This window comes from Monodon monoceros, unplaced genomic scaffold, assembly GCF_005190385.1.
Source record: "Monodon monoceros isolate NGI ecotype Baffin Bay Population unplaced genomic scaffold, NGI_Narwhal_1 Super_Scaffold_1, whole genome shotgun sequence".
Classification (NCBI taxonomy): Eukaryota; Metazoa; Chordata; class Mammalia; order Artiodactyla; family Monodontidae; genus Monodon; species Monodon monoceros.
Genome location: NW_021703765.1, coordinates 25,291,464 through 25,363,552, shown reverse-complemented (window position 1 = coordinate 25,363,552; position 72,089 = coordinate 25,291,464). Strand labels below are relative to the sequence as shown.

At 43.3% G+C, this 72,089-nt stretch overlaps 1 protein-coding gene across 1 annotated transcript; it reads right to left on the bottom strand.

The window, feature by feature from the left end:
• Positions 1-13,456: 13,456 nt before the first annotated feature.
• Positions 13,457-52,950, bottom strand: SKOR2 (SKI family transcriptional corepressor 2). Its single transcript, XM_029233080.1, has 8 exons — positions 50,353-52,950; positions 49,263-49,326; positions 48,831-48,905; positions 37,620-37,685; positions 37,141-37,239; positions 27,636-27,703; positions 19,138-19,203; positions 13,457-14,180 (listed from the first exon to the last, which is right to left on the bottom strand). Exons 1-7 carry the CDS (start codon positions 52,948-52,950, stop codon positions 19,141-19,143), a joined length of 3,033 nt encoding a protein of 1,010 aa, XP_029088913.1. The 3' UTR covers positions 13,457-14,180; positions 19,138-19,140.
• Between the last annotated feature and the right edge of the window lie 19,139 nt (positions 52,951-72,089).

Sequence of the window (72,089 nt, the reverse complement as noted above, 5' to 3'; positions counted from 1 at the left end):
CATGCTTGGCTGTTATGCTGTTAAAAGGTAAACTGAGGCACATTAAAATTTGTTTTCTCAAGAGCTTATTTGACCAGACAATGATTTGAATAGGGCAGTGCCAAACCAAAGTGGTTAGGAACGCTGTAGACAGGGGCCAGGAATTTTTAGAGAGAAGATGCTGAAGCAGAGCAAAGCAATGATTTGATTGGTTCTAGCTTAAGCAGTTGCCTTATTTAGAGAAGCCTACTTGGCTGTGTGTGATTGGCTGTTCTTAAGTTTCACTCTCTTGGCCTCAAGTGCATTGACTCTGGCTTAGGTTTGGTTTGCTTACATAGGCTACCGAGGTATCAGAGTCACACCAGTCTACTTGCCTCCTCATTTAATTATTTTAAGAGTTGACTTTGGTTTTTGCTGCCTCCGCTTCTGCTGCTCCTGCCTCCGACAACCACCTTCTCTCGACTCTGCTTTTCTTTGCCTTATCGCTTCTGATTACTCACAGCATCTGCCTCCTCTCAGCTGCTGCTTAGTGATTACTCTTACTGCCCCATGACTTCTGCTTATTGACGTTTTCTCTCTGTATTTTGGCTTCCGCCCCATGCCACCAGCCACTCACTCTGTATGTCTTCAGTTCGGATTTCCTGAATCCAAATGCAGGTCTAGGGTCAAGAGCACAGCTAGAAGTTGAGATTTGAATTGGATGAGGGGAAACATCATCCTTTTGAGACTGAAGGGGAAAGGTGAGGTCGATACTTCTATAGGCGGGGAGCGGGAAGTTGAGAGAGGTCGTATCCAATGACTTATGTCTCCTTACTGGAGTAAGAGCACTGTCTGCTGCGAGTGAGGGAGAGGGTTTGCATACGGTGCTTATAGAGCAGTGGAGGGCTGGACTAGCTTTACAGGGCAATGGGAGACGAACTGACCAGAAACAAGGGAAAACATTGAGAGGTGGAGCTGAGAGCTGAGATTCTGAGACTAGGCAGGGCAAATCTGCAAATCCCTGTGGGTTGTGTGATTTCTTTCTGATTGCATGATTTCTGCCTTGCCCAACTCTCCCACCCTCTGAGCAGGAATGATGTGGGCAGGTGAGAAGAGAGCTCAGGAGATCAACCATTTGTGCTGAGAGAGAAGAAAGGTTAGGAGGAGACTGAGGAGGTCAGGGACTAGAAGTCTTGAAGAAGCTGATGTAAATGCAGAAAGAAGGGGTGGTTGAGGTTAGAAAATAGGACATTTGAATGACAAGAGCTGGATTTCAGAGGTGATGCCATAGTGTGGCACATGTGGTGGATTAACTCTGGCCACAACTTCTTTGCAACTCCTTTATCCAGTCTGAATCTGCACTGGCCTTTGGACTTGCTTTAATCAATAGAACGTAGAAGTGACATAGGTGCAAGTTCTGGAATCTAGGCATCAAGAGGCTTTTTGGTTTCTGCCTTTTCCTTCTTGGAACACTGCCTCAGGTCTGCAATGGCAAGAAAAAACCCAGATGAAAGACCATGCATGGAACGAAAGGCCCAGATAGCTCAGCTGTCTCAGCTGAGCTCATCCTTACCTGCTGCTGCCCGAATGCAGATACAGGAGTGAGCCCAGGGGAGACCAGCAGCAGAACTGCCCAATTAGCCTATAGACTCACAAAAAAATGACAAATCATTATTTTAAGCCACTAAGTTTTAGATTGATTTATTCTAGCAATGGGTAACTGATACCCTATGGGAGTCCCATAGTGGTGTATTGCTTCCTCTGCCTAGAACATTCTCCCCCCATCCTGGCATTCCATTCCCTTGCATTCACTCTTCATTTGGTCAACTTCTTATTTTTTAAGGCTCAGTTCAGGTGTCATCTTCTCCAGACAAAGTGTATCAAGGAGGATGCAAATGAGATGTTAGAAGCACCTTCTCAGCCTCCAATAGTCAAGGTCAGGTGTTCTTTATGTACTGAAGGCATCCTGTGTGTGCCCACTATAGTACTTCTACCGCATTATAAATGTTTGTATTCTTCACTGAACTGTGGTATTTTGAGAGCAGGGGTTTCCTACTCTCAGTGCCTTGCACTGTGCCTGGAACATTCATGTGTTTTTTGAAGGGATGACACAATATTTTACCCTTTAGATGAAATGCTGCTTCTTCACTTACAGAGAACTAGCCCTGCCAATAATATAACATGACCATAATCACACTATCCATACCCAAGAAGACACTCATATAGTAATGGCAGAGATGACTGCTCATAAATGCCTTTCCCCTTCTCCTTGCTCATCTAAGTCTTGTTGGTGCAGCTTAAATCTCACTCCTCCATGAAGTCTTGCCTACTACTGCTACCCCACACTGATTTCTCACTCACTCTGTTGCACTCCCATGGTGCTTACCAGCTGCCTGGTTTAGTAGTTCAGCACATGGGTTTTGAAATCAGAGAGTCTTAGGTTCAAATCCCAGCTGGGTTATTTACTAATTGGACATATCACTTGAACCCTCTAACACCCAGTTTCCTGAATCTGTAAAATGATCGTAAGAATCCCTATCTCACAGGGTTGTTGTATTATATGATAAAGTATTTAGTACTCGGCACATGGCAAGTTCTTAGTAAGGGTGGTTATTATTAATAATCCATAAAAAAAAGAGTATAAGCAAAGAGCTAGATTCAACACTCCTCCTGGAAGGATTTAGAGAGAGGTCTGTCTATTCCATGGCTCTGAGCAGAGCCACATTCATGCCATCCTGTAGAGCTGTCTTCAGCATCTCAGAGAGGATTCTTGGCAAGATGGCACAGTTTCAGAATCCATCTCATGGGAAGTCCTTCCTAATGCATGAATAATAACAAGCCTGGGTTTGTCATTGGTTGAAGAGGTGATTCTTTAGGGACATTTACCTGGATTTCTTTAGTAGCTGCTTTAAGGAAGGGCTTCCTCTCTGCAGCTCAACAACTATTCTCTACTGATGTTCCATTCTGGGCTCTCATGGCTAAGAAAATGGATAGCTCAATCAGTTCACATTTGTTGGTTCTAACAGCTCACATCACATCATGCTTCCATGGGGGAATGTGTGGAAATGGAGGTGAAGTGTAGTGAAAAGTAGGTCAGCCTGTACTCTCAGAGGGAGAAGCCATCATCATGAGGTCATCTGTGAGATTGAAAGGTACAGGGACTGAGGTGATAGAATGAGGGGCTCTAAGTTTTCCTTTAAGAATCAAGAGGGGGAACTGAGAAGCAGAGTAGCTCTTTCCTGAATGGATTAGCCTCAATCTTTCAGATAAAGACGAGAAAGGGCTGGGGCTGGGGGACAAAGAGGAAGGATAAAGGCAAAGGAAGAGGGGAGGAGGAGAAGTTGACTAGTTGATTAAATGCTGGGCGTTCTTGAGAAGGGTAATGCAAAATGTTGTGGTGATGTGTCTGCAATAGAGGTTCTGTGTGCTCTTATTGTTGGTGCACCTTTAAAAGGGAATGATGGGCCTGAGGAAGATCTGAGTAATAGTTCTCAACCTCAGCTCCACCAAAGAAACATCTGGGGAGCTTAAAACAATTCTGATGCCCAGGCTGCACTCCAGACCAATCAGATTAGTCTCTGCTGGTGAAACCTTCCGAGGTGATTCCAATGTGCAGTGAATAAGGGAACCAGTGGCCTGGACATACAACTAAAATGATTAGGCATCATGAGGGCTACAAATAAATGTAACCCAAATAAGAAATGAATAAGATATGGATCATTACCATCACCCCAGGAAGTTCTGTCTTGTCCTTTCCCAGTTAATCTCTCTACCTCTACTCTCCCAGAGATGACCACTGTTGTGATTTTTACCCTGTATGGATTGGTTGAAATCATTCTAAATCCTCAGATAATTACAGCATATACTCTTACGTAGGAATTCTTTCATTCAGCAAAATGCTTTTGAGATTCACCCATGTTATTGTATGTATCATTAATTCATTTCTTTATATAGCTAATATTTCATCATATGAATATACCACAATTTAAAAATCCATTCTCATACTGATGGACACCTGGGCTGTTTTCAGTTCTTTGTTATTATGAATAAAGCTGCTATGAACACTCTTGTACCAGTCTTTGTGTACATATATTTTCATTTCTCTTAGATAAATACCTATGAGTGGAAGTTCTGTGTCATAGGGTAAGTATATATTTAGTTTTGTGTTGTTTTTCTTCTGCATTGGGTCTTTGTTGTTGTGCACAGTCTTTCTCTAGTTGCTGTGAGTGGGGGCTACTCTTCATTGCAGTGCACAGGTTTCTTATTGTGGTGGTTTCTCTTTGTTGCAGAGCACGGGTTCTAGGCGCTTGGGCTTCAGTAGTTGCAGCACGTGGGCTCAGTAGTTGCCGTGTGGGCTCTAGGGTGTGTGGGCTTCAGTAGTTGTGGTGCACGGGCTTAGTTGCTCTGCAGCATGTGGGATCTTTCAGGACCAGGGGTTGAACCCATGTCCCCTGCCTTGCCAGGTGGATTCTTAACCATTGAGCCACCAGGGAAGTCCTATATTTAGTTTTATAAGAAACTGCCAGACCTTTTCCTAAAGTGTTTATTTCATTTTACATTCACATCAACAATGTATGAGAGTTCCAGTTGCTCCACTACCTTGTCAACATTTGATGTTGTCAGTCTTTTAAAATTATAGTCGTTCTGGTGGGTGTGTAGTGGTATCTCATGATTTTAATTTGCATGTCTTGATGATTAATGGTGTTGATCACTTTTTCATATGTTTGTTAATGATTTGTGTATTTTCTTTTGTGAAATTCCTGTTCAATTCCTTTGCTCAGTTTTTTAAAAATTGCGTTGCTTCTTATTTTTATTAAGTTGAAGGAATTCTTTATATATTCTGGATACAAGTTCTTTGTCAGATATATGTTTGCAAATATTTTCTCTGTGGCCTACATGTTCATTTTCTTATTGGTGTCATGACAAGCAGAAGTTTAAAATTTTGATGAAGTCCAATTTATCAGGGTTTTTTTTTTGCTTTATGGTCTTTCTGGTGGCTATTGCTTTATATGTCTAAGAAATCTTTGCCTGGCTCCTAGTAATAAAGATATGCTCCTATGTTTTGCTCTGAAGTGTTTATGATTTCAAGTTTTACATTTAGGTCTATAAATCATCTGTCTCATATTAAATTTTGTATATGGTATAAGGTAGGGGTTGATGTTCAGTTTTTTCATATAGATACACAATTATTTCAGCACCATTTTGTTGAAAAGACATTTATCCCCATTGTATTGGCACCTTTGCCAAAAAATCAAAAGACCATGTAAGTGTGGTCTATTTCTGGGTTCTCTATTCAGTTACACTGGTGTGTTTGCCAGTTCTACCACACATTGTTATGATTACTATAGCTTTATAGTAAGTTTTGAAATTAGGTAATATGAATTCCTGAAATCTTGCTCTTCTTTTTCAAAGTTGCTTGGGCATCATGGATCTTTTGCATCTGTGTTTAATTATAGAGTCATCTTGCCAGTTTCTCCCAAAAGTCCTTCTGGGAATTTGATTGAAATTGTATTGAATGTATAAATACTTTGGGGGGAGAACTGACATCTTAACAATAATGAATCCTCCAGTCCACATACATCGTATATTTCCAAAGTGTTTTAAGTCTTTTAAATTTTTCTCAGCAATGTTTTGAGATTTTCAGTGTAAAGGTTTTATATATCTTTTGATACATTTATTCTTGTTTTTTTAAATATAAGGTGAAATTCACTTAACATAAAATTGACCATTTTAAAGTGACATTTTGGTAGTATTTAATACACTCATAATTTTGTGAAAAAACATTTTCTATTTAGTGAGCAAACATTTTCATCACTCAAAAGAAAACCCTGTACCTATTAAGCAGTCTCTACTAATTATCCCTTCCCCCTGGCCCCGAGAAGCCACCAATCCGATTTTTGTCTCTATGGGTTTGCCTATTCTAAGAATAGCATATAAATGGAATCATGCACTATATGACCTTTTATGTCTGGCTTCTGTCACTTAACATAATGTTTTCAAGGCTCATGCATGTTGTAGCATGTGTCAGTACTTCGTTTCTTCTTATGGCTGAATAATATTTCATTGTATGCTTATGCCCCACTTTGTTTATCCATTCATGTGTTGATGGGCATTTGGGTTGTTTCCACCTTTTGACTATTGTAAATAGTGCTACTATGAACATTCGTATACACATATTTAAATACCTGTTTTCAATACCTTTGGGTTTACACCTAAAAGTGGAATTGACAAGTGATATGGTATTCCTATGTTCTTTTGAGGAACTGCTAAACTGTTTTCCACAGTGGCTGTACCATTTTACATCCCTACCAGCAACGTACAAGAGCTTCACTTTTCCCCACATCTTCACCAACACTGTTATTTTTTTAAATTTATTTTATTTATTTATTTTTATTCTTTTGGCTGCATCGGTTCTTAGTTGTGGCATGCGTGATCTTCGTTGAGGCATGTGGGCTCCTCTCCAGCTGTGGCGTGCAGGTTTTCTCTTCTCTAGTTATGGCGTGTGGGCTCCAGAGCGTGTGGGCTCTATAGTTTGTGGCACACAGGCTCTCTAGTTGAGTCACCTAGGCTCAGTAGTTGTGGTACGGGGGCCCAGTTGCCCCACGGCGTGTGGGATCTTAGTTCCCTGACCAGGGATCAAACCCGCATCCCCTGCATTAGAAGGCAGATTCTCTACCTGGGAAGTCCACCAGGGACCACCAGTTCCCTGAGACCACGAGGGAAGTCCCTCACCAACACTGTTATTGTCTGTCTTTTTGATAAGTCATCCAAGTGGGTGTGAAATGGATTTGAAGTGAATTGAGTTCGTTGTGGTTTTGATTTGCATTTCCCTGTTGACTCATGATGTTGTGCCTCTTTTCTTGTGTTTATTGTGCATTTGTATATCTTCTCTGGAGAAATGTCTGTTCAAATCCTTTTCCGATTTCTTTTCTTTTTTTTTTTCACTGTGTTTACATTTTAATGCAACCCCCACCCCGCCCATGATACCCCCACTCAACAAGATCCACCCAACCCTTACCCCCTACCACAAATAGGATCATCTGTAAGGTAAAGATAATCCACAGCCATGCATTTCTCAAAGTCTGAGTTACTCAGTTAGAAGTAATGCCATGTAGTTAGATGATGCCCAGAACAATCCAAGGGAGGCTTTATTTCTCCAGTTCTTGTTCTCTTCAGGGTCCCTCTGCCAGCATGTAGTCAGGATACCCCTCCTCATTCTTCCTGTGGTCTTCTGATTGCCTGTGAGTAACTCTTAGATATCTCTCTCTCTCACACACACACATATACACACACACACACACACACACACACACACACACACACACCCTAAAGACAAACCATTAGTCTCAGTCCAAATCCATATTAAGGAAGGGAGGGGAGAATCTTCCTACACATAGTCCAATCTTCCAATATATTCTCTCCAACTAAATCTAAATGGGGGCATGCCTTACTTTTGTTATGCAAAGCAGCTCTAATTCCCCTTTTCTCAGCTCCCACCTGTAGACTATGCTCAGGGCCTACCCGTGCACTAGAAATGCTGCCCATCACGGTGCCTTTCTAAACAGAAAGACCTCTACTCCTTACATCATCCCCTGCTACCCAGAAACTCGGTTAGATGTGCCTTTTTGATACATTGAGCCACATCACATTACTACCTATGACTTCCTCCACTAACAGATTCCATTAGGATGTGACTCTGCAACCTCTGTCCCCCATCCATAGCAAGCCCTCAAGAGCTGAGACTTTCCTTCTAGTTATAGAAAGGAACCCCCAAATGGTCCCATTTCTTATTTGGGTTATTTGTTTTTTTATTGTTGAATTGTAAGAGTGCTTCATATATTCTGGATAATCCCTTATTAGGTACATGATTTGCAAATATTTTCTCCCATTCTGTAAGCTACTTTAATTTAATTTAATTTTTTTTTTACTTTTTTGATGGTATTGTCTGCAGCACAAAAGTTTGTAATTTCAATGGAGTCCAATTTACCTGTGTTTTCTTTTGTCTCTCGTGCTTTTGGTGTTGTATCCAAGGAACCATTGCCTACCCCAAGGTCATAAAGATTTACTTCTAGGTTTTCTTTTAAGAATTTTACTATTTTAGCTCTTTGACAGACCGCACTTCAAGTAGCACTGTCTTAGAGTACCTATCTTTCCAGGAACATATAATACCTTAGTCAAAAGAATCATGCTAATGGTGGAATTTCATTTTCAAGTGAGGTTGGTGAGGGGAGATATTTTTGTTTAAGAGAGGTCTCCAACACCCTTCAAATTATGTCAGTCAGGGGACTCCCAATTCACCCACGTGTACAGGGGGCTCTTGCTTGGCTTACTTGGCACTGAGCAGTGGAGTTTAGTGGTTAAAAGCAGAGGTTCTAAAGTCACAATGGCAGAAAGTTCAAATTCCTGATTTTCTACTTACCAGCTGAGTGAGTTAACGCCTTCCAGTTTTAATTAAATAGTTAAATACTGTAGTCCCTGCCTCGCAGGGTTGTGAAGAGAATTAAATGAAATAACGCATTAAGACACTTAGCACGGGGCTTCCCTGGTGGCGCAGTGGTTGAGAGTCCGCCTGCCGATGCGGGGGACACGGGTTCGTGCCCCAGTCCGGGAAGATCCCACATTCCGCGGAGCGGCTGGGTCCATGAGCCATGGCCTCTGGGCCTGTGCGTCCGGAGCCTGTGCTCCGCAACACGAGAGGCCACAGCAGTGAGAGGTCCGCGTACTGCAAAAAAAAAAAAAGACACTTAGCACAATGCTCGGCTTATTGTCATCACTCCCTGAAAGTTGGCTGCTGTTATTATTATTGGCTGCCAAGTAATTGGATGATAGTGCCATATAAGTAGAGGGATGAGAAAGCAACCACGTATAAAATCACAGTTTCACCAATGATTGTTTAGTACTGAATTCAAACAGTATTTAACCATGTTTTAAAGCGCACGATTTGGGGGAAATGTTGATACTTTATAAAGTCAATCTCTAGAGGGCCATAAAAGCTATTTTAATCACTACAACTAATTACAAGGAAGTATATAAATCAATAAACTTTGCTAAATGGTCTAAAGTATAATAAAGGAAGCCATCATTAACAATCATCCAGGAAGCCACTGTTTTTAATAGTGAGATGATATAAAAGTTGGATGAGAAGAATGAATTTTATTATTTGAAAACTTCCGATGTTACCAATGCTTTCAGGGAACTTCTTAATTTAGTACAGAGTCGTGAATTTTCAGAATGATTATTTACTTTAGGTAACTTGAGTTTATTACTTCTAAATTATATGTATATTAGGCCTGGTCTGGAAATTTGCAGAAAGGTATTCTCAGCTCTTAGTGTTCTTCCCATACTTTCTCAGCTTAAAACAAGCCCCCTTTCCATTCCCCCTCCCAAAGCTGCAGCACTATTTCAAAGCCCGAATCAAGACTGGAGTCAAGGGGCATTTAGAACGCTTTAGCTCTCTTCTAGTTTTGTGTGGCAGTTTCTGACCCAAGTCCGGGAGTCCCAGGGCTACCACCTCATCTCCCAAGCTTACCTTGCTGCCCCCTGACTAGGAGAGCCAATGCCCATATGGGTTCCTGAGCCAAATTCCTCTCTGCCTGTCACATCCCTGAGTCAAGGACTGAGCTTGCTTATTGCCACACTATTTATTCTTAGTGGTGTGTTTCCCTGAGGATGGAACCTGCCCATGAAGGCCAAGTGAGTATCAGGAGCCTGTTATCATGGATAATGATGATTGACAGCCTCCTGCTCCGGAAATGCCTGTGCTGCAGAGCTCTATTCCCTTGTGGGGTCCCAGCTACACACCTGGTCACGGCTTTGCTCGCCTTTTGGACAGCATACCTTTCCAACCCAGTTTCTGTCCTACTCTGGGGAGCAGATCAAGTTCAGGTCCAGCCCCTGCCCCCATCTTCACCTGTCTGTATTATCAGAGAAGTTGTAGACCTGCTCAGCTGTGATGATGAGGCCATGAGATTAAGTAGGAAAAGCTTGCCACGGCAGTAAGAACTGGATTTGAGGCTTGACTCAGCAATGAAATAGACTTCATAATCACTGACCTCCGTTAGCTAAATCAAAGGGCTAATGAGAAGGTAAGATGATGTAACCAGCATAAATACGCATTGGAAAGTTGTCACACAAATAGGAAGTTGTGTTCCTATTGGCTGATCACAGCCCCCACATAGAGAAAAAGGTTTTGTAATCAGAGTTAACAGAATATCTGAAGTAACAGTGGTTAAACAAGATAGAACCTCATTTCTCTCCTATATAAAGGTAGCTTGGAAGTGGTCACTCCAGAGTTGGCATGGGGGCTCAGTAGCTGTCAGAGACCGGGGCTCCTATTACCTTTCTGTGCCACGCTAGCATATGGCTTCTATCTTAAAAGTCACCTCACGGTTCAAGAAGACTTCTGAGGCTCCCTCCACCTTACAGACATCACAAAAGAGGGAAAGGGAAGAGAAAAGAGAAACGCTGCCTAACGAAGCCAAGCTCTTTTGAAGTGACCTTCCTGAGAGTTCCACATATCTTTACCTACATCTTCTTGGCCAGAACATAGTCACACAGCCACATCTAACAGCACGTACGCCTGGGAGATGTAGTCTGATTTTATCTAGGTGTATTGCCACCTGAGAATGGTCTGTTGGAGGGCAACCAGCAATTTGCCACATATAGTCATTCGGAACCAAATGAAATGTCAACATTCTCTGAGAGAGAGTTTAAAGTGATAACAGTGGAATGAGCCGCTCTTACGATTGGCCCAAATAAAATAGATGAGACTCACTCACTTATTCAATAAAAAATGTTTTGTGTAGCTACTGCATGCCAGGGACTATTCTCAGCACGAGGAAGGTGGTAGTGGGCTGAAACAAAGGTCCTTGCCCTCCGAATGTTTACAGTGTATACCTTCCCACGTAGGAGTGTATAATTACAAACTGTGATGTAGGTTGTGTATGGGAAATCTTGTAAGATGGTCACACTTGAACTTTGTGCACTCAACTCTGTAGAGGGAGACAGAGGAGCTCTCCTCATCAGGCGTGGAATTGGCTGGAAGCACCCCACTGAATGACGTGGTTACACAGCATGGCGATCGTGGTCCTCTCCTCTGACCTTCCTCACTGCTGACCAAGGCTGCTTTAAACTCTTACCCTTAAATGAAAGCGATCTTCTCTGCTTGATTATATCTCCTGTAGCTAGGAGAGAAGTCTTCTCTATTTTCCGAAGAGCTGAGGCTACACTTTTTGTACAATCAAAGGAAATTGGGATACGATGTCCCACTCTCCTTGCCTGTGGCAAATAGATGAGCAATTATTCAGGCATTCTGAGGGTCAAAACCATCAGTCTGAAATGTCTAGTCTACCCCAGTAGGATAGGCCTGGGTTTCTGCTTTGATTTGCTATGGCCCTTTCTGATCTTATAATCTCATTTGGAATTAAAACAGAACCTTTTATTTGCATTGCTTGTATTCTTCATTAGCTAATATTTGGGTTGACCTTGGAATGATAAAATAGTCGAAGAAAAGAACACAGCAATTTTTGCTTGTCATTTTATTTGCCAAGAATTTCCTTTGTCCTTCTGAAGAGTGGCTTTATTTTTAGCCTCATGCAGCACTCTAAATGGATGTCCTGTCTGTTTCCACAGGCGGCTCAGATAACCCAATCACATCCAGTTTTACGGACAAATTCTTTTTGTTCCAACTCTGAAGCATCAAGCATTGCTAGAATAGAGAGGAGGTATTCACTCGCCTCAATGAGAAAATATATGGGTTAATGATGTTTCCGTATTACATGTTGGATTTCCTTCTGAAGGCTTTGGTTTTTAGTGTATAACTTCATGGTTGCGTGGAGAATTGATAGTCTCTAGTGTTTGAAAGGAATAGACTCAGTCTGATAAAATACCTCAAGAAATGGGGAGACTCTAAGGCCATGAGGGAAAGGGCAACAGGAGTCTCCTAGTGCTCAGGGAAAGATGCACAGCTGGGCTTCCATGGAGCCTGGAATTTAGGTGGAGAGCCAGAAGGCACTAATGTAGTTTCAGCATCCTAGCAGCACAGGCCAACGGACTTCCACACTGAGCTCGGCTATTAACTCAATTCAGAGCTACGCCACGATGAACTCCTCTAGGCTCTAAGACATACCTGGCAAGTTATCTCGTTCTAATTTTTCTTCTGCTACAAGATCATTTGCTGATATTTTAACACTAACAACTCTGAGACATTTAAAGTTGCAACTGGAAAGAAAAGAACGACGTTTCAGGCTCGTTTACGTGGACAGATGATGTAGCTGCAGGACGGAGACCTTAAATTCATCCACAAATCTTTTTTTTTTTAATCCACAAATCTTTAGCTCCCTCTGGAGCTGCCGCTCTCGCTCTGAGAAGCTATCTGGTCCCTGAGTTTGCATTGGGTTCTGCAGAAAATGACCTCTGCTGTCCCCTGGTGGCTGGTCATGAAGCCAGGTTTGTGTCCTCCCTGGTCATTTTCTGTCACTTCTGGTATTACTGGCTGAGAGTATAAAGCTAAGGATGCTAGGCTTCCATCCCTACGTGTAATTTAAAGCTTACATAGGAGAAAAAGCTCCACCAACTTGACTGACCAGCTACCCCCACCCCGGTGTCAAGCACAGCTGTCAGTTTTGGAAGCGTGTGCCACGTCTGAAGGGCTGTGTGAGCCCCATGCCCAGGCTCCTGGAAGAACTTCCTCCTCTCCGTGGTTAGTTGCAGCATCTTCACATTATTTTTTTGGCTAGTGGTCACGGGGAACCTGTCCTCAGACTCCAGTACTTGGTTTATAACCCTTCTCTGACCCATGGTCCCATCCTTCATGGTCTGGGAAGAAAATCACTAATGAGTATCCCTCCTTTGGTTTCTTAGTGTGGCAGCTAAGGATAAGAAAATTTATCTCAAGGGAGAATTGTCAAGGTTTTTTTTTTTGATAGTTTATGATAATGAAGATGGTGGGTAAAAGTATCAAGTATCATGGCAATGCATTTTAAACTTCTTTTGAAATCTGTCGAGGGATGCCATTGGTGAGATGCCTCTTCAGTTAGGATGGTCGTTGGCAATTCCAGGGCAGGAGATCATCCACAGAAGACTTCTGTTCAACCCAGCATTACTCTAGAAATCCTGGCTCCAAAGGGTCACCATTTTGGCCCTTCTATCTCTCTCATCTGAGAGGCAGAATTTTTGGCATAAAATGATCTCATGGACTTTGATTCAACATCACAGTAAGGAGGAAGGCACACTATCGACTTCCTCACTAATGCTGTTAGGAGACCTAGCTGGAATTTAGAACCTTCCCTTACCCATACAAAGATCCTATCATGCTGGGGAGGACTCCAGTTGCTGACAAGGGCCAAAGGCTAATTTAGACTTTAATAACCATTTTTGAAGGAATTTCATTTTCAAAAATAATTTATCCAAATATTTTATGCCAAAATAATTCTAAAATGTATTAGTTTCTATTAGTTGCCCCCAAGCAAATGTGCATTTAACTACATGAACACAACCATTACTTCATAGTTTTTTTATTATAGACTTTTTTTATACACATGAATGTTAAAGAAACTACAACAGAGTTAAATACCATTTTTGATAACATGATTATATTCTTAATTACACTCAATATTAAACTGTAAAATATTTCCAAAGGAATACAATCTTCATTCATATAGCAGGCAAAATACCAGAGAGGAAGGGGCCACGCATAAGTCTGTCCACTTTGCTGGGAAAAGCAGGTTTGTATGGCTGATGCCATCCTAGCTGTCGAAACGTGATCCCCCCCTCCTAGGACAGGTCTTCTGTTGTCTTTTCACCAAGAATCACTTCTTCAAACGTAAAAGACGGTCTCATAGAGCTGCTCTCTCCAAGTATGTAGCACAGAGATCCCCTGGGACCGTCCATGGATTTCCCACCCCGCTTGGCTAACAGCACTCCCGCGCTCTGGGTTCGGTTGGCCTATAAAAACACAGACTCAAACTTTGGTTCCACCAAAAGATGCAACAAGCGTTGACTGCTCTGGTTGGCTCCCCCCTCCCCCAACTAATGAATGGCTGCTACAGTCTATTTTACATGGTTGTCCATGCTGCTTTGAGGTCACTGGTCCTTGGGTTCTCCCGAACCTGATTTTATATTTGATTCCCAAGCCCTTTCAATTTTCAGCCTCTGTGCAGGTCGGAAGTACTCAGGGGCAGTCTGTATCTTACAAGAGAACAAGAGTAAGTGGTTCTGTGCACCTGGGATAAGACAAAAAGCACAGAATGACAACCTCAGTGTGACACAATCAGATAATTTAAAAACATTTAAAGTAATATTTAGTATATCCTTCAGAGAAGACATTTTTAGTACAGTTTGAATAAAAATGTTTAAACAGTGACCATGAAAGCATCTTCCTTTTCCCATATATTTGCCTGCTACCTTACATGATGCATCTCTGCTGACAGCCAAACTAGAACTATTACATCAGAGCGTGCTGGTTTGCTATGCCTTCTTTACAGTAAAGTCATTTTGCTGGGTTCCAGAAGCTCCAATTTGTTGTTGAGCAAACATTAAGACAGCCTGTGGTAAAAGGGGCAGACAGAAATTCATGCACTGGTGCCCTGCTGGCTTTGGCTGAATGGTCCAAGTTACATCCATTTCTCTTGTCCTGGGGTGTTAGGGCAGCTATAGAGGTTTTGCGATTCAACATCAATGAAACCACTGGATTGGTTATTAACTGCCTATTTATAACTGATAATGGAAGATGTGAATTAGGCCACGATTTCAGGTCACAAGTCAGGGGAGAGCAGATGAAGTGTGGGCTGCAGAGCCAGGCGGCCTGGTTCAAACTCTGCCACTCGTTATAGCAGTGAGACCACACAACCTCCTCATCTCCGCATTTCTGTTTGCTCAGCTGTAGAGTGGTGAGAGTAGCAGTACTTCTCTCAATGGGTTGTTTTGAAGATTAAATAAGATAATTGACGTAAAGCCCTTCGAAGTGTGGCAGCGCACTGCCATTCTCAACGGAGATTCTTGAAAGAACCTGGTTCTCTTTTGTTTGAGGACAGAGGCTAGAAATGGACATGCCCCCCCCCGCCCCCCATCTTTGATCGTTACAAAAGGAAGACACAGAATGTTCAATTACAATCCCTCCACACCCCTTTAAGACCTTTTCCTTGCTATTCTTTTCGTAGCAATTATCCCAGAATTAAAATAAAAATAACAAAATAAAAATAACAGGAGTTTACCAAAGAGTTAGATATTGTTAGGATAGGGGAAAAAATGATACTTTCAAACTCTCTAGGAGGATGCTAAGTAGCAATTAGTGATGAAGAAAATGAAGACCTAAGGCAAAAAGTAGGTGGGTTACACCCTTAGGTGTTATATAGGGTTTTATATGAACAGATTTTAATAAAAGCAGCCCCTTTGTGAGAGAGAATCTGGCAGAAGACTGGCATGCAAGGGTGAGAGTCAAAATTTAGACCTGGCAGAGACTTTGATCAGGTTTGGCCATCCACGGTTCATAGATAAGAGTAAGCCTCGAAGAGATTAAATGATATTACTTCAGATGACAAAGGGAAGTAGTGTCAGATTGAGAAGCCAGACTCCCAAAACCAGCCCAATGATCCTAGAAAGACAGAGAAGGGGCTTAGAGTCAAATAGACCTGTATTGAATCCTGGCTTTGTCACTTTTGAGCTAAGTGACCTCACTGATCCTCTGCATTCTCATGTATAAAATGGAGATAGTAATAGGATCAACCTCATAGACTTGTAAAGATCAAAAGAGAGAATGTGGCAGCTTAACCCAGTATCTGGCATGGGTAGTGCTCAATGAATGACGGTTATTATTATTTCCAGCTTGTTCAGCAGGTTTCTGTATGACTATGAATGAGCCATATCCTATGATTCACTTTCCACTTAAGTAAAATGATTGAGTTCTCTGTGAAAGACCTAAGTATTTCACTGAGTCACAGGGACGACGTTTGCATCATGTTAAAAGGAGCTTGGGGCAAAAAGAATGTAAAGTAATATTAAACTGGTGTTAACATCATGACATTTTTATTTGGGGTGCAGATTTCACACAGATTATCCTGGAGCGTCTGTGTAGGAACTGGGGCACGTTAATAAGCAAAGGTAAGAAGACCGTCAGGAGTAATTCCGGTGTTCAAAACAGTTCCAGATGAAAGGATAATACACATAGCATTTTGCAATATTTTTTCCAATCACTTCCACTGTATTCGTGAGCTCACGATAAAGCAAATATGCAGAGCAGTGCAACATCTAATCTACAAGGGCTTCTATTAGAAAGTAGTTTGAAGATAAATAAAATAAACTACAGTTTACACAGCTGGTAGCTAAACAAATAGAATTCATTGCCCCAAAGGGGACTTCAACTAGGTTGAAGAAAGGTTTAGATAAATCCATGGATGATGGATCTTTAAGGAGTTCTTAAGGGAAAGTTAAGAGTTATTCAGTGTACATGCCTGAAGTTTGAGGTTGGTGTTGTTAAGAACAACAATTTGGCTCTTCTAACAGAATTGCACTGTTAGCCCCCTGGTATGGGTGGACTTTTATTTTGATTCGACATGGAATTTCTTGTGTCCTAACGTAGGGCAAAAATGATTTGTAGAGCAGTGATATGTGGCAATACTTCCTCAGCTTATTAAGTGGATTGCCTGTGGTTTTGAAAAGCTTCCTCCTCTTAACAGTCATATTGGAATTCACTGGGTGGCAAGAACACAGCACACTACCTTAAGGGTCACTCTTGCATAAGACATTAATGTATCAGTCCCTAATTTGGAAACCTGTGGTCACTCAGCAAGACAGAACTTGTTTCTCTCCCTTGGTGTAATGATTTTTATTTTGTCATCTCTCTTGGGGTAATTCCTTGCAGGCTTGGCATGTTGAGAATCGAATACTGCCTCTAACAATATGGTTGTGATTCTCTGCTTGGCTGATTTAGCTCAGCATTTAAGTAACCACTAATCTTCTGAAAGCACCAGGGTCTACTTAGAGCAATCCCTGTTGTCTGCAAGGATGGAAACAAAATCAGCAGGGAGGAAGCATTAGTTACTAAACACAAATCAATCTTTTTTTTTTTTTTTTTCCCACCTCACTGTACACTATGTCACCATCAAAGGTGTGGTTTCTGGGCAGTAAGTCTTCATTTTGTAGGTGCAAGAGCAGCTCATGTCTGACAAGCAGAGAAGATGAGTCAGGGAAGTGGAAGGGTAGAAAGAGAGTTTATTGAAGTTCCTAAGTATGAATCAAACTACATTCTAATGGATGAATCACAAACGTGGAGTGAAAGAAGCCAGATACAAGAGAATGTTCTATAAAATGTCCTTTACTAAAGTTCAAAAACAGGTAAAACCAATCTTTTGTAACTGGGTAGGGGCACAAGGTAGCTATCTGGGTGCTAGAAACCTAAGCAAGTTCACTGAGCTCTGATGTGTTGACTTCATGACTTGACGACTTATAGGCTTAGGAGAATGTGTGTTATATTTCAATAAGAAGGTTACTTAAAAAAACACATCCCAATATATACTTTTTGATTTGAAAGAAAAGTAGTTTGACATTTTCAAACTTTTATACATATGGGTTTGTCAGCGTTAACTTGGATGATTTTTGCTTTGATTACCTTGATATGCCGCGTTAAGATTTATTAGACTCTGAATGTTCTAAAACTATTCATTTCACACTGCTGGGACAAATCTGGTCTACAATGGTGAGAAAGAAATCACCCAAGTCAAGTTCAGACGTAAGAAAAATACTTGAAGATATAGAATGAAACCAAACTCACAGGTCCATTTGTGCATGACTTCATGGAGATGGAAACAGAATGACATTATCTGAGCATCCCAAAACAGAATGACTTAGCATCTGAGCAACTCTGTTGCTAAACGTCTGCTCACAGAAGACAGGAAGTCCCTATTTAAGGAGCGAGTAGGCACTGCTGGTAAAATCAGGAGCCCTAGAGTCTCTTCCTGGCTTTGTAACAGAGACATAAAACACCACATCTCTCTTCACTGTACCTTGGTTCCCTGTGTGTAAAATTAAGGGAAAGCATATGAATGAGAGACTGTCTTGGAAAGAGTTTTGAGCTCCTAATGAAATGTGACATACATATAACTGTTTCAGAAAAATACTGAAGATCATCACCAATAAAGGTAATGGCAAGAAGTAGAACTGGCATGTGCACATGGTAGAGGAGGCTTGTGATATGCAGAAAAGAGGCATGAAGGAAAGAAAAGGAACCATGAACCTGCATTGCACAGAGTATTTTTGGCCAGTCAATTCTATTGAATTGAAAATATGTTCCAGAGGGAAGGAGTGGGAAGAATCACTCTGATGGGAACAAATACAACTGAGAAATGACCACAATCCTAGTTAGCCATGAGCGCTTATAAATACCACCTCTGACATCTGAGTTTTCCCCTGACTTAGCAGTTCCAACTGCTAGGTCATCCTAATGTATTGTTAGAGAAACAACAATATCCTAGTTTTTGCATGCCTTCAATTCTAACAATTATTTATATCTTCTGCCATATCATCAAAAAGTTGCTTTTGAAATGTTTAGGTATATTCTGAATATAGTCATTGAATTTTTACTGTCTTCTTTTCCTTAGGAGTCCAGAATATTTGTCTTTTAAATTGCTGTCAGGTATGTGACATTGGATCTGGCTTCAGCTGTAGAGAAACAAGGATTGTTTTAGGGAAAGAATGAATGACTAATTCTGCAGCAGAAGTTCTCGAAGGTCTATGTCGCACGCAGTTATTCACAGCACCATCTGTCAGTAATTCACTGAAAGTCGGGTTTCAGGAAGACATTTTGGAAGCAAAGGAGAGACAGAGAAGAAAAAACATAATAAGCATGGCTTCTGACACTCCGGTTTCCTTCAGAGGACCAGGAATCAGGGTGTCAGGAGGAACCGGAAAGAGTAGAAAACCTTAAAACAAAATGAAGATCACATCTACAAGACTGAACTGAGAATTTCCTTAGTTTTAGACATTTTCCACAGAATTTATAAGATGCACTTAGCCATTTATTTAGGAAGCCCCACGCCTAGGATGAAGTTCAACAGTGTATCAGCTTAAACACAGGATGCAACATCATCAATCCCCTGGGCTATTTCAAGTACATCAGTAAAGAACACAGCCCAGCAATGACAATTCAGAGAGTTAAGGAAAATCTGTTTCCTCTGGTGAGCTCACCTTTTAGCTTTTGCTGAGATGGGCACCTAGCTTTTCTTTCCTGATCAAGCTTGCTGCATAGGGAATCTGTAAGATAAAAACAAGCAAAACTATCCAGGTGAGCAAAATTTGGAGACATGTATAATGGAGACCCTTCATTGTGCCTAAATTTGAATGCTGGTGAATCTGCCCTGAGGACAAAAGGTCTCCATCTGCCCGGCAGTATGGGGCTTCTGGGGCATAGCATGTCTAAGGCCTGTTAAAAAGCAATCAGGACAGAACAGGTGATCACACTAGGTTGTTGCTACAGCTAGTCTCTGAGGTTCCTATGTGACATTTCACTGCACTTAATAATTTGCACTTAATAATATGGTACTTATTTTTATTTATGTATGAAAATTAAGTTATAACGTATGTCCAAGGTCACAAAACAAGAATGTGATTACAAACTAGTTTAATGTAATTTTTCATTTAATTAGAGTGCGGAAATATGCTATCATTATAAATCACAAATAAGATTAACTAAACACAAACTATTACTCTGGGTAATTTCCCAATAACTACTAAGAAGCATCAGAAATAATTGCACTGAATGGAAAATAATGACCCTTGAGAATTCTACCTGGATAAACTTGAAAAGTACTTTTCAATAGTGGGGTTTTGAATGAAAGTCTATCGCATTTGATATGCTACTTTTCATTAGAAAATTCAAATTGTTGAAACTGGACTACATGTATTATTTAGATTTGCCTCTCTACTAACCCTAGTCATGCTACTTACCTTCATCATTATAAGGCTAAATTCAGGACTCTAATGATATAAATCTGTTTTACATTTAAAGAAATATTCAGCCTTCTAGAATGTAACATGGACTATGGCTGATATTATATAAAAGCAGTGAAGGAAAGAAAATTATAGTCATTCAAGTAGTTAATATTTTGAATACTGTTATATACATTCCCCATATCCCCAGCATATTTTTGTTTTGCTCTCCTGATCTACCAGTCCATAAACATGAACCTTTATTAATGGAAAGGAACTACAAATCTATAGTGATGCTTGTGGCTAAGACTAGCTGGACCATTTTGCCATAATAACTGGTTAGCTGAATCAAACAAGTCTTTTCTTTTTTAATTAATTAATTTATTTTTGGCTGCGTTGGGTCTTCATTGCTGCGCACAGGCTTTCTCTAGTTGTGGCGAGTGGGGGCTATTCTTTGTTGCAGTGCGCGGGGCTTCTCATTGCGGTGGCTTCTCTTGTTGCAGAGCACAGGCTCTAGGCACGTGGGCTTCGGTAGTTGTGGCACGCGGGCTCAGTAGTTGTGGCTCACAGGCTCTAGAGCGCAGGTTCAGTAGTTGTGGTACACGGGCTTAGTTGCTCCGCGGCATGTGGGATCTTCCTGGCCCAGGGCTTGAACCCATATCCCCTGCATTGGCGGGCGGATTCTTAACTACTGTGCCACCAGGGAAGCCCTCAAACAGTCTTTAATGAAAAAAAGAGAGAAGACTAAAATAACCACCTCACTATCTTGATACACAGCCACAACATGGATGTATACGATAGAGACATATCTGATAAAGGCCATAATAGCAGCATCGAAATTATGGTTCATATAGGACCATAAATAGTTGTGTCCTAATCTCATACTTAGGACGAGAGTTGAGATTAGCTAGATAACTATGACAAGAATAGTTACACAGGGACCTACTCTAGTTACCTCTTCTTTCCACTCTGGGTTATGCTATACCTGCTATTAACAGAGACATACTTGAATCCTGATTTTCCATTATGGTGTATGAAACAATATGCCAAAACACATGGATCACCTCTTTCTTTAGATGCATGATGTCAGAGCTTTGAATGGAATTCTATTATTTAGGATAACAAGTAGAAATGATGTAAACCTTGGGGTATAAGAATTACCTAATAAAATGTATTTGTGTCACCCTCCCAGTTAGAAAGCATTCTCAACATCAAGATTAGATGCCACGAAGATTTAGTAAGTGTCTGTTCTGTGCCAGGCACTGCACGAGATAAGTTAATATCACCATGCGCCACCTCATCAAAGCCAGTAAACTACTCATCCTAGCCCAAAGAAAACTGCCTGAAGGGCACTGCTTTCAGATCTAAGTCTGAATGTCTTTTTCTTTTTTTCAGAAACAACAATGTAGCATTTCATTAAGATGGGAAGCTGGTAAGGAAATTTAAGAAAAGGACTCAGGAAAAAAAGGACATTTCCAAATAAGCACGTTTGATCCCCAAATCTCCGGACTGAAATTGAAATCTGTGTGAAGAGTTATTAACCTCAGGTTGTGAGCTGAAAGTCATTAATCCCAAGTCTTAAGTCATGAATGATTAATAAAGAATATATTAGCATATGGCCCGACTGTTCACGGAAACTATCCTATTTCATTGATTCTAAGATGCAGTTTTTTCCCTCACATTTTAACACTTCTGAAGTTGGATGTACTATAATTGACGGTATCTGAGAATAATCGTTGGAAACTTCTTTTCTTATGATACATCAAGCAATGGGCACTTTTATGATTGATGGTGCTTCAGGTTCTATACTCCCCAACTGGGGGAGCTCAGGATCTTAGAGGCTCCATTAAAGATAATTAGGCCATGTAAATCTCCTATAATAGAACTTATAAAAGCTTTCTTTTCATTCTGACCAGCTTGGAAATCACCAAGATTGGCATGGACAAAACCCCTCAAAGTTGCTACACAACTTCTAAATCACCTAGTTGGCTCTAGTCTATCAAAAGTATTGAGATTTTACCAAAAAAGATAATTTCCTAGATTGTGCCAAGAGAGTTAGCCTGAGCTCAGACATTAAGGTGGGCCAACATCTCAAAAGGAGAAAGACGAGAAAAAGGATATATAATTAAGAAACGAGTCATTGCATTGTCAAGATGCAAGGCAATAGATCAATAATTGGAAAAGGACCCACTGTAGTCAAAGTCTGTCTCCTGGAGAATCTTAAGGCAGCTTCCAAGGAAGTTCAGACTTACATCAAGTCCTCTACTTGTTACATATTTAGTCACAAAATCAAAATCTTCTAGGGGCCCAGGAATCTTTTTCTAAAAATAAAGTGCTCTATCTACCTTTTAAAAATATGTAAAGCATATTTTAAAAAACTCTCCGTGTTCAGACGGTAGAAATCTGGGTAAGTTCCCATCCTAATGAATACTGGAGATCCTCCAAGAAAAGACCACACTGAAGAGCTGTACCCTTGCCAAAGGGGGAGCACTCCTCCAGAAACGATAAAGATCTGTCACCGCTCCTTTCCCGGCAAGGAAGCACAGTGCTCACACCATCAGGAAGTTGTAAACTGACTTTTTACAAGTCCACGGTGAACGAAACATTAGTACTAAATCTATTGGTTGAACATTAATTTTAATTGAGGCTTTAATGAGGAACTTTGAGACTGGTTCCCTCTGGCTGCGTGTGGCTGCAGTGTTCTGGAAGAACAGCAGAGGGCACTTCAAGACTAGCATATTTTAAAAGCACTTTTTCTCAATCTACATGCCCCGTGGTAGCGATCCAGCAAGTTCAAAGTATGTGAATCTGGGTCTAGCCATTTATCATGTGCTTTCTGTTGCAGCTTCACAGTGTCCTTCAAGAACTATGACTAATGTCTTCAACAACTATGTCTTCAACTATGACATGCCTTCAACAAACCTACAGTAGCAGCTTATACATACATGTACTTGCTTTAAAAAATTGTTGCCAAATTAGCAATAAAAAATTGAAAAAAGGTTATCAAGGCATCACAGTAGTCTCGGCTCATGTTGTAAACGACATTATATTCCAGTCCTTGGAAAAACTTTAATCAAAAGGCTGTACACATTATAGATGTAGAAAACAAACTTACGGTTACCAGGGGATAAGGGGGGAGGGATAAATTGGGAGATTGGAATTGATATATACACACTACTATATATAAAGTAGATAACTAATAAGGACCTACTATATAGCACAGGGAACTCTACTCAATATTCTGTAATGGTCTATACGGGAAAAGAATCTAAAAAAGAGTGGATATATGTATATGTATAATTGACTCACTTTGCTGTACACTTGAAACTAACACAACATTGTAAATCAGCTATACTCTAATAAAAATCTTTTAAGAATGGTTATACACTTAGTAAAATGCCTTCACTTTCTTCTTTAAAAATTTTTTAAAAATTGAGATATAATTTACATATAACATTGTAATGGTTTCTTCACCTTCTTCTCAATCCTAAGGGATGATGGTTTTGTTTTAAAAATTGAACTTTTTCCCTAGAACCACAGCTCACTTGTGAATGAGAAACCTTTTGCTCTTTATTATACTAAACACTAACATCTTCATGAATGTGCTAAATTCTAAAACCTTTGTATTTGGTTCATATTTCTTCGCTTGTATAAATAAATCTGGTTTGGTAATAAAAACATTTTAAGCATTTGAAAACCCAGAGCAGAGGTGGGGGACTATAACACAAACTGTGATAAGGACTGTAAAACTCTCATTTTAAACTGTTTGTAAAAAAAATATTAGCTTGTGGCCCATGTATATGTGTTAAATAAACTGCATATGCTTTAAATCTCACATTAGATAAATGCACATTTATTTATAAACACACAAAGAGAGTCAATCATTTGAGTCTATAGTCATCACAACTTTGCATTTAACAAACTGTAAAAGGAAGCAATGGTGTAGAAATTAGTCAGTGGAGAATCTAAAAATGCAGGAACCAAAGAAATTCGTAAGTTTTCTTTCTATGGCAATGATACCCAAGATGCTTTCGATATCGTCTTGAATAAGAACACCGTGCAAGAGCATAGGGTAAATGCATTGTGGATCTATGGGAATTGTTACAAAATATGATGGTTTTAATATATTTCAATTCTCCATGACTGCAGAGTGGGTTTTTATTTCATCTAAAGGAAAAGATGCCTATTCTGTAAGCAAATGACTATTCTGTAATACATGCTTTGTAAACTTTAAATATAAAATAATTTAAACATAAAAGAATAAAATAATTTTTGGTGAATTGTTCGGTTCTCAAGGAGCAAAGCATGTAACTATATTTACTGATGAATTAGACCATTCAACTAAAAATATTGAGAAAGTCAATAATTGTGATGCCTAGCAACTTCTTGATAATATTTAGGTATAATTTTCTAAAGACATTTTTCTCCAGTTACTTTAGCAGATACAACAAGCTGAATAAGGGACAGGATAAGTTTCTGTTCAAGTAAACTTGAGTTTGCTGCCTCAGTCCTAAAGCAGATGGTATAGTGTGAACACAGGTCCTTCCCGCACAAATATATCTCTAGCCACCAAGGCTCAAATAGTTCCACTAATAGAGGTACTACTTTGAGAAGGGGCATGTCATTAAATTGATTACTTGTATTGGCACAGCATTTTATGTTTACATGTGCATTTCATGTTTATTAAACACTTGTGCCTTATCATATCCCTATCAGGGTACTAGGTTGGACCTTATAACGGGTCCCTTTGGTCTAGAAACTGATAAAATGAACTATGCAGGATGAATCTTGAACTCAAGTTTGCAGACTTTAAAGCTTGTATCTGTTAGTCACAAGGACAGTGCTGTAATACATAAGCTCCCAGTAATTCACTAGTATGCCTTCTTTTAGTAGTTTTGGTAGTAGTTCCCCAGCACAAAAAAAAAATTTGAGGAAATCAGGACCAAGCCAGGACAATTTGGAAAAGAATTAAGAGGACTGCTACATGACAGTATCAGCGTTGGGTCAGGGGGCATCCATGGGTGGTGGTTAATTCAACAAATGTCTACTGATCCCTATTTGATGTTAGACACCATGCTAGGTGTCGAAGGTAGCATGAAGACCCGGGCATCTAAGGATAGGGGACACAAAAGAAGGGGAAGAAGCAGAAGGGACAAATCATGTCTATTTCACCAATTTTCATGTTGGTAGTCTGGATGTACTTTTGTGGATTTCAGGAATTATATTGTACCTACAAGGCTGGGGGAAAACATTCCAGCTCCTCCCAAAGAATTTAATTTGCAACCAGGAAAATTTACTATCTAGAGGAATATGAATTAATAACACTTGTCTAGATAAATAAATACATAATGATAAAATATTTTGCAATACAATATAATCAAGATATTTTGTAATACCAATTTGTATCTTCCATGTACCAAATATCTCAAAAGACAAGAGATATTTTTTCTTTTATTAATACTGCCTGCTTATTACATGAATGCAATATCATCTCCTCTTTTACTAAAGAAGCCAAATGTCAAAGAAAATTATGACATTAAAATTACATAACTGGCCTTAAATAACTGGCACTGAAATAATTATTTAGTTTCCTTTCCTAATGCCCCTTTTGCTACGCTCATCACCACCCAGCAGTCACACATTTTTGGTTGCATGTGTGGTAATTTTTGTTTTAAGAGTCTGAAAACGATATCCTATGTAAAATAAGTAAGGTCTTAAAATTTTATATCCTTCTATCTCTGATCCTATCTTTACATTCTTCCTTTGGACAAATAAAACAATACGTAAATTCACAGCAAGTAATGAGCAGCTCTTATTATCTAGGTATCAAAAGCTGAGAAGAGTAGATACTTTTTTTTTTTAACCCCTGTGGGGGATTAGTTTTCAATTGATTAAGAAAATCCTTCTATTCCCCAGTGAAGTTAGGTGCAAATAAAACTAACACAAGCAAAACCAAAACAAGAAGAAAGATCCTGTTTAAGAGGGTCTTATGTTGAGGTGGTTTTCAGAACTGAGAGTTGTTGACCAGCACTTGAGATCCAGGAAAACCTCAGAAGGAGGGTTAAAGTTAGAAGCAGTACTTTTAATAGAGCCCCTAGAATGGGGGAAAACATCATGAAATACAAGGCTGCTTTCAAAATGACTCTCAGCAATCTCCATTAACGCAAGCATGATTTCTCCCATGCAGAAAGGAAACATCAATAACCATCTTCCTTAAATAATCCTGACAGAAAGCTAGATGCCTGGCTCTCTAGACATGACAGGCGGGTCTGCATAGATACATGCTTTGTGGTATAAGGATAACGTGGACCAGCTCAGAAACACCAAGCAACCCAAATTATAATAATCATGCTGTGAAGAACACTAAGGATCAATGTATGTCTTTACCCAGGTGATTAAAAATATCTTATAGGGGCTTCCCTGGTGGCGCAGTGGTTGAGAGTCTGCCTGCCGATGCAGGGGACACAGGTTCGTGCCCCGGTCCAGGAGGATCCCACATGCTGCAGAGCGGCTAGGCCCGTGAGCCATGGCGGCTGAGTCTGTGTGTCCGGAGCCTGTGCTCCGCAACGTGAGAGGCCACCACAGTGAGAGGCCCGTGTACCGCAAAAAAAAAAAAAAAAATCTTATAAATGGACTTCTCTTGTGGCGCAGTGGTTAAGAATCTGCCTGCCAATGCAGGGGACATGAGTTTGAGCCCTGGTCAGGGAAGATCCCACATGCTGCGGAGCAACTAAGCCCGTGCACCACAACTACTGAGCCTGCTCTCTAGAGCCCATGCATCACAACTACTGAGCCCATGTGCCACAACTACTGAAGCCCGTGCGCCTAGAGCCCGTGCTCCCCAACAAAGAGAAGCCACTGCAAGGAGAAGCCTAGCACTGCAACAAAGAGTAACCCTCGCTCGCCGCAACTAGAGAAAGCCCGTGCACAGCAACGAAGACCCGACGCAGCCGTAAATAAATAAATAAATAAATAAATAAATAAATAAATAAATAAATAAATAAATAATCTTACAAAAACTAAGCAGAAATTATTTCCCCATTGTACTCATGAAAATGAGGAAGCTTGGGAGACTGCTTTCAAAGCACTAATAAATAATACCAGATGTATCTGCATGGGGACAAAGGGTGAGGAATTCAGGGAAAAGAAAAAAAACAACTCAAAAAACGAAAAACATAAAACCTCGCAACATTTATTTATCACACATTTTCCTGTTTCCCTGTTTCTGTATAAATAGATCTTTGTCAGTGTCCACTTTCAGACATGATTAGGATAGAGTAACACACTTCATTTGGAAATAATTCGTTTCTTTTCATCGTCGTTCAAGTGAATTTAATTGATTTAATTGTATTTATACTAAGTTCTATTGACAGCAGAGGGCCTGCTCAGGTCTGGGTGGTGGAAGGAGGGGGAAGACAAAGACAATGGCCCTTCCCTGAGCTTCTGGTGCAGCCCAGCGCTGTGTTCGGAAGTCTGCACAGTGGAAGACAATGCAGGTACCTCTGGTTCACCCTCAGAGACAATGTACACATCTGTCTATTAACACATGGTAGGTAGTTACATTTAGAGGAAATGTACTGACACATCTGCGTATCCTGCATCTAAGTAAATCTCTTGGCAATTAGCATCTAAACCAGCGGAGAGGGAGGTGGACCAAAGGATTTCAAGGCAAAAACACAAACAGTTTCATACATATTGGGTGGTTTGAAAACAAACCCATCACCTTGCATTTATTTTTAAGTAGAAATGCATCTTACAATTTGTAACTGTTGCACCATTTCTTCTCGGTAGGCTAGTTCCCTTTTCATTTGATCCTGAAAATTATCTGGTAGGAGTGAGAAACAGAGAAATAAATTAATTAAAGTGCAAAATCTACTATTGGTATATTTAGTAAAAATATTACTGACAATCCCATAGAACCGCCCCTCCCCCCCCACCCTTTGGTATTTTTAAAAGTAAACACTATAGTTGTTTGAAGAGATGTTTTCTTCAAGACTGTGACTTAATCAGAATAGACAGTAAATCCTGAGAGGCAAAGGTCTATCTCTTATATTTCACAATATCACATAGCCCGTCTAGTATAATCTCTTGCACATAATAACTACTCAGGAATGTCGAGGGCAAGCATGTTCTCTAGTCTTTGAACACTTGAGCCAGTCACAGTACTGAGAGCTTCCACTGTCTTCAGAAGTCTAGTGCTAGTGACGGGGTGAAGTTCAGACAAAGTCCATCATAGGAAATGTGGACCCTTGTTTACGCGAACCCTTGGGTGATAAGACGTAGGTCTGTTAGATGTGCCTGCCTGGCTTCACTGCAGCTCATCTCACGTCTAAGAGAGTGAGTGATAAATGTATTCTGACTGGACTCTCCCAACCTGCAAACTCTCCCACCTGGTAGCAGCCTTATCTTACGTCCTCCTTGGGCCTATGTGGTTCTACAGACCTTGCCTCAATCTGAGAAGGAAGGAACTTTAAGACATATTGTGCAAAATATCTTTGCCATTCTACATATTGATCATTTTTATTGTATTTCCAGAAAGGAATGACTTCTTAATGTGCATCTTGTTCTTTCATCTTCTCCACTGATCTTTTTTAAAGTGTGGGCTTGGCTAACTTCAGCTTTTTCTGCTTTAAATGAGAAATTAACATGATTTCATATGAATCTGTGGTGGATGGTCAGGGCAGTGGCTTGAAGAAACCAGAAACTCTGTCATCATCTTTTCTCTTCCTTTCATCTCTACAGCCAACTGGTGTGTGAGTCCTGTATACCTCCATCCTCTCCTCTCTTTGCCATTGTTACCTCCCAAATGCAGACACCTCTTCCCTGAAAAGTTTCCCAACTGACCATCTGGCCTCCAGATCCCTTTCATTCTCCTGCTTAAAACTCCGTGAGGGTTTCCCATCGCTTTCAAGGTAATAAACTCTTTACCACTCATGAGATTCTGGATACTCAGAAACTAAAAACATTGTTCTTTTTATTTTTTAATTTTTATTTATTTATTTTTTTGCTGTATGCGGGCCTCTCACTGTTGTGGCCTCTCCCATTGCGGAGCATAGGCTCCAGACATAGGCTCCAGACATAGGCTCCAGCATAGGCTCCAGCATAGGCTCCAGACAGGCTCAGTGGCCATGGCTCACGGGCCCAGCCGCTCCGCGGCATGTGGGATCTTCCCGGACCGGGGCACGAACCCGTGTCCCCTGCATCGGCAGGTGGACTCTCAACCACCGCACCACCAGGGAAGCCCTATTTTTTTGATCTATCTTTCTACACTATTTGAATTCCTTCCCCAACCTCAAGCATGTATTTTTAATTAATTAATTTTAAAAGACCTTTTCAAAAGAGCAGCTTTAGTTTCACAACAAAATTAAGGAGGTACAGAGATTTCCCATACACACTCTGTGCCTCCCCCCACGCACACAGCCTCCCCCATTATCAACATCACTCACCAGAATTTGTTTCCACGGATAAACCTACATTGACACCTCATTATTGCCCAAAGTCCATAGTTTACCTTAGGATTCACTCTTAGTGTTGGACATTCTATGGGTTTGGACAAATATATAATAACATATGTCTATAATCACAATATCATACAGAGTATTTTCACTTCCCTGAAATCCTCTGGGCTCTGGTGATTCACTCCTCCCCTCCACTCCACCCCTAGCAGTCACTGATCTTTTTACTGTCTCCATAGTTTTGCCTTTTATAATATTCATATTTTTAAGAAGACCCATTTCCTACTCTCAGCTCAGAATTTGATGTGAAAGGTACTGTAATAGAGGTAAGCCTGTGGTGCTATGCAAGGGTCAAGGAAGGAGCCCTCGGGTTCCCTTGGAGGATTAAGCAGGAGGAAAAGCTTGAGGAGGTGTGATCAGCGTTTTTCGCTAAGATGTGGAGGCGGGAGTAGGGAACAGCAAGTGGCTCAGCTGGTTGCAGCAAAGGGGGTAGAGGAAGCTCCTTCCACCACATCACCCACCAAACCACTCTCCAGTCCACACATGCATTGCACTCCCAGCCACTCTGTGTTTGCCACTGCTGTGGCCTGGCCCTTACAGCAAACATCTCCCTTTTCTTTAAAGTCCAGCTCAAACGTTCTGTCTTCTGAAATGTTCTCTCCAATTCTCCTGCCCTCTCCTGCCAGAATTAGCCACATTTCTCTTGTACTCCTCCAGCACTCTGTACATACGTTTGTTAATGCATCCATAATCCGTACTATGATTAGTGGTTATACATCTGTCTCTCAGTGAAACAGTGAGGACAGGAAGATAAGTTTTAGACACTTTTAAAATTTCCAAAGCCCACCACAGGGCCTGGCACACAGCAGGGGCTCGTTAATGAATGAGGAATGAATAGAACAATAAAGTACCCACCAGAAGGTCTGGATTCTGCCTTGGACAGTAATTACCCCCCTCTGGAGGCTCAGACCCTCATCTGAACAAACAAGGGTGTGGAATGATGTGCTCTGTAAGGTCCTTTCTTGCTCTACTGCTTTAAGATTTGATGACAAGGTAAACTGATTTGGTTGGGCTCCACACACCCAGTTCTGTCTTTCCTGTGTTGGAAAATGGGGAGTGGGTAATTTTGACTTATACTGATGAAAATTAGAAGTCAGGTACTGTATGAGGGGCTGGCACCCACCTGCCACCTCAGGATGCTCTGGAGGTGGGTCAAAGCCCATAGGCTGGGTACCAGGCAACAGGAGTCAGTGCTCCGCAAACCGCCCTGGTTCCAGTGCCCTTGGCCCTGTACCTGGGCCAGAATACCTTCAGAAGATCAGTGTGTTTTCCAGATACCAGAGCACATCCCAAGCAGGTCTCCCTCTGTGAAGGAGAGATCTGCCCTCTGAACCTCAGCAGCTTCTTCTGTCCCTCTCGGGCTCCGCAGTGCCTCTGATCAGGGTGATGCTGAGGTGGGTGGGAGATGAAGGGCTGCCTGAAGCTGGCTGTGGCACCTCCCTGGCAGCCCAGGAGAGTCTGATGTTGGAGAAGGAAATAGCTAAGGGTAATTTGGAGTGGAATGATGATAACTAGTCCTTACTTAATTCATGCTCATTGCTCTATGATGGCACACATTACAATTCTTTAAGTTAAAGTGAAAAAAAAAATGATGCTGTTAAAGTGCCAGAAAAATGGTGAATATTTTTATAAAATTGGAGTGAGGAAGGGCATCAAAGACAAAAAGCAAACAGGAAAGACTTACAGATTTGATTAGATAAAAAGTTAAAACTTTGGTATGACAATAAACACAAAACACCATAGTCAACATTTAAAAATGGACAGAAACAAAAGAATATTTGCAACATGACGAAGAATTAATATTTTAGTATATAAAGAGCTCACATAAACCAGGAGAAAATGAACATGTCAAAAGAAGTATGGGGAGAGAATACGTGGGCATTCACAAAACATACAAATGGATGACAGACATGTGCAAAGTGTTCAATATCCCTAGCAATGAGAGAAAAGGATATAATACAAGGAACCACTTTTTCCATTTAAGTTAGCAAAGATCTAAAGAAAAGATGATACGTGGTGTTCCAAGGATGGAAGTATAAATTAGTACAACCTTTCTGGAAAGCAACATAAAATTACGTATCAAGAGCTTTGAAAAGTTCATACTCTAACAGAAATTCTTTTAGGAGTTTATCCTAGGGAGATGATAATGGATTTGTACAAAGATTCAGTAACAACGATGCCTAAAACTTGGATAAACTTTAATGTCCAATATAAGAGTGCATTTATAGACTGCTAGGTAGTCTTGAAAAGAAGCTCATGTTAAGTGAAAAAAAGGAGGGTAAAAACTGGTGTGTATAATATTTCATTTTGTTTAAAAAATGATTTAATATGCACTAGAAAGGCTGAAACTCCAAAATGTTAACATTGGTTTCCTCTAGGTGACAGGATTATGGGTGATTTTTATTTTCTTTCCTTTATATTTCTGTATATTTAAACTTCTCTACAGCAAGCATGTGTATAACTTTAGAGATATAAAGATTGTTAATTGGCGAGAGAAAAAAAAAACTAAAAGTTTTGCTATGTTCTAAGGTTGATGAAGACATAATTTAAGGGGAGATGAAAACACCATTAAGCTGTTTACTCTAACGAGAATCACTTGAAACCCAACTATTTTTGGAAGACGATAGCATAAAAGGAGGTGGCAGAGAAAAGCACTGAAGGCTGTGCTCTGCAAACGTGGACAGTTTGAAAAGCCAAAGAGTTTTTCAAACAGCAACAAAAAGTATCCAGCCTACATACCTGGCACTAGAAATAAGAAGAGAACTCATATGGTAGATCTAGTTCCCCTGGTAGAGCCTACTCATCAAGCAATAGGCTTTGGGGCTTATTTCATTTACATAATCTTTATTTTGTTATCACTGCTTTTAAACAACGACAGAGACTTTTGATCTGTACCGTGGTTTAGAATCCCCATCCCTGCTTCTCCAGAGGATGCTACAACAAAGAGAGAGGAAGGAAGGACGGAAACCACTGAACACAGAATGAATCTAGTAACAGCCACAGGTGAAAGATGGGACAACCATATTCAGGTAGATGAAATGTAGTTTGTTTTTAATAAGAAGTAACCTGGAAAAGAAATTTTTTATAAAAATCTAAGACGATGACATGATCAAAATCTACCAGTTAAGTTTTTCACAAAACCCCAGCCATTAGTAGGTCTTCCCTGTTGTAAACCACTGGCCTTTCCACTTGGTTCTCTCAAATGCCATGAATTTGTCATCATACCTGCAAATCCAAGGACTCAACTCATGAGTCCTTGCTAATCTCCTTTATCAGTGATCCAATCTCATCTTCACTGTCAGTTTTAATCTCTTCGAATATGACTCCAATATTTATATCAACCATTGATTGAGAGCATGTCATGTTCCCACAATTTGCTGCAATGGGCAGCAACAGAAGACTCTTTTCTGAAATTATTTACAACACTGTCGGGTAGAGGGTGAAACAATCAGAGAGCAGTGAACACAAAACACCCATGGAACTAGAAATAAACACAGGAGGACTTCAGCACAGAGTGCAAACTGCAAGAGCAGGAAGGCTTCCTGGAGGTGGCAGAGCTTGAGCTGTGTCCCAAATAATGAGGAGCACCTAGACAAGGGAGGCATTTGGACTAGAGAAACGCAGGGTGCAGAGGTGGAAAGTGAGGGGCGAGGGCGGTCCGCAGGGTAAGTGGAAGTGAGTAGGGGGAGAAGTGGAAATAAGCCTGGGTGGGCCGATTATGGAGGATTGTAAAAGCCAGTCAGGAGTTAGATGAGACGCGATACGGTCAGCAGTAGGGAATCACTATAGTGAGTGGAAGGCGTGGTGCCAAAGGTAGATTTTTAGAAAGGCAGGGCTAATAGCAGCAAGCAGAAAGGGCTGGAGTGGGGAAGGAAGGTGAGGACGCAGGGCACCCCGCGGCAGCGACACAGGAGAGGGAGAGGGTGAGGGCCTTCTCCATTCGTGGCCTCATCCAGCAACCCTTTGGCAGGCCCCAGTCAGGCCTAGGCTCTGAAGTTATACTGATGGCCAGTGGCAAGAGAGTAAAATGAATGAAAAATGACAGCAAAGGCCTGAATACTGTAATAAAGGAAGGTGCAGGGTGTTGGAGGAGCCGGGAGGAAGGAGAGCTTCACTAGGGAAGGCAGACACAATGTGATGGCTGAAATGACTTCTGGATTTGCAGCCGCAAAAATGATCAGACCAGGGCTTCCCTGGTGGCACAGTGGTTGGGAGTCTGCCTGCCGATGCAGGGGACACGGGTTCGTGCCCCGGTCCAGGAGGATCCCACATGCCGCGGAGCGGCTGGGCCCGTGAGCCATGGCCGCTGGGCCTGCGCTCCGCAACGGGAGAGACCACAACAGTGAGAGGCCCGCGTACCGCAAAAAAAAAACAAAAGCAGAAACAAAAAAAATGATCAGACCAGTCCTTAGTGGGAGAGCTCGGAATGGTGGCATCTTGGGGGCAGGGTCTCCAACCATTTACTCCTGTCCAATTAAACATGACTGTCATTGCAGGATGTGGGGCCAGCTGTCCTACTGTCACCTCAGTGACCTTGATAAAGGTGAAGCTCCTCGTCATCCATTTCCTCCAAACTCTTACTTCTACCCAGTCTAGATTACATTTCTCCCACCTTCCCTCAGGATCCCCTCCTGAGCTCTCTTCTCATGTTCTACCCAGGTGGTCAACTAAACGGATTGTCTCGTATCAAAGTAAGTTTCACTGCCTGTTTCAGCCTCTATAACTACAGCCCAGGAAAGCTCTAGAAGTTCTGATTTCTAATATCAGCTGGTTTACAATAAAGCCCCTGCAGGAATGTACATATTACCCTTAAAATGGTAACAGTAGCAGCAACGCACATTACTACGGATCAGTCACTAGTCACTATGCGAAACACTTTATACATTTAATCCTCTCTGCAACGCCACGAGATGGGTAGTAGTATTGTTCTACGGTTGAAAAGGGGGTTAGGTAACTTGCCTAAGGTTACTCAGTGGGGGAGTCGGTGTCCAAACCTGGAGACCCCGCTACTAGCCGCCAGGCTCTCTGCTGCCTCCACCTGAATGGTAAATGCCTGCTTGCTCTGTGGTGTCCGCTCCTTTCCTCCTCCCTGCATTTCCCCATCAGAGTCTTGCAGCTCTGGAAGCCTCTGTCCAGCAAGTGGAGAGACTTGCTTGTGCTTCCTCCTCCTCCCAACCTCTGCCCACAGAGTACAGAGGCCTGCTTTCTCCCCCTCCGCCTCTTCCACTTCCCCCCTCCCCCACCTCCTCCTTCCTCTCATCTTTATCCTCACTATTCTGTGCCACAGGTCACCCCTCACTCCCAAAGCACAACAAGAGAAGCTCAGAAGTGTGGACCCATTCTAGACATGCTTTTCGAGAGCTCGATGCTAAGTTTCCTCTTCCTCCCCCTGCTTCGTCATGACCGTCACCATCACTGCTGATGTCATCGAGCACTTATCCTGTGCTGGGGATGTGCTCAGACCTTCACGTGGATCCTCACATTTAGTCCTCATCTTCCTGTGGGACAGGAATTATCCGGCCCACTTTACAGTTTCCAAGGTCCTACAGCCATGAGGTAGCAGAGCCACAAAGTATCTCAGGGTATTTTGAGCCTGGCTTCCTAACTGTCACAGGTGATAGCTTAGCTTACTTCCCCAGTGCTCTAAGTGAACCGGGTTTGAAGTGTTGTGACTGTGAGTCCACCTCCTAGTAAAAAGCTCTTGCTGGGATTCCTCTCTGCTTCCTTCTGATGGCGGCTTTACAAAGTTCTGTCCTCCCCTTTCCATCTGAGCGAATCTAAATCTGTCTGCCAGCCTCATGGCCTCTCACATTTAGTTAACAAGCACGTAATGTGCATTTGCTGTTTTCGCTGGTGTGAAATTAACTGCCCCTTGGTGGTGTGTCTAAACCACGCATTATTCAAACTTGGGCACCACTTCCTTGGTCAGTGGAGTACACTGTAGATAAAAATGGGCAAAACTTTTCTGTTGTTGTTTAATTGAAGTGTTTCACATAAGTGGCAATCACAGAGGATTCATTTTAATTCACACCAGGAGGATGAGTGATGGGTCTGAATGGAACCTGGACAGTTGTACTACAACATCCAAACTTTTTAAAAAACAGAAACACGTACATCATGCTGTATGGTAGAGTAATTAGTAAGAAAATGTATAAATTACTTAATTCCTTAAAATGATGATTAGCTTTTATTAATGGGATAAATTATGGCTACACGGGTTTCACATGGAGTTAGGTGGATACTTTGGGGATTCAGCGGGATTTGGACTCACTCTACTGGATCTGCAAACTCAATAATTAGATAAACATCAGCTTAGAAGGGACACAAATCACTCAGTGTCTGCTCATCGCTGCAAGGAACTGTGCAGTCTTTTTTAAGACGTGGTTTTAGAAATGAGAGAATCCTGGATCCCTTGGAAGCACCTGTTTTTCAAGGTTTCAAAGATATTTTTAATATGTTTCTCTTTTTCTTGAAGCTACAAATGTCATGATGATCCCAACATACTATCAAAAGCTACTGGCCATTCTCCTCCCTTCCGTCTTATTCTAAGCCTCAGCAGGCATTCTCCAGATTCAAAATACTGAAGCATCGTGAGCTCCAAACCTCCCTTGCGGATACTGACAGATCACAAACTTGACCGACCCTATCGCTCCTTGGGGCCTGAACTCTCCTCCATCACGAGTCCTCTTCATTCTCATCCCTGCTAAGCAGTCTGGTGGAACTTAGTTTGGCATGTTACCAGGATCCCAGTACTATTCAAAAATGCTACCCGAGAGGGCGTGTCTTTCAGTCTGTACTCATGATTACATTGGAGAAGCCCTGGCGAGTGCAGACCTTGGTGCTCATGCTATTAAAATTGTCACAATTACTGAAAAATCTTTTTCTGGATGTTTGCCTATGGCTCTACCACAGGAATTACCAACAGGAGTTTTGTGATGCCTGGATTAAAAAACAAAGGGCACTGACATTCTAAAAAAGGGTCCCTGAAAAAATTAATGTTAAATGTATATAATTGAAAATATGACTAAATGAGACTCCAAAAAGCTTGAAAAACACTACTGTGATGTATTTGTCCAAATGTGATTCAGAACACGACAGGTGAATTTTAGAAATCTGGACACCTATCATAGGTCTTTCTGAAATTCTAGGACTCTGGGAGTAGAGACAATAGATTTTATGCCACAGTTTCTCTTGCCACCAAATTTGGAATGAAATTTTATTACTAAATATGTATGGAGAATCCCCAACTACTAAAATTGTACTAATTTTAATTAATAAAATATGTGTACATTGAATTGTTAAATTTTAAATCTTCATGTCTCAAGCACCAGGCAGCTCTCTAGCACTATCTGAGAATAAGAATTAACTGTTCTTTTGTTTTTCCTACCTTAGAGAAAAAAATACCTGAGTAATTCTTTTGTTTTAAAAAATATTAATATTTCTGACTATTTAAATATATCTACATATTTAATGGTATATTTGCATACATGTTTTAAATGTACACAATACAGATGCACAGATACACATATACCAATAGAATAAACACCAAAAGGTTCTTATAAGAAATTTTATCTGTCAGCTGATTCAAAGCATAAATAACAGGCTAAAATTTCCAAACACTTTGAGACCACCGGAAGACCCTGTGGTACTTTGTGTAATCACATAATATTTAGAAGCCTATCCTTATGCCTAATAATAGAAATGTCATCAAATATCATAAGGCAATGAAATAAAACTGATTTCTTACTGAATACTGGGAAAGATGTATTTCCTTTTAACACCTGGAATTCTTGTTCTAGTCGTCTCCGCAAATCTATTTGTTCAAATAAAACCTTCTGAAGTTCTTCTAATAAAGAAAAAAAGAAGAGTCATTTTACTAATCTTTACAAATAACTCTCCAGAGGACTGTTATATATGGCAATTTATTATTATAAGACAAAATATTTTACCCGTTTAAAAAGTGTCGCATAGACATAGGATAGATTTTGTGCAGAAATCCATGAATATAAATCAATGTAATGTATTATTTTAAAGGATTATTTTACAGTGTCTTGTATTGATTGATATGTATGCATTAATCTCAATTATATCCACCCCATGGTCCATATATTATTCATATGTTGCTTGTCAAGCTTAAAATATAGTGTAGAACAAAAATATCCTCCTATTATCTCTTCAGTCTTCTAAAGCTAAGAGAAGTTCTACAGAATTAAAACTTTTCTTTACCTTTCCCCATATTTTCTACATCCTTTCTGAGTGAATGAGGTGAATTTGTCTCTTGTGTGTGTTCACCTTTAAAAAAAAAGGAGAAAAAAATATTAGTTTTGTGTAGGCTATTTTCTGCAAGTTGTTATTTTCACTTTCTATTAATATCTACAAAAGAGTTTTTTTAATATAACTTCAAGGTGGAAGTCCTCGGGGCCAAACGTCGTCCTCATTTACTCGTGTATCATTTCCCTGAACCATGGAGGGGAGTGACAGAAAATGAGGGCCGAGTCCACCTAGACTGTGATGACAGCTCCATGAAAGCAGACTCCTGACGTCAGCCTCCCTCCCAGCCCCTACCACTGCCCAGCCTTTACAACCAAGCTAACTGCTAGAAGGGCAAAAGAGGAGGTTGAACAGCTGACATTTCTGGGAGAAATCTGATCAGACTCCCTCTCTTTCTAGAGGTGAAGAAGGCTGATTTTATTGGGAAGGCACCCAAGACCATGGAAACAGAAGCCTCCAGCCTTCTTGGGCCACCAAAATGTGGGGTGGTGAAAAAGAAGTGAGAGGAGGCTTTAGCTGTCCCTGGGAGAGAAGTTATGAGCCTGGAGTGGTTTCCTAATAATTGATAGCTTTTTTAAAAAGAAATCAACCGAAAAGAAAGAAGTGAAATAAGTTATGTTACTTTGTAATAGTCATATGCTTGCTGAAGATAATTTCTTAACTACTTGTCTTCAAACAGTATAAACTGTATTGTGGATAGAAGTTAGATTGCTGTTCTTACCTATTTTGCTTCTGTGCTAACTAGAATGATGACAAGCTAAGAAAATGTATATATCTACAGTCATAAATTGAGTCTATATAATCCAGAAACCATAAACAGAGCAAAGAAATGCAATCATTCTGCTATCAGAATTAAAAAAAGGTTTCAACTCGTTTTCTGCAATTACCCACATAATTAAGCTTTCCGTTTTCATCTATAGAGATATGGCAGTGCAGACAAAGGTGCTCTGAGAAGGTTTCCTCTATCCCCCTCCTCTGCCCCCCGGGTTAGCTCTTCCACGTCCTTGGTGCCGTTTGCTTCCAGCCTTCTGCACCTACTAGGCAGGCTACCTGGAGGCGGGGCTCTGTCTTTTCTGCATGGCCAGTGCCTTGCACAGTACTAGACACATACTCATATTCAATAAAATGTCTTCAGCTGTCACTGAAAGGGACCCTAGGAGGTCACAAATTCTAAATCATAGCACAAGTTAGATGCATCGTTTCAATTCTGTTCTCATATCTTTTCATTTCCCTTCCTCAGCAAGAAACGGAGTGAAATGGTCCCGGGCACTTCCAGGAATACTGGGGAATTTCATTATCAAGGGAAAAATTTCTGCAAAGAGGGAAACAGAATTTCTTCCCAAAGTGGCAGCCTACAATATCAAGGACGGACAGAAAAGTCCTCAACCTGATCTTATAAATGGCGATTCTGCAGTCCACATGATGACTGTCAGGGGTATGTGTGTGCAGGTATGCATGTGTGCATATGTGTGTATGAAAATACAAATGTACAAATATTCCCAAGCATGTGCACAGTTATGGGAAGGCACTTCCTCTGGCTCCCCATCATCAGCACAACAATATCCAGGGCATCCTGAGTTGCTTAATGGCAGCCATTTTCTGTACTATCTACGTCATATTTGCACAAACTTATTCTCATTTTCATCTTGGACATGACCTCTCTCTGTAGGCTTTTGAACATTAATACCTTGGCTTTCTTCTCCATATAATAAATAATGAGGAAATACCGGTGAAGCATTTTAAATACAGACCTCAACGTAATTCCTACAAACTACTATTATCTAAAAGCAGAGTAACACAAATGTTGGTAACAAATTGTAAATGTATAAACCAAGAATAATGATATTTTTAAATGAAGATAAATGCATATTATGTGCAGTTTTACCTATGTTTACTTTAGTCTCAGTTAACCAGATGTTAAATGCATAGATGTTTCATACTCACATATAATATTGAGGTTGAACAAGAAAAGAAATGAGCATGCACACATCTCTGCATCTATCTACAGAGCAGGATGAGATTTTATCATTCTACAACTTTCCCAACCCCTCAAGACATGATTTAAATGAGATAGTTAGTTTCTGAATAGGGAACTCTAGAAGCCATTTCCTTATCACATTAGAAACCAGCTTCTTTTTGACCTACTAGTATATTTTGTGGACTGTTTACCTTATATTACATTTCAACTAGATAATTAACTTAAAAAATTAAAATAACATATGTAAAATTGCATTTCTTTTCTCCTTCACAGATAGGAGGTTTACATTAGTATGAAGCATTAAACAAATAGCTAGTAAATAAAACTATATTAACCACAGGTGAATCTACCGATGACATTAATAATACGCTTTTCATCCGCTTTGTGAAGGATTAATTAATATTTTACATGTGTCTATTTGAAACAGGTGTTTTGCTGCAACTTCTCAGAAAAATCTGTCAGTTTTGAGCTTAGAAGATTCAAATTTCTCTCTTGCAAAACGTTTTAAAAAATGGTTCAATGTTAGGTAAATAAGGAGCACAGAAGCTTCAGCTGCCTTTTGTGTATCTTTCACTGGACCGTTGCCTTTTGCATATTACTAATCTGTGAAAACCAGATTGTTAATGGTGGTTAAAAATGACCTCTGGGAGCCTGGATATGTTTGTTCACTATTACTGCTAATGTTTTCCATCTGGTTTTTTTTTTTAAAAAAAAAGGCAGTCTAATACTAGATTAAATAAATGAGATTTAGTTGACAATGAGCTTTCCATTTTTACAAATATTCCATCAGGTTAAATGCATTTTACTTTTCCAAAATTAATGAATGCATTTGGAGAAATCCCCAAACTAAAATTCTTACTTTCCTTCCCATTATATTCCCCCTTTAAAAAAAAGTGACAAAAAGGCCAGGGTGGAGGGGGGCCATAGAGATCTTAATTGTAAAAGAAAATAGTTGAGTGGCTTAAAGTTGGAGAGTGATGGATAATTAGGGCATAAAAGGCATCCAGTGGACTGATGTGATGAGGACCTGCTGCTCAGGGATGAGTCCACACCAGTTCTCCACAAGCACATGCTCACAGGGCCAGTTAACTGTGACCTGCATTGTTGCCCATGAATCCTGCTCGCCCCAGGGGGGGCAGAGGCAGTGTGAGGCCACATCAGAGAAACTATACCTCTGCTGAGTGCAGCAGGGGCCAGGGAGCCTGAAGCCACATGGTCCCTGCTTCCCTGGTCTCTCCAGCATCCTCCAGGGCCAGGTGGTCCCACATCCCAGGGGAAAGCTCCACCCCACCCTTGGATCGGCCCTTACACAGCCATCAGAAATTGGAAGTACAAGAGGGATGGATGTGAGAATACACCATGCCAAAGCAGACATGAGCAGTAAATAGCAGATGAAGGGGAGACTGGAGTATCCAAAGGGGGGAATAAAAAGAAAGACCAAAACAGCCAATAGATTCACCAGCACTATGTTTCAAGGCACAACGGTAATGACTTTCTCTTAAACATTATGGCACACCTCTGCTCGAGAACCTGCAGTGTTTCCCCACGGTCTACATTGCAGAATCCACTCAACTCCTCCCCGGGAGACTCCAGGTTCTCCTGTAACCTTGTCCCATCCGGCTCAGCCAAGCTGTATTTCTCTGTCACTAAGCACAAACCTTTTACCCAAGACAGACTCTTATTTCTCGCATCTGCTGGCTCTGCTTTATGTTGTTTCTCTTCCCTGCGGTGTCCCCCTCCTCTCCCCATCCACCCAAAATCAGAAAGCCACCCAGGTGTCATTTACTCTTTCATAAAACCTTTCCCAACTTCTTCAGATGCCACTGATCTGTTCCTTCCTGGGCTGAAGTTCTAAGTCCTTGTCATCTTTACTCTGCCACCTTGTACCCAATATTCTAACGCTTCACCTATGCTAGTCTGATCTTCCTCAGCTAGAAAATCTGCTTTCTGAAGGCAGAGAGATCCTGCCCTACAGGTAACCCCCATCACCTCAACCCTAGGGAGGGGTACAAATGTATTCCACACACACTTGTTGTACTTCATTTAATCCAATTTGGTTTGTGAAAGAAATACAAACTAATGCTATCGTAAATCCTCAGTTGTCATAAGGTTTTTAAAGCACTAACTCATTCCTACGAACGAACAAGCACATTTTGATCCATTGTATGGTCTAAGAATTACTCTATATTTTCAGTTTACTGGGGAAGTTTGTGATTGTTTCCATTTTTGTTCCTACCTGACATTTTGAAAATTTCTTTCAGGGACAAATAAAACTGTAGCACTGAATGTTAACTGAGACATGAAGATGCTAATTCTCGTATGTGTCTGCCATGGCCTCCAGCAGCAAAAATACCTTACAATTTTAAAAAGCTCACTTAATTTTAAGAGCCAAATGAGCAGGTCAGATGACCTGTTCTGTTGGTGGTCATGAGATGGGAGGAGAAGTTGATTAAAAGATATTACTGTTCTCAGGCTAAACTTGAATTCAATAAATAAGATATTTAAGTATTGTACCCTGTATGTGTATAGGGCATCAAAGTATATAGAGTACAATATAAAATGCCTGACATTGGACGAAGAGTAAAAATTTTAGCATTCCCCCATCCCTTCTATGGCAATACATCCTCCTTCCTTCTCCTTTCAATCCCACTCCTTTCCCTACCCCTTATCTTGGCTGTCTCCCTTTTAAAGTCTCCTTTGAGCCTGCAGCCAGCACTCAGGGGCACTACCCCAGCCTGCAGCCCTAGGGGCTAGCAAGTTGCTTGTCATTGAAAGGTCCTCTCTGTTCCCCCAGGATTGTTGTTGACAACAACTGATGAAAAACATTTGGAAAAAGTGCATTTCAGAAAATGCACGCTGAAGGGCAAATTTAGTCAATGAAACTATTTTAGTTTGGGGCTGTGTCTATACATGAAATTCACATGGATTCTAATATTTAGGTGAGGAATAAAAAATTTCAGTCAAACATCCAGATGTTTCCATAGTTCGTGGGGACTCGTGCTATTGCATGTGTTCTAGTGCAGGGGAGCAGACCCCGGAAGGGAAGGCAAGATCTGCGTGCGAAGCTACCAACGGTGTCTGCCCGCAGTTCCCAGGGCCCGCAGTTCCCAGGGCACTGTCACGCCCTCAGGGCAGGCTGGGCCTGCCCTCTGCCTCCCAACAGCCTCAGCACAGGCCTGGCCTCTGTTGATCAAGAGAGACTCCTCTTATATATGTTTAACTCCCAAACAAACACTGAATTTTAATAATTAATCTTAGCTTTATAATCTGACTTAATTTAAAATTTCTGGAAGTTTAATTTTCTCTTTCCCTAACAATCTACCTTAGAGGTACAATTTGGATGGGGTCAAAGTTAATCTACAGTTTGTATAACTAGTACAATGAACAAGAACCAAAATTTAGCACAACGTATGGTTTAGAGAGGTTTCTAAGAACATTTTGCAGTAAGGCATTAAAAAATCAATTACACGGAAAGCAGAGTTAAATAATTTTCTCCTCTATCAGTGGGGCATGGACTTCTGTTAATTTCTTGGTGTTAAATTCTACATTAAACTCATCCCCTGTGACGTCTGGCACAGTAGTGAGGTCATAGAACAGAAAAGAAAATCAATATCACTGGAGAGGGTATGCTGCAAAATGAACTAACTAAATATTAACTCCATTAGCCAAAAAAGGGAACAAGAGCAAGATTAATATTTGTGAGTTTATAGTTAACTAACAATTACAACAAAATTTACAGTTCATGATAAAAATTTATCGTGAGTTACGTACACATTGCTTCTGAATAAGTATATCAGATTTCGTTGATTAGTGAATTGTGAGTTCATTTAGAATTCTCTTAAGTTTTAGAACTTGTGTTGTCAATTAATGCTATTTTTTTATTTTTTTCTGAAGAGTTTTTTATTGTCCTTCTCTATCTCCTTGATTTTCATATAAATTATTAAAAACCACAAGAAGGAAAATGTTTCCATAAATAAAAAGAAATTTATATTTGAAATATGGGGATTAGCTAATTTTGAATACATATATTTAAATACCTCAAAATTCGTTGTTCATAAAAATGTCAGTAGTAACTTAGAGGTGGATAAACTGAGGCCAAAGTACTTAAAGGGCTTGCCCAAAGTCATCTAGTAAGTGAGAGAATTAAAACTCAGATCTACTAGTCTGTGCTTTTTAGAATTTTTCTTCTTCTTCTTTTACTTTTTTTAAAAAAAATCATAAGCATGTTCTAAAATAGAATGGAATAATAAATCAGAGCGCCTCATCTGCTATATATTCATGAGAAGTGTAACTGCTTCTTACTATTCTCAGAAATCCATCCATAGCATATTAAGTACACTGGAGAATTATACCAGTGAAAATCAAATTGATTTTAAAACTTCTATACATATGACAAGATGCAGCCACTCTCAGAGTCCAATGGTTCTGGCGTTTCTACAATGAAAGGGATTGGAATTGAGGATGACTCCACTTTACGCGATTTCCTTGACCTGCAATAGCTTTCAGCTGTCTCACCAGCTTACCCCACTGCATTCAATTTCAAATCACTTAACTTCACTAAAGTTATTCAAAACGGATATGCAAAGCCTTACTCTGGGATTGCAAGCAAAATGCTGTCATTTATATTTTTGAGTAGGTAATATTTTGACCAAGCTGCCATCCCCCTAGTCTATATTACTTGGCTTTAAAGCAATGGGTCTTATTTTAAAGAGACCTACAGATAAAAGTTCTGGCTTCTGGGGCATTTTGGCTGCTTAAAACTTTATGTTTGGTCCCTCTAATTATAAAGAAGTATAATATCTGCTATGAGTAAGGTTAATGACCATTAACAGGGAGGTTTTTGAAAAAATCATTAAAAAATGTAATCTTTTTGAAATCATTGAAAAGTAACAGTTACCAATAGGGCTGAAAGGTTGAACAAAGGCCAAACTTAATTAAAATGATGCACTAAAAAAATGAACTGGAACTAAATATTGTTGCTAAACTGAATTTGTATTAGGGATAAATTAAAGCAAGTACTTATCATTTAAAGATAAGTCTGTATCTTTACTTGTTTAGAGAAAGGTCAGAGATTTCCTGATAAACTACATTTATGATTGTTGTGGGAGTGAAAAATTCATGTAAAAATCAAAAATTGCATACTGACTTATTAGGTAGTTTGAAAAGACATTTCATTCTTCTATGTTATACTGTATATGCACAGAAATAAAACATTGATATCTTCCAATAATGATGATTGAATTAAACGTTGGCTAAAGGGACATATGGTTATATAAACCTTTTTGGATGTTATATTGTGTAGACTGCTATTATAGTATTCATACTGCCTTACACCTTATCTGTCCCCTCCTTTTGATTGGAAGCAACTTGAGAGCAGGGACTGGCGTTGATTCTATCTCTGAATCTCCAGAGCCTAGCAAAATACCTAGCATACAGTAGGTATTCTGAAATATTTGGGGAGTAATTGAGTAAATAAACAAATGAATGCTATCATGTACACGTGGAAGTTAACAGTTGTTACATGGGGAGAAGTAGCTCCATTCACCCGCAAGGTGTTCCAGATAAAGCATTCTACTGCTACCACTACAAAGCAGTTCATCACAGGCTTCATAATCTCTTTGGCTCATCTGGATTTTTGACACTTTGCTAAATGAACGGGTTCTTGGTGTCTGATCACAAGTAAATACATTAATACCAAAACATAGGCCAACTGGGTGACCATTTTGGGATTTTCTCAAATGTGCATTCCAGTGTGAAGACCATGAGCTGATCTTTCCTACAAGCAAGGACAGTTGAAGGTACAGCGAGTCCTACAACAACCCAAACTCCTTAACACTTTCTGGTGTTTAAAATATCTCTGCAGGCTCAGCAAAGGAACCATGAGGGTGAAATTCTTGTGACCCAAGATTCCAAGATAAATTTAACAAAATATACTCTTCACCCAAACATTTGTTCATGTCAATAATATATTTTCATCCTTTCCACGTCCCACCTGTCTCACATTCAATACAGGATAATAATAATATGATATAACCTACTACCTACATACTTCTCTGAATAATGTGAGAATGAAACTGTAATACAGAATATCAATGTGGAGCAAGTTTCTCTGGGAATCTGTATCAAATTAATTATTGTGAGGGAGGGACTAGTAATACATCAATAGCATGACTAGGTGTTATTACCAACATAACTATCGACTGTACTGCCCTGAGCTCCAGACACTGTGGAATTTTTATGTGAACACCGATCCTGATTATACTTTTATTTACATCCTTTTGACATTTGTATTTCCATCTGAACATCAGACAACAGTGGATTCTGTAGTTATTGACCCACTCTGGCTATCATGCTTGGGGTTCTAATGACTTTTTTAGGGTTTATTGAACTTCCTAAGTATGGGGGAACCAAATACCTTCCAAGGCCAGGAGGAACTTGTTTTCAAATGAAAACAGTCCAGCCATCCAAATCGGAGGAAGATGAAGAAGAGAAATTCAGTTTTTAACAAATCTATAGAGACTATTCATGTACACGTAATGAAGAGAAGATAATTCAGTAAAGAAATCAGTATGTTCTAATACATTTAGATTTCTAATGGGTATACACATTTGTCAAAATGTTAACTTAAATTTTTTATGATAATTATGAATACTAACTGTTAAGTGCAAGGTAGGAAATTAAAGTTCCTAAAAAGATGATTTCAGATTGTGAAGTTTGGATTTTCTCATTAAATCTATGGAAACTATTTTAAATTTAACAATTTAAACATCAAATTGTCCCCTAGTTTTGTACAAATCATTGATACCCCTTAAAAAACTACATACATTTTACATCTTTTATAGAATACTTATAAAACTTTATTTTTATTTTCTTTAAAATTTGCACCCAAATAGAGTAAGAGTTTAGCCCAAGGAGACTTCTAATGAGTTATGCTTTAGCGAAATGAAGTCTGGTGTGAATTATTCTCTAAATGTGTTATTTTATATTAAATACATGTATAGTATAATTTGAACTTTAATAGCACCAACAGCCAACTAAAAAATAAAACTTCCAAACTTAGACAGTCAAAAACACCTTAAAATTAATGCATATAAATTACAAAGTACTAATTTTAACAAGCAACAGTAAATTAAAACCTGTCTTGAGATGAGTAAATGAAAAGTGGGGTCCCTGTCCTGCTCTGAAAGGCTTACATTATTTAAAAAATACAAGTCATTGCTACATGCAAGTTTTCTTATTTTATTGGACTTCAAGCTTCATGGCGCTGCTCACAGAATAGGGTTGTACATAAAATAAAATAAAAACAAATAAAAATTCCTCCCAAATTAAGTTATTGACAATGCCACTAGGATGTGACACTGGTTTTAAACTCTCTTTCCGATCTGTGTCTATTTTGGTTAGAGAGGAATGGGAATTCTCTAAGTGCTCACCGTTTGTACAACACACCCCCAGCAAAGGTCTCCATCCACTTCGGCTGTTGAAACAGCCCGATTAATTTGCATTCACTAGAGTACATACAGACTCCCATCTGTGGTTTCTAGGCATGGGAGAAATTGGGCTACTTTTAAATCTGTTTTTAGCTCTACAGAGCTGCTAAATATCATTTGATATGGGGCTGAAAAATGTTTCCAAAAGTGTTTCCTTTATATTCATAAATGTGTTGTTTCCAATGTCTGTTAACCTCTACACATATCAAACAAAGAAAAGCAATCGACTATCCAGAAATGTCTGGGAAATGGTTAGATATTACAGAATCAATCAAATAGAATTATAAACCTTTTGTGTGTATGTATGTGTGTGTGTGTGTGTGTGTGTGTGTGTGTGCAAACCCATTAGAAATGTGTTGGTACCAGTCCTTTCTATTTCAAGCCTCAATTTTGTGAAATATCGCACTAGGGAAGAGGTAGTTCCTGGGCAAATATCATTGCCTTTGTGACTTTATTTTGTACACTTTAGATTGTAACAGAAAAATCCACATTTAACAACTTTATCATATTAGACACAGAGCAAATCTGTGAAAGGTGATTTTTTTGAATTTTCAAAGGGTTATGCTTTAATTGAAAGTGATAATAATAAAAACACTTAAAATGTGCTAACAAACAGGTAAAGCCAGAATGCACAATTTTATGGAGACTTGATACGGCCAAGGATACACCACCAAATTATTCTTAGTGACTCCTTAGCATAGTCAGCCCAAACTGGCTGTTGATCAATATTTATAGAAAATACTCATGAAATAATTTGGAAATAACTCACAATATATAAAGCTTTCTTCCCATGATATATAAAGCTATTTTTTCATTAAAATAGGTGTTTGCCTTTTGCCATTTAAAGTACTGAAAAGTTTTCTTTAAGGAAAAATAAAAACAAAGGTTTGGAGACCTTTTTCATTGTACTTTGCTGTTATATAAGATTCCTTTAAGATCCTATTTTCTTTATTTCTGCTCCCCACACCACTCTTTCTCCCTCTCCCTCACTTCCTAGCTTGCTCTCTCTGTCTCATTTGACAGGCAAATTTGCAGACATTGCCGCAGGATAACAACCTCGTTTGACAGTCAATTAACCGTGAATAGTCAAAGCCAAGGCAGTTTGCATTACATAAATGGAAAATTAGATTCCTTTTTCCCAAGAAACAAAACGCTCTCCTTAAGACACTGCAATAGACAACTTAGTATCAAAACTTCTAATCACGTCTTTCCCAAACCCCTTGGAGACATTTAGCAATCAGTAAAAGGTGGTTTCATTTAATTTGTATAATGTAATTTTTGTAAATGTATTATACATTTTGTGTAGAGATCATTATCATGGAGATAATATAAATGTTGGCATAGATGTCATAAAACACCTTTAATGTCTTTCTGACAGATATTAAAAGCAATAAGCTGTGATCCTTTTTAATGGAAGGTTTCTAAGAGAACATTTCAATTATTGTCATTTTATGCTTTTCCAGCCCGTTTCACTGTGTAACCTGATATATTTCTGAATTCTCTTCTGAAATATGCCCAGCAATTAATAATCTTATTGCTATTAATGTCACTGCTTTCCCATTTGTGTTTTTTCTTAGTTATATCTACTAGGAATTGTTTTTTATCTTTACCCTTGTACTAAATATTCAGTCTTCTGATTATGAATTTCAGCCCTTCTCTCTGTCATCTGACTCTTCATTCCTTCTATTTGTCCCAGCCTACCTGATCTTTCTCTCCAAAAATCTCCTCCGGAAGCATCAGAGTCTGTGATGTAAAAGCTATGCTCCTTGTTCTTATCTAGAATCAAACAAAACACAAAATCTGCAAGTGAATCTGTACTGACAAGTGGGAAACAAAGACACCCAAGAATTTTAACATGTATTTATGTATCTGTGTATGTTTAGAGTACTGATGCCATTTAAATGCAAAGACGTATGTTGAGATTGGGGGCAACAGTGCTGTTATCTGGAAAATTGCCATTGCTTGGAAACTACAGAAATGCTGCCCACTAAAATATAAACTGTAGTATGAAAAAATTCAAAATTCAATGGATGAAAACCCACAGAATGGTGGTAGGGGCAGGAGGTGCTGGGTGTGAGTCTCACAGAAATGGTTAAATGCAGGAAAGAAAACTGGGGGGTTATTTTCTTTTACCTGAAAAGTTGTTGTCATCCTTTGTAGGTAAAATAACTTGGTTATTTTCCTTAGTTTTCTGATTCTGTATGGAGAAGAATTAGAGATGCAAATCAATGCCTGGATGAAACCATATGCTAATGTCAACAGTCAGCAGGAAGAAGCATCAATAAAAGTGACTCCATGGAGCCTCAGGAGACTTCATTTTTTGATGGTTATCTTCTCTGAATAGTTGTTGGGCTTAAATACAAATGTACGACTGCACGTACCTGCATTATCCTTTACAAAGTAGTATATTAAATATGCACCTATTATACACTCTGTAAATCAACATGCCACATTATTTGTCACATCTACACTACATTAGGACAGAGTCACTTCACTCTGAAGTCCTTGAGAGTGTTTTCTATGCACACTTGAGTGAACACAATGCTGAGCCACTTAAATTTAACTTTGGTCTTTAGGGGCCCCAGGTAGCACTTTCACGTGGGTGGAGATTGGTTTGGGAGAAGCCAGTCTTGCTAAAGAGTCTGCCTTTTGTTTTACTGGACACAATGTCTTACAGAAGTGTCCATTCTGGCTAGAGCTCTGGGGTTCAAGCCTTGATTAAAGCAGTTCAAATAAAACTGAATCTAACTTTTGAAGTCAATGTATTTTTGATCTTTTCTGGGTCATGGTTCGGGGAGGCACTGAATTACAGAGAAGAAGAATGATAGGATCATTCAGACTGCACCAGTTTTGTGGTCCCACTGCTTCTGGGGGAACAATTGTGCTCAACTGGCGGCAGGGAGTTGGGCAAAAGAGATTGGTAGATTAGAGGAAGGACTTGGTCAATTTAGGGGTCTTTCCCAACTTCTATAAGCAGCCAACTTAAATATAGGGGGGAATAGAGGCCCCAAGGCCTTTGAGAGGTTTTGTAAGAGAGAGACCAGAAACTACATTTTTATGGAGGACAGTTGGTAGGAAAGAAGCCCTCCCAAACACACTGAATATTTCATTTCTGTGGGGAAATCTGGTGATTCATCTTTCCTGCGCATATGTAACCGATTCAGCCTAAAGGTGCATTTAAATAATAATAATTAGCTTGAAGGAGCCTAAAGGGGATATTTACATCTTTGTAGGAGGGCTGCTCCTCCAGTGATGGATGGTGGACCGGGCTTCCCGGGCTGCTGCTAAGGCCGCCGCTTGATTTCTGGGAGGCCAGCGGCGGGGGCGGGGGCGGAGGCAGGTCCAAGCCGCCGGGGTCACCCAGTTTCCTGTCCTCCTGCAGGAGCCTGGAGGAGTTCAGGGCCAGTGGGAAAGCGCCCGAGGCAGCCGGCGGGCGGTCCCGGCTGCTCCCCTTCTCCGACAGCGCTCTGCCCTGGAGGAATCGGCCGCCCCCGACTAAAGGGTCCCCTAGCAGGACCCCTGTCTCCTCGTCTTCCTCCTCGTCGTCCTCGGGGTCTCGACTTTCCTCCTCCTCTTCCTCGCCCTCGGGAGGCTTGTGGCCCTCCACGTCCACCTCCTGCTCTTCTTCCTCCTCCTCCTCGTCCTCGGAGCTGTCCTCGCTGGGGTAGCTGCAGCTGGTGCCACTGGGGGACAGAAGGCCTCGGTGGTGCGGCTGCGGGGCCAGCGGAGGCGGCGGGGGCGGGGGTGGGGGCGGCGGCGGGGCCGGGTGGTGGCGCTCGGAACCCGGCTCGTCGGGCTGCGGGGGCAGCAGCAGCAGCGGCGACGGCGGCTGCGGGGGATGATGGTGGTGGTGGTGTTGGTGCGGTTGTTGTTGTTGGTGGTGGTGATGCGCTTGGGCCGAGTGTGGCGCGCCCGCGGACGCCCCGTGCAGTTTGGCCAGGCTCTCTGCGTCGTCCTTGCCGCCCACCGGCCGGAAGGCGCTGGAATGGTGATAGCTGCCTCCGCCGGCTTTGCGCCCCTCCAGGAGGTGCGGGTGGTGGGGCGCGGGCACTCGGGCACCCACGGGGACCGCTCCGGCGGCCGCGGCCCCAGTCCCGGACAAGGAGCCAGGGTCGGCCGGAGGCGTGGAGCCCGCACTGCAGTCCCCGCCGCTGCCGCCCGGGGGCGACTCGAAGAGGGCATCGCGAGCGCCCGCGCCGCCCGCAGGAGGCGGCGGGCCGGAGCCCGGGCCGTTGGCGGCGACCGGAGGGGGCTGACCCGGCGGGGGGGCCGCTTCGGCGCTCCCGCCCGCGCCGCCGGGCTCGGCCAGGTCCAGGAAGGCCTGACGCAGCAGGGCCGGGCTTTCTCCTAGCGCGCAGCCGAGCGCCGAGGGCGGCTGCGGCGGGGGCTGTAGGTATGTGGGCACGGGAAGTCCGCCCGGGGTCCGCGGAGGCCAGAACATGCAGAAGGGCGGGTAAAAGGCGTCCTTGCGGCCCGCGGGCCAGAAGAGGCCCGACAGGCCGGCCTTGGGCGCCGCGCCCGCGCCGCCCGCACCCCCCAGAGCCTCGGCCGCGGCGCCCGCGTCCTCCTTCTTGTGGCACAAGCCGAAGGCGGCTGCTGCAGCCGGGAAGGTGTAAGGATGCGGGAAGAGTCCCCCGCAGCCTGGGAACTTCTGCAGCACGCCCCCGAACGAGCCCTTGCTGGGCACCGGGATGACCGGATAGCTGCGTGGCCCTTTGGCGACAGCCGCCGCGCCCGCGCCGGCGCCAACGCCCGTCACGCAGCCACCCCCCGCGACCCCCCCGCCCGCTCCGGCGCCGCCGGAGGCCGCGGCCACCGACAGGCTGGCGGCGGCGGCCGAAAGACTGGCGGCGGCCACGACAGCCGCCTCCTGCAGCGAGTCGTCGTCGTCTTCGAAGCGCGGCCTCTTGTGATGCGCGTGCGGCGCGCCCGCCAACTCGGCCAGAGGTGGCGGGGGCGGCGGCGGGGGCGCCCCCAGCAGGTGCGGGCCCAGCAGTCCCCCACCTCCCGCCACCGCCGCAGCCGCTGCCACAGCGGCCGCCTTGACCGAGCTGAGCGGGTGGCAGGCGGGATGCGCGCCCGGCTGGGGCAGCGCGCGCTTTCGGCTCCCGCCGTTGAACATGGCCTTGACGTCCTCCCAGGCGAAGACTAGCTCGTCCTGGGGGCTCTTGTCAGTGAGCTTGAGGTGACGGCGCCACGAATTGAAGTTGGCTGCGTCCGGCTGCGTGTACTTGGCGTCGGGCGTACGGTGGGAGTGGAAGATGAACTTGTTGGGCGAGAAGTACATGTTGCAGTAGCTGCATTTGATGCACTTGGCGCGGGAGCTGTTGTAGCGCGCGGGGATGAAGCTGCCACGGCAGCCCCAGGCGCATTCGTGCGAAACGTCGAAGGCGAAGTTGTCAGGCAGCTTGGGGGGCCTGTTTTCGCCTAGGAACGACTTGCACAAACGCTCAGCCTCACGCTTAGTGATCATGCCGCAGCGGCGCGATGAGATGGGCATGGCCCCGGCGCGTCGCAGAATCTCCAGCTGCACCGGCGTGCACTGCACGCACGTGATGCCCAGCGCCACGCGGCGGTTGTGAATCTCGTTGTAGCTGAAGTTCTTGAGGAGGGTGTTGGAGATCTGCGCCAGGCATAGGCGCTCCTGCCCGTCGATCACCAACGACACGATGGGAATGCCGTAGAGGATCACCTGGCCCACCTGGTTGGGTTTCAGGTTGGCGTGGCCCGGCCGCGGCTGGCTCAGCGCGTCGGGCTGGAAGGCGCTCGACGGCGATGCCAGCAGGATGTCGTTGGGCCCCGGCAGCGGGCTGGAAGCCATCTCCTCCGCCACGGAAGCCCGGGCCGAGCTCTCCGGGTCGGCCTTGGAGACTGGAAGGGAAAGGAGAAAGCGTTGACTAGAGCTTTTTCAGTTTACAAAGAGAGGGGTGGGTTGAGTCGCTAACTGAAGAATTATAATCACTTCCTTGCTTTGGTTAAGATATAATTATCACTGGGCAAAGGAAGCAAGTTTCAGACACAAGGAAGTCATCTCTTAAATTTCCTCAAGGTCATCCTTTGGAAATGCAGGAATTTGGAATTACTTTTCTTCGGTTCTAAATATCCAAAGTAAATTTTTAAAAAGTCAGTTCCTAAGAAACTCAAGACCTTATCCCCGATTTATAGAAGCTGTTAGAATAAAATGGCACTCCTGCTATAAATTAGGAAGTAATGATGACAGTGGTAACTAGTACAGGTTATAAAAGTTATGGAAAACTGAGGCTTAGCCATTGAAGCCCAAATTTTAAAAGAGAGACCAGTCGCATTTGCTTGAAAATAGATTGATTTTGATTAAAAAAAAAAACAAACAACCCCAAACCTTTTCAAGAGTAATTTTTGTGGCATCTGTGGTTTCCTTGGGGGAAATTCACTACTGGTTGAGACACAGCTCATTAAAGCAAAACGAAATCCCTTCTCCCTTACCTTTGCCATTAGATATTTTGATACTTTAATTAGAAATTTTTGGGGAAAATGTACAAACCGATATGCAAGATTGCACCAAAACAGGCGTTTCACTTTCAAGGGTTCAAAAAACTGCTTGCTAAAATTGAGTAGTTCTGGTTCCAATAGGTGGCTTTAAAAGATGAAGTTGTAGACTTGAAAATATTCAAAAACTGTTTGCCTGTTATTTCCATGACAATGAGCAAATAAGTACAGGCAAGAGTGTTAAGCCCAGAAACAGTGCAAAGAAACTGAACAATTCTTGGGGATCATTACTGATGGGCTTTAAAAGGCAAATTTAGTTGAAAGGTGAACCACTTTCTGTGACATTTCTTTTTCTGATCTATGTAGATATCTCTTTACCTTATTGGGGGTGGGGGGAAGTGCCCCACGGTAGAAATAATCCTTGGACTAGGTAATCTGTGGGAGCGCTGAAAGCGGAAGCCCAGGGTTGGGCCTGCGGTAAAATTCCTGTCATCTCTGGTCAACCGGGATATTTAATGGGGGAAAACAGCCAGTAAATTGAAAATACAGAAAAAACAAGCGAAAGAAACCTTTGTGACAACACTGCTAAGTCAAAACAAGCAAAGCGGCTCATTCCCTGTGAAACTGACAGTGACCTTTGCACAGCTACTTGTCCAGGGCAGCTGCTAAGACTATCGTTTGCCCTGGAAAATCAACGGTGGCCGTCTCATCACCACTTTCCATCAAGGACACTGGAGTTTGTTATTACAGAGATTTCAGGGAATACACCAGTGTACCCCTTTACCCAAATTGTCATATCCTGGTCCTCTCTGGGCCCCTGTGACCTCTATCCCGACAATCTTCGCCCTTCTGACCCCTGGATCCTCAGCTCTCATTACGTTCTGTGGCCTCCAGGAAGGGTGAACAAACCTCGATGCGATCAACGAGACGAAAGCCAGGCCTGTCACTTCGGATGGATCAAAGACAATATTTCCAGGGGACGGGGTGTTAAATGGCACAGTGATACCTGGGCCTGATATAACCAGCCCTAACTTTGCCAAATGGTCCTTCAATCCTCCTTCCCCTCCCTAACAAGATTCTTATTATCTTAATAAGACCCTGGGATAATGGCAATGCGCGCAGCGGGCCTGGCCTAGCGGGGAGCTGGCTAGAGACCCGCAGCCTGAGCAGCTGTAGACGAGGCAGAAGTGTCTCCTACTGGGTGTGCTCCACTTTCACCCCAAGCTCTCCCAGAGACTCCTGTCAGAGCAGAGACACAAATGAGAGGGTTTAGGTTGGGGGATTTTTAAAAGGGAGTGAGGGAAGAAGAGACAATTAAAAGTTAGTTGAACTGAGAAAGAAAGCTGGCGAAGTTCCCTATCTGACTGACGAGCCAACGACCCTCAACTTAACTCCCCAGGCTCCCAAACCAATCACTACCGAAGCCCTCCGCTGCCCCTCAACCTAACCGGAAAACCCCACCGCTCGGGATCCCAAATAATGAACCGCGAGCTGTGCGCCGAGCGGGGGCCGGCTGGTTCCGGCAGTACCTGGTAACCCCTAGCTGTCTTTACGCGCGTGGCTGCCGGCCCATCTTCTGAGGTCGCTCGGAGGCGAAGCATCCAAGCGGGTCCTGGAATCCAGCGGGCGGGACTTCAGAGGGCTCCGCGTGAAGATCCTGGCGCTCGTCGGCTCTAATGGCGCTTGTACCCCGGCCCGCGGAGAATGACCGCCTGAATTGCTGCGGGGCGTCCCCTCGACCGCAGAAAGTGTGGGCGCGCGGAAACCCGCGGCAGGCGAGCCCCAGGTGGAGTGCAGTCTGACAGCGCCTTTCTCTGTCTCTGAACTCGTGTCGGACCGAGGGGACGCCACCCAGCGGGCAAGGTGACGTCACCGTCTCCCTGACACTCCACATTAAAGGGCTGGCATGTTACAGGGAGGGAGGGGGGAGAGCGAAAGGCAGAGCGAGGAGCTGCGAGATCCTTTCTCAGCAGGCACGAAAGCTAACACCTAACCAACCCGCAATTGCCAACAACCTCTCCATTGAGCAAACGCAGCAGTGGTGCTGGAGCCGTAGATCTGATTTAGGAGTGGAAAGCTATATAGTCTGCCTGATCCCGGGGACCTGGATCCTGGAGGCCCCGGATTCTAGAAGGATGCCTCTAAATTGACTGTATCCCTGCCAGTTATTGTCTCCTCCCCTCATTTCTCTGAGCCACCCTCCTTCGAGAATGCTCTCTCAGGTACGCAGTGCAAATCAGTAGCCTCACTGTGTCTTCGAAGATATAGGAATCACAGTTCTCAGTTAGCCGGAGAATAGAATAGTTTCAGTGCTCCTTTGAAACTGTGAAATGAGAAAAGCGGGGCGGGACGGGGCGGGGTGGGGCGGGGGGGCGCGTTCTGCAAAGCGTGCTCAATCTAAAAACTTGGAAGGAAGCGTGGAGAATGTCTTCACTTTTGAACACACATTTGCCTTTTTAGGACAAGATACAGAGTGGCATTCTCTATTTTGGAAAGTGTGCAATTAAGTGAGGACCCCAATGAGTGCATGTGTGCACTCGTCAGTCAACTTCATTCAGAATAGTTCTCCATCCCATTTATAAAACCCATGCAGGCCACTTCAGCACAAGGAAAAGGTGAGACAGGAAAGCACTTGAGCAAGTTGCCAATGCTCCCAGAGAAGTAAATTTCTCAGGGAACTATGTAGAAACATGCCCTTACATAAAGGGAAATAATAATAATACTAATGAGAAGAAGAAGTAGAAGTAGGATGGGAAAAGACCATTTCCTATAGCTTCCCAAAGTAAGGCACACATACAATATAGTGAAGTGTCAGTATATTACTTCCTCATTGATCAGCTGTTAGGAGTCAAAATGACCACCTCTCGTTTATCAGAAATGGAAGAAGCTGCTTATCTAGAGGACATTCTAAGAAGAATACCTACACGGGGTGGGATTGGAAGAACTTTTAAGTTTTTCCCTTACTATCAGAGCTGAATTTTCGATTGTTGCCTGGTGAAACACATAGCCTTAGAGGTGGGCAGTCGTATTGTAGAAATGGTTGAAAGAACACCCCCTACTAACCCGGAAGCCCAACGGGGACTACATCATAGTATCAACAACAAACCATCACTAAATTCAAGTGTGAAATCTTAACACTTCATTAAAGGTCAATAAAACAAAAGGGAGTCAATTGAACAAAAAGTGAGGGATACAGGAATTGTGGCTATTTTAAATTAATATGCAGAAAACACAGTTTCAGAGCCATGAAAATTGTAATGTTTGTGTTGGTATAAGTTTCAAACGGCAGTGAAATATTTCACCCAACTCCTAGTCTCTGAAGTCACCATCGGCACTAATTAGGCTCTGTTCTAAGGGGCTGAAGTCAACTGAATGCTCCCTCCCTAGTGCCCTCGAAGCCCGCCATCCTAGAAGAAGGGAAACTCACACTATGCCTGCCTGGCTCATTTGCCAAAAGAGCATCATTTTCATTCACTAATCCATTCCTGCGGAAGGCTGAAGGCCGCCTGCACGCCTGCTCCTCTGAAGGTTCCCGGCCCGGACTGGTTATTCCTCCTCTCTGAGGTCAGGATCTCCCACAAAGGGAGGTCTCGGCTTGCTTACACTTCCTAGAGCCCAGGCTGCTAGAAAGAAAGCCTGAAAATGGGGCAGATTTTAAGACCGAAAATGGGGAGAAATGAAAAGTCCTATCACCTCATTAATGTACCACAGGAAAATTCGTGGTCACTGCCGAGAAGGAAGATCATGTGGTGCTTTTATTCCCTTTTATTTCGCTGTTTCCATCTTTGCCCCCAAAAGGCTCCTCTTCCCCTACAGATCCCTACTTAAAAAAAAAAAGTCTGTAAAAACATTTTTTTTTGAAAAGAGAAACTGGATGAATCTTTGCCTTCCCTCCCATCCTTGTTTACCCTGAGGACGAAATCCATGCCTGAGTGGTACCTGTAGCCACCCCCCTTACCTCATCTTTCAACATAAACATTTGTACATTAGCTTGGTGGCTTATTGCCATACAAACCTGTGATTTTATTTTAATGCAAAGAAGTTTCACTGGAAAGAGAAACGTGTGATGTTAGGTTAAGTACTTTTGCACAAATAATTCTAAAAATAGCATTTTAATTTTATTTCCCCAGTGAGTCTGGGGTGCCTGTTTGAGCTGTCAGGCCAAGTATATTTTTGGAAGGTGAAGGTGGAGAACAATTGTTCAAAGCCAGACTCCGTGGTCCAGCAAATCCTCACCATGAGTCTGGAGCTGGACTTCGGAATTACAGTCTTTTTATACGTTTTTGAGTCTGTGAGCAACTTTCTGTCACTCACTATCTCTCTGATTCTTTGCTGTCCCCTAAGTTTGAACAGGTCTCCAGATGGTTCTCCACTGCTCTTCCATTTTCCTTTTCCGGACCAGGGGCGCCTGATCCCTGTCAGTCCCTGTCCTGGCCCCCGAGACCCTGGCAGGCGGGCAGCAGGGAGGAGCAGGCGGTGGCGGGAGGCAGCAGGTAGGGGCCGAGTTAATCAATGCTTTCCTATTCGAGCAGACATGCATTTTACACTTCGGGACTCTCCTCAGCCGGCTAATTGATTCAAATTGTTTTGTTGGTTAAACTGGTGTCACCCGTTTGCATGATCTATCACCGCACGGAGGAGAGCATTTCCACTCTCATCTCCGTTCCAGGCGGCTGCGGTTTACCCAGGCCAGGGACAGGTAAAGGAGCCCAGACACCGGACCCAAAGGAAAACCACAAACCGAGCTGCCTCCCTCGGAACTGGAGAAGCGCCGCCTCCATGCAGGCGCACGCGGCGGTTGCAGCAGCGTGGACGGAGGTTTCTAGCTGCAGTTTTAACAATTGGTTGAAGCGAACCCAAACCTGGTCAGGATGCCCTCCACTTTGGAAGCAGACTGTTCCGAGAGGCAGCGTGGGAATCCCGGCAGGTTCGAGAGGAAGGGCAAAGCCGAGGAGCTGTCCGCGGTGCTGACGCCAATGCAGAGCTCCGTGGCGCAGCAGATCCTACTGCGTTCAAGGCCCTCCCGGAAGAAGCCTCCCAGTCTGCAATCATCGGAGCCCTAGATTCGGCTCTGGGCTCCAGCATGGCCTTGCAGACTTAAGAGGCAAGGGGCGACACAGAAACACACCCCCGTACTTCTGCCACACCTGCTCCATCTAAAAGGACTGAGAAATCCAGCCACTCCCCACCCCCACGCCTGTGTTTGGCATTGACACGAAAGGAAGATAAAGGCCTTAATATAATTTCATTAAAATTAGAGACACCAGATATCCCTTCTCATTCTACTGCCAGTCTGGGTATTGGAGAACCCATGACAGTTACAGATCAAAGAAACAGTTTCTATCTCTCTCACTCATTCCCTCTTACCCCATTCTCAGCTCTTAGGCAAGAATATTACTGCTTCTGTGTCCCTGAAATGGGTGTCCTTGGCATTGGTATTTCTGCATCAGGTAGGGCAAGAAATGGTTTCCCTATTAGTTCCAAGTCTGCAAAAGTAGAGGCCCAGAAAGAAACTGGAAGGCTGGCAAAACTACCAGGGACAGAAGAATTCTCATATATCAGAAACTACAGGAGATGCAGTTAGATTGAAACTGGGTACAAGTTTCTCCTCAGTCACTTACTAGTTGTGGAATTTTACTTTGATACCTAAACTCCCCAAGCCCTAGTTTCTTCATCTGCAAAATGAGGAGGTTGATATCTAGCCCACAGGGGTACTATGAGAATTAAATAAGATAATATATGTAAAATGCTTGGCACACAGTAGTCATTTAATACATGCTAGCTTTAAAAGCACCTTCCTTGGAGAATGGAGACAAGCTTAGGCCTGTACTCTTACAAGATATGTTTGAAGTCTTTAATAGCTCCAGAGTAAAAGATTTCAAAGGCATTTTAGTTTCATAGTGAGCAGAGAGGGAACCAAATTCCCCGGAGGAATCTTAGTCCTTTTCACTAAAACTTTATCCTGCCCCCTAATTGGTCTAGTGTTTATTTTGTATACAGGTGGCCAGAACCTTAGCGACTATTTGCTTAACCAAGTTAAAATAAGTTGATAACAAAAATTAGCAATGGTAATGGCCATAATGATAATAATTGCTGATAGCCCTCAGTTCCCTCTTTCTACCCAAAAGAGCTTTCTGCAGCCTGGCAAGCCCAGCTTAGACTCCCTGGTTTTTCCTCCATTGCTCTGGCTGGAGTTTTATGAAGGAAACCAAGGACGAGGAGCAAACCAAAACTCATCCATTATGGAAATCATAGAAGAAATGAGAAAGGCCTCTGAGCCCTCTCTTAATAAATACTGTCCATAAATGGGAACCCTTTTCCTGGGGCCAGAGTATCCCTGGAGAAGTACATACAATGAGAGCACAAACCTAAAAATCTAAACCATAATTGAGGAAGGGAAGAGAAAATGAACACATTTTGCACTGTACCCCTGCCCCAGTGATCCCTTGAGTTCCTCATGCACCAATGACTATGGGAATCAGTAGTTTCTTTCTTACCTTTCAAACAAACACCTTTATAAGAAAATAAAGACTGTAGGAGAAGGAACCAAGGCTTAATTCCCCTTAATCAGAGGAAACCATTCTCACAAGAAAACCTGTCCTTGGGTCAGTGGCAGAGAAAGCTCTTACCCTACCAGTTCACAGAGGCCAGGGACTAATGGAAACATTTGCTATTGGACTTTCTTTTTTTATAACAAAGAATGCACATTTCTGCACAAGTCCTCACAAACTTGTAAACACAGCAAAGTACTCACATGTGCACATAGTTTACATGAAGTAATAAAATCCAGAATGGAACATGAACTTGGTATACTTGATGGTTACTCAGCAAATATTAGTTGACCAAGATAAAATTCAAAGGAACACAAAATACTTGATGACACACATAGGCTATGGATGCATGCTCCCTGAACACAACCTGCGAGTGTGCATCAAAGAGGGACATTGGCATAAGGAAGAGCCCACTAGACTCTCTCCCTTCCCTGTCTTCTCCTTTCTCTCTTTCTGTGCCTGCATACACATATGTACCAGCCCCCTCCACTTCCCTCCTCCCCATGTTGGGAGGGAGGGGGTCCTTTGAAATGGAGGTGGTCCCAGCTGGAAAACCCCAGAGCTCATTTAGATCACATCACTTCAGGCTTTTGTCTCTGCTCCTGAATAACCTAGGCCACCACAACAAAAGGATAGGCATCTACATGGAGTTTTCATTGGCAAAGATGCGTCTCAAAGATGCCGCTGTAATAATGAATAAGAAGGAAAGATGCTTGCCTGTTTTTGATTGCCACTCCTAAAGAAGGGAGAGGAGAAAAGGGAGGAAAGGAAAAGGAGACAGTGGAGCAAGAAATAGAGATTGTGGGAGAGAAAACTAAGGCAAGTATTTCAGTGGATTTATGCAAAAGAGTCTTTAATTGTATGAAGATTCCAACTACCACCAAGAACAAGAATGCTGTTTGAGGCTTAAAAAAAAAAACCAACAAAAAACACTGGCTCTTTTGTTTCAGTGAAGCAATTTAATGTGTAACTGAGGTTGAGGATGCAGAAAGGGTGTGGAACAGGATATTTTAAAGCTTGGGGAGGGGAAGCAGAGGAGTAGGAGTAGGGGGAGGGGCTGTAGATTGTCTGTTGACATGTCACAAGAGAGAAAATGACATAGATATACATTTAACAGCTCCCCAGTGACACTGGTGGAGGGAACATTGGATTTTATTTCCTGGGGAAATAAAGGCATTTTTCCCCCTTTCCTGTTCTCTTCCCTCTCACCCCCTCCCTATTTGAAAATTTTCTACTTTGCCATCAAGCTTGATCCCATTAGCTAATATATTATTAAAGTATCATGTGCTCTCAGGCTGCCCAATAAGCATCATGCCTTCAGCTTTCCTCCTGCCTGCAGTTGTTAGCTCAGTGGTAGCAAAAGGTGAAATTAGATAATAGCAAAATAAATCCCAGGGTAGACGGGGGTAGAAATCTGAGTCACTGATTTTTTTTCTCCTGAAAAAATAGCAGCCAGTGAAAATTCAGAGAGAATGTTCAGAGGAATTTTCTATTTTTGTGTATTTAAGAGTACTTTTTAAGCAAAAAGTCTTTCCCTCATGAGGTTCAAAGTGAAAGCATAGCTAACCAGATCAAAGACAATAACCAATCCCAAACTTTTTCAAGATGCATTATGATATCACTGACAAACTCTTAATGTTGGCAAATAATTAAAATTTCCATCTTTTAGAACTGTGTAACCTTGGGTGTCTTAGAAACAAATTGTACAAACAAACCATGGAGATGAGCGCTGAGGGTTTCAGAGGAGATATAATGAACCAACTTTAATTACTAACTTGAAATTAAAAATGTAATATACAGATTTAAATTTATTTTCACCTAAATTGTGTATAAAATTATATGGCTTTTTCAGGCTAAGAAATGCTTTGTAACCAGCCATGCTACTAAAAAGTCTGAAGTACTTTCCAAAACGGAGTTCCCAGACTCACACAGTAATAATGATACATTTATCATTACTGATGACCACCTACTGGGTAATTATTGCTTTGTTACTATGATTACAATCAAGAGATTTCTTTATTTACTGTTAACATTCACTTAAAACTGAATGTTAATGACTGTTCTGAATTCACCAAAGAGAGTTTTCTGTTATATTTCAGAAGTACTTACATTCTGGTTCAGAAATGGAAAACCATATTGTAACAAAGTGGAAAGCTGGGTGAGCGCTTGGCTCTCACCCTCTCCTGAGAATGAAAATGGCATTCTGAGGAATTCTGGAGCAAGATTTTCCATCTCAGAGTTGCAAAAGGTTAACATAATGCAACCACTTGACTTGTGCTAATTATGTAAGTATTTTATTACAGGAGATTCATTCATTATTGATACATGTTTGCAGTAACTTCCTGCTTGGGGGAGTTATATTTTATATGAGAAGTAAACAACCCATGGCTCCAGGGCTGGCCTCCTCTCCCCCAGATCTGATTTCCTCCCACCCCTTTGTCTAGTTTCACAACCCTACTGGGTTGTTGTATCCCTACTGAGGCAGAAAGACAATTCCCTAAAACTGTCCCTATTCTCTCGCCTTTTCCCTTCCCCATTCAGAACTTCCCAGTTCTTTAAAAGGTAAGAGCTCAGGGTGTGGAGAGTGTTGGGATGGGGATGAAGTGGGTGAGAAAATAAAACTGGTTTTAGTGTTTTCTTTCATATCACATAAAGACGAGCTGGTCCTTAGGGAAGTGGGGGTGGTGGAAGCTGTTAACCAATGGAAAGGCTACAAAAAGCCTTCTGCCTGCCCGCACGTCGGAACCCAACCTCACAGCCAGTGGTGGTTGCTACAGTCTACAATATTTTCTTCCCAGGGCCTATCCCAAGTTGCACTGGGAAAAGACAAGACATGGCTTTGCTTGTGGAAAGGACTCAGTGAGGCCCTGTGAAGGATTGTGCTGGATGCTCAGTTTAAGGGCCCTCAGGAGTTTCACTCTGAAAGCATGCACTGGCCACCTGAGGCTAGCCATCTGGTGAGAGGCCAGTGTCTCCTAAAGGGGCCAAAAGGCTCTGGCATAGGCCTCCAACCTAGGAGCAAGGGTTTCCTCTTAGGTTTTCTTCCAGATTCTGAGACCCCTGCCTAAGAGTCTCAGTTCAGAGGTGGGGCAAACACAAGGTGCCAGAGGTCAGCGTGCTTAAGACCCCCAAAAGAAGTCAGGAATTGGAGATGATGGAGGGGCAGGGGAAGAGCATGGAGCAGTGTGTGTGTGTGTGTGTGTGTGTGTGTGTGTGTACACTACTCTGTTCTTCAAGGTTTGGTGTAGGAAGATGAGAATGAACAAGCAAGAGGCTGAAGTCCCAAAATTTTGGACCAGTTTGAAAAGAATGAAATGGTATGGTCTGGGATGGAGTGAGGAGGTGGCTTTGGGGAGGTGCCTGCAAGTTGGGAGTGGGCAGGACTTGCCACAGGCTGGGGAAGAACTGACAGAGCTCAAAGCCTAGGTTCACCCCTGGGCCTCTACTATCTAGCCCAGAACTTCTGCACTTTGGGTGTGGGGATGTGAATGACAGATGGCTAGAGGATGACTAGAGTTCAAAGGGCTCTGGGAAGATGAGTTCTGGATAGAGGAGAGGGAATGGGTAAAGTGCTGAGACTGGGTCTTGGGTAGGTGCTCCGGGCTTGGTCAGCACAACCCCACTCCCCTGGGTGCCTTGCTTCCCTGCTTTTACCCACGCCGGGGTGCCTGGGTGTAACCTCTCTGCTATCTACAGAGGAATACCGTTCCCAGCAAGGCTTACTTAATGGTCCTTTAACAAACCCTTCGATCTCTTTGGCCGCCCTGGCTCTCGCCTGCCTCCTCCTTCTTCCTTTTCTCCACTGCCTCCATCAGTTATTTATGACCAGCGTTAATTATTCACGAAAAGAGAAAACTCCAGCTTTGGGAACTTTACTAGGAGCGTTTGGGGGTTTCTCCCTTTCCCGCCTCCAGGTGGGCTTGAGTCTTGAGGATTTAGGGGGACAGTATTTGACCGGATCCTGCTTTGAAGTGGGGAAAGGGAAGCCCAGTGGTTGGGCAATGGGGAAGGCGGAGGGTGTACCCTTCGTCCTGGTCAGCTCCAGCCTCTGCCTGCGAAGTGCAAACTCCCGGTCAGCTCCTGCCTCTGCTTGCCAGGTGTGAACTCCAGGGATGGGACCCGGAAGTTACTAGCCGCGCTCTCGGGAGTCGCTGTCACGGCTTGGAAGTGCTGAAACCGCGCGTGGGCTCTGGGGCTGCGGGGTGTGGGAGCGAAGACGTGGCCGCAGTCCCGGGCAGGGTAGCTTCTTTCCACAGCGTCTCCAAAAAGTCTCGTTAGCCTTTTCTCTCTCTCTCTCTCTCTCTCTCTCTCTCTCTCTCTACGGTCCCCCTCTCCGCCCTCACGCACGCAAATGACACTAGAACATTGTAACCAAAGATTAATTGCCTTAATCAAATCGACCTGCCCTCTGCAGTTAATCTTTTAGCAACAAATTAGAGACAGTTTACCTCAACCTCCTGGGTCAGGCGGAGAGAGGAGGAGGGATGGACAGGGTAGGAGAGTTTGACAAAACCCACAAACGGTGAGGGGTGTGCGTTTAAAGCGGGAGGGGAGGGGAGGAGGTAGGGGTCAGCTGTGGGGTTGTGACGGCGGTCAGAAGTTCCTGGAGTCCCTTTCCACCCATTTTTCCCCAAAGGAGAGGAAGCCGAGCGCGGAGGATGAGGCCACTTACCTGTCTGCGCCGCCCTCGCGGTCTTCAGCCCTCCGCGCTCAGTCCACCCCGCCTGCCTCGCGCTCCGCGGCTCCACTGCCGCTTTCTGACTCCCGCGGCGCCGGCCGCCTCCCCCCGCGCGACATCCGCTTTCGCGGCCCGTCGCCCGCGGTCCTCTGCACTCTCGCTCGTGGTCGGGTTTTCCACTGCGACTCTGTCCCGTCCTGACTCTCCCCTTCTGTGTGGTCTTCCGCAGACACCCAGCTCTTCCCACTCGCTTCCTGGGCAAGTTCGTAAGTTTGGGGTGAGGGTCGCTCTCCTCGAGCCCAGCTTCTCGGCTTAGCTTGCTCAGATCCGCACCCCCCACTCCCCAGCCCAGACCTAGGTCTCTGACGCCGCCTGTTGGTCAGGCAGGGCAGGGCAAGGAGAGGAGCCCTGCGCCAACCTCAGCCTCCCACCCGTCACCCTTCCACGCCCAGGGGTACAAACATAAGGGAAAGGAGGCGAGGGCTGGAGACCTGGTAATTGGAGTGGGGCCAGGGGCAAGAGGGAACAATTTGCTCTGGGGACATGCAGCCCGGACAGGCAGCTTGGGCTCCCTGCCAGGAGAAGTGTTATCCCAGGGCGCGCAGGTGCGCCTCTCTTGTGTTGCCCGAGGGCAGTGCACTAAAAGCCGGCACCCTCCCCCAGTTTTCTGGGGAGAGACCACCTGAGGTGAGGTCAGGCCCGGGGGGCGGGGGGCGGATTTGTAGGGGGCGCTGATCCTGGGCACCCAATGTGCTTCTTCAGAACAGCGGGTGGGGAGGGGTGCTGGGAAAACTGGAGAAAGGAGAATGAGTCCTTCCCAGCACTACCAGGGAGGAAAGCTTTAGGGACAAACTCATATGCCGCTTTAAAAAGAAAAGTTAGCAGAATCCATCTCATTATGAGCTTCAGGCGCTTGGAAGGGTGAGCACCAGCCAGGGAGTCCAGTCGAAGTCCAGCGCTTTGGCCGGGGATGGTGGGGATATAGGCCGAGTTTGGGAGTACTGTGGTGTTACAAAGGCAGCCTTTCTGGCTCAGGCCTGGTCCCTCCCTTGGCAACTTCCCAAACGCCAGGGCGCTCATCAGATCATTCTACCCTTGGAACTTTGGGAAGCCTCGGTCTAGCCCTGATTCCACCGAGACATCCACGGAATAGAGGTTTTACCCTTCCCCCCATTCTCATCCTGTCTTCTTCATTGAAAGAATTGATGGACTGTTTCTCCGCTACCCCCTCCTTCTCTAATAAACGCTTCCCATAGATTATTCGACGCAGAGAAGGAAGGCGGCTGCTTAAAAAACAAAAAGCCATAGCCCTAATGAGTTCAATTACAATGTGGTAAACACATTGCCTCTACGCTTTAATTAAGCCTGCTGCCCAATTTTAACTCATTAGTAATTCATTAACAGAACAGCTCGGCGCTGGCGGGTGGGAGGCACCCAGACCGACTGTGCGTGGCAGAGTCGACACGCCCGCAAGCCGCAGCCGACCCTAGGGCTGCGTTTGAGCAAGTCAGGTTTGCGACCCAGTGACTTCACGCACTGGAGTCCCCTCTCCTAGATGCACGGGGATCAAGTTTCCTGGGCTTGAAACAGGGTTTGCAAACCTGTTGGCTGGCTGGTGGTGGTGTGGGGCTGGACCACAGTGGGGGAGAAAGTCTCCGGATTACATGCGCTTTTCACCCCCAAATTCAAGTCTAGTTTCCGGGTGTGGTGCCCCCCTTGCTTATTCCACTTTGTACTAGCTTCTGGAGAAAAATCTAAGTCTGGCCTTAGCGCCCAGCTCTGGCTACCCGCTGCAAGCTTCGGGACCCTCTCACCGGGAGAAGCTTCAATATAAATCGAAGCTTTATAACCGAAGACGGTGATATTTTTTTCGGGGTTTGGGGTGGGAGAATTGGAGGTGGGGGGAGGAGACTGTTGGCTAGAGAAGTGGATATCTGAATGGGAAACTCAGACCTCTTCTTTTCCGTCTTTCGATCTCTACTCCACGCCTGGTAGCAGGGCTGGGGTTATGGCCACATTTGGAACTTTGGCAGTTGAGACCGGCCCTCTTTATGGAAAAGAAATGGGGACAGAGGGTTGCAGAATGAGTCATGCACAGGCAACGAGAGAACCTTCCTAGTCTTTCCACTTAATAATCGAGGGACAGAGTGCAAACAGTTCAAGCTCGAATCGTTCCCCTCTCCTCCAGTCTCCATTCCGCGGCGGGTTCTTGGAAGAAAGTGCCTGGGAACTCGTAGGTCCCCAGGCTCCAGCGTGGAGTTTCCAAAGAAAAGGGAAGGGCAAGTGTTATGGGGTGAGGCTTTGGTTTAGAAAACGGTCTTCCGCTCTCTTTGTAATCCTGCTCTGGGCGCGTTCCTTCTCTGGGAGGAGGAAGTTGGCACCGCGCGTCGGCCTACCGCGCCCCACTAGGTAGGAACTTTTCCCCCGGGGCAGCGGCTGGCCTGGCTCCGCCTTCCGCAGGCGGACCTGGACTCCCCTGGTTGTCTGTGCGGACCCCTTAGCCCTGCCCCCTGGGCCTCGAGGAAATGCCGGAGGCCTTTTGCCCTCCACATCCTGAAGCTTCTTCTTAGTGTTACCAGTGCCTCTGCAGGCACCGGGCCGTTCTCGTCCCTGTCGTAAGCGGCAGCTCCTCTTGGAGGCCAGTGGATGGATTGGATTTCTTCTTCGCGGAGCGAATTGCATCCCGCAGTCCAGCCGGGTCGCGTCCAAGAAGCTCAGGGCGCGAGTCCGGGCTTCTCTGACTAGTTTCTGTGCCGTTCGGAAGCTTAGGAGGGGCGGAGGATAATGCCTTTAACTTTCAGTCCATCCCACCCCTTTCCTCTCTCAGCCTAGAGGCAGGAAATGCTGCGGGACCCAGTGTTCTCAGATTGGGTACTCTGAGAACAGAGGTCATGCCGGGCTTCGCTCTCCCTGTGTTCCCGGGAGTCAGCTGGGGAGAAACCGTGGCCCAGGGTGGTCTCCGCCATCGAGGTTCGCGGTGGACGGGTCACCGGAAGCCGGAGGCGGGGCGGGAGCTTCCTGGCGGGTGTGGCGCACAGGGGCGAGGACCTAGGTCCCTGATCCAAGGCTCAGCAGAAGGTTTTGTGTGTGTTGATTGCTACTATTTTTAACCGCACCGCGCGGCCCTGGCCCTGGGCTCTGCGGCAACAGCACCTTCTCGCGCTCCGAGGATCGGCCGTGCGGGATTTGCCTGGAGAAGAGCCTGTCTCCAGCCCTGAGTGCTTTGAAAGTATAAAAATTGGATCCCTACCTAGGCGATCAAGGCGCCTAAAATGAAGGAGGGCAGCAATGGGATCAGAAATGCGTGTAAGTTGAAAGCCTCGCAGGAAACAGGTCTCTATCTTAGGATTTCCGGGTTTGGAGTCCAGTTAGATGTCTGAGGGGGGACCTCCAAGGCTCTCACCCGAGGTGGGCGTTTTTATCCACTGTGGGGGGAGAGTTGCTGGGGCAAACATTTCGGAAAGGTCCCTCGTGCCCAGTGTTAATTACAACTGAAGTAGATTATCTTCCTTCATTTCTTCCTTCCCTAATGCAAGGACAGGGAGGTAGGATATAATTCATTTCTGTTGACAGTGGGATAAATAAGTACGTTTTTGTATTGCTAGGAATTGACTGCTGGGGGAGGATGGCTTCCTGACAGTATCAGATGGAGAGTTTAGAATCGGCTTTGGGACAAGGAGGTGGCCTTGTTCATCCAGTGCTTTTGTCCAAGCTCCACTCCAAATAGCCCCTACCCTCTTCTTTTCTGACCTGCGATATTGAGAACAAAGGTAAAGGAGCCCCGTTTAAGGAGCATAGCTGCTAGGGATTTGCCTGGGTCAACTTAAGCTAACCTTCTCGCTTCATGCAATTTGCCTACCTTTCATTTCTTTTGCAACCCTCCATAGTACCAGCTACTGTGAAGATATACCCTTAGATATCAACTGTCTGTTAATATGCTGAAAATGTTAATATGCTGAAATTTTTAGCTTTCTTGAAGGGTGTCTTCAGTAGCAGGACTATTCCCCCAGAGTTTAGGTCTGTAAATTGAGGGGAGGTGGGAGAAATAGGAGAGAATCAACTCTTTGGAATGGCATAGAAAGCAAAGATATTTATTAGTCCTAAATAAACAGGCTAGTAACTATTTACAAGCCTGGCTTAACGGGACTGAGAGAGCCTGGGCACTTGCTTATGAAAGGCAAGACTTAAGACGGAGCTGGGAAGTTCTGTAGGAACAGCATCGTGAGACTCACTGCACTAGTAAAACAGGAAGTGCACTCTGATTCAGGTTGCAGATGGTTTTTGAGGAGAAGGAGAAATGTGTCCCTGATTAAAATACTTTCCATGTGCTAGGCATATATGAAGCATTTTACATATGTGCTTTCATTTAACCCTTATGTGATTCCCATGAGCTAGGCATTATTATCTACATTTTATAGATTTTGAAAACTGAGGCTCAGAGAGGGTACTTTTTCTCGAGGCCACACAGCAGGTAAGTGGCAAAGCCAGACTTCAAGCACAGATCTGTTTGGATCTCCAATGTGCTCCAAATCAGTAAGCGAGACCATGCACTATTTTACATACACCACACCATTTTGATCCTTCTAAGACTCTCATTAAGTATGTATGGCCCGTGTTAGTCCCATTTGACAGGTAATAAACTCAGAGCCCTTAGACCCTGGTTCTCAAATGTGAGTGTGGCCCACTCCTAGAGACGGATTCTGCCAGCCAGCTTGGGGTGGGGCCCAGACCTGCAGCAGGTAATTCTGAACCTCGTATTTGGGGAGTGTTATTTTGAGAAACGCTTGCCATAGAGGTTGGGAACTTGCTCAAGGTCATTAGGATTGGGCCAAACTGGTACGAGACCCCTGTTCGCCTGTCCTCTCCATCAGGGTCTCAGTGGCAGGTGGATGACTTCTTTATTGAAATCCTCATAGTTAGAGCCCAGAGACTAGGGTGAGAAAGAAGTCTGTGGCATGGCAGCAGGTTGTCCTTCTCCATGACCCCCAGAAGCCACCAGCCTTCATGGAGGTCCATGTACTGAAGTTCCTTAAGATCACTCACCTGGAAAGGTACCTTGAGCCCACCTGGAGAGGCAGACTCAGGCACTCCAAACAGTCATGGCTGCCCTACCTCTGGGACTCAGCGACACACTCCACAGGAAATACTGAAGAGAGAGGAATGAACCACAGACACAGACTTGTCTTTCTCCACCAGAGTGTGGCTTGGAAAGGGGTGGGAAACACAGTCAAGGAGGACAAATATCTGGACCCAGCCGACGCACACAATTTAAGAGAAACTCTAAATCAGGGGCTGTAGGACTGTGCATCTGACCTGGTTTATCCTGAAAGATTGGGACTTGCCCTCTAGATGTGCGTGGGGCCTAAACTGTACCCAGAGCTATATGCATGGAAGCAGACGGGCTCTGGCTCCACTGGGCACCAACAAACCTGTTGGCTGATGGCCCTTGTTTTCTTCTGTCACACTAAACTCTGTGAACATTTTAACAGAAACCTCCCACGAGCAAGTCCCCTGTTTCTGTCTGTTTTTAGGCCCAGGCAAATGTTTATCACCAAGATTAAACCAAATCACTCCTTAACCCTTGAAAAATGGGATCTGTGAAAGCAGACAGTAGGAGATTTTTACCTGCCAAGTCATTCCTGGAAGGTTATGGGAGAAACCAAAATATTTTAGGCCCATAATCTAGCTTGGCCCTTGGGCATGTCAACACTGTCTTAGTCTTTTCAAGCTGTTATAACAAGTACCATAGACTGGGTAGCTTATAAACAACAGAAATGTATTTCACATAGTTCGGGAAGCTGGGAAGTTCAAGTTCAAGGCACCAGCATGGTCAGATGAGGGTCCTCTTCCTAGTTCACAGTTGACACATTTTTGTTCTGTCCTCAAGTGGTGGAAAGGGCTAAGGATCTCTCTGGAGCCTCTTTTATAAGGCACTAATCCCATTCACAAGGGTTCTACCCTCATGACTTAAGCACCTTCCAAAGGTCTCACCTCCTGATATTATCACCTTTGGAGGGGTCAAGATTTCAACATGAATTTTGGGGGGACACAAACATTCAGACCATAACACTGTCCTAACTGTGATATATCTTATGTTTGCAGTATGCATGAAATAATTTGACACGTGTAGTTTTTAAAAAAAAATAAATTTATTTATTTATTTACTTTTGGCTCCATTGGGTGTTTGTTGCTGCGTGTGGGCTTTCTCTAGATTGTGGCGAGTGGGGGCTACTCTTCTGTTTTGGTGCATGGGCTTCTCATTGTGGTGGCTTCCCTTGTTGCAGAGCACGGGCTCTAGGCGTGCTGGCTTCAGTAGTTGTGGCACGTGGGCTTCAGTAGTTGTGGCTTGCGGGCTCTAGAGTGCAGGCTCAGTAGCTGTGGTGCACGGGCTTAGTTGCTCCACATGTGAGATCTTCCCGGACCAGGGCTCGAACCCGTGTCCCCTGCACTGGCAGGTGGATTTTTAACCACTGCGCCACGAGGGAAATCCGACACATGTAGTTTTAATGGCACATTATTAACTCTAAATGCAGTACTCATCTGCCCTGCCTTTTGGATGACACATATTCTGTATTTATCTGGCCAACCCAGAAGCAAAAACAGAAATGTATTTAATATAACAAAAATGCCAGATTTCGCTCTTCCGTTATTTTTTTATACTTTATTTATTTATTTATATTTTTGGCTGCATTAGGTCTTCATTGTGGCATGTGGGATCTTTCTTTTGTTGCAGTGGGTGGACTCTTTATTATGGTCATGGGCTTCTCTCTAGTTGCAAAGCATGGGCTTCAGAGCACGTGGGCTCTGTAGTTTGTGGCTCACGGGCTCAGAAGTTGTGGTGCCTGGGCTTAGTTGCCCCACGGCATGTGGGGTCTTAGTTCCCTGACCACAGATCAAACCTGCGTCCACTGCATTGGAAGGCAGGTTCTTTACCACTGGACCACCAGGGAAGTCCCTCACTCTTCCATTATTATATCATATGGTGTGAAATTACTTGATAGTCAAGCTATTCTACTGCAATAGGGCACTTGATGGAGGGGCTGATGTACTTTCCATCTCTTTTTTCTTGCCCAGGAATACAATAAATATCCCACAGATTTCTTTTTTTAAAAAGCTGGCTATAAGCAGGAAGTAGGAAGTAGTAAGAATTGATAGGATTTTGTATAGCCCCGAAGTGTTAGAGCCAGGAACCAGTGGAAATTCTGGAATTTCAGAGTCTCCAGCAAAACCTTCCACCTCTCAAAATAACTTCCTTGCTACCCTGCT

Coding starts and splice junctions, on each gene's coding strand:
- SKOR2 (XM_029233080.1), bottom strand. CDS start 52,950: ATGGCTTCCAGCCCGCTGCCGGGGCCCAACGACATCCTGCTGGCATCG. Junction 48,906..49,262: donor GGATGACAACAACTTTTCAG/GTAAAAGAAAAT, acceptor GTTTGATTCTAG/ATAAGAACAAGGAGCATAGC. Junction 19,204..27,635: donor TGGTGCAACAGTTACAAATT/GTAAGATGCATT, acceptor TTTATCTTACAG/ATTCCCTATGCAGCAAGCTT.